The sequence below is a fragment of the Amblyomma maculatum genome, chromosome 9 (assembly GCF_055883805.1).
Source record: "Amblyomma maculatum isolate TAMU_Amacu chromosome 9, ASM5588380v1, whole genome shotgun sequence".
Lineage (NCBI taxonomy): Eukaryota > Metazoa > Arthropoda > Arachnida > Ixodida > Ixodidae > Amblyomma > Amblyomma maculatum.
Genome location: NC_139352.1, coordinates 111,812,053 through 111,884,141, shown reverse-complemented (window position 1 = coordinate 111,884,141; position 72,089 = coordinate 111,812,053). Strand labels below are relative to the sequence as shown.

At 49.8% G+C, this 72,089-nt stretch overlaps 2 non-coding genes and 3 pseudogenes across 2 annotated transcripts; all 5 read left to right on the top strand.

The window, feature by feature from the left end:
- The first annotated feature begins 3,996 nt into the window (after positions 1-3,996).
- On the top strand, positions 3,997-7,778 carry LOC146180162 (uncharacterized; annotated as a pseudogene).
- A 7,063-nt stretch (positions 7,779-14,841) lies between these two features.
- On the top strand, positions 14,842-14,914 carry TRNAP-CGG (transfer RNA proline (anticodon CGG)). Its single transcript has one exon. It is a non-coding gene; the product is annotated as a tRNA-Pro (tRNA).
- Positions 14,915-28,649: 13,735 nt separating this feature from the next.
- Positions 28,650-32,432, top strand: LOC146180160 (uncharacterized; annotated as a pseudogene).
- A 7,105-nt stretch (positions 32,433-39,537) lies between these two features.
- TRNAP-CGG (transfer RNA proline (anticodon CGG)) lies at positions 39,538-39,610 on the top strand. The gene has a single exon. It is a non-coding gene; the product is annotated as a tRNA-Pro (tRNA).
- A 13,737-nt stretch (positions 39,611-53,347) lies between these two features.
- Positions 53,348-57,131, top strand: LOC146180158 (uncharacterized; annotated as a pseudogene).
- The last annotated feature ends 14,958 nt before the right edge of the window (positions 57,132-72,089 follow it).

Here is a 72,089-nt window from a genome sequence, read left to right as displayed (position 1 = left end):
CTCCAGGGAGAACGGTAAGTGGGTCTAACGCGAGAGTGTTGGAGGTAAAATTTGATCCCCTTGCTGCCTTGTGTCCTGCCTCTCACTAGAGCTACGTTCCGGTCGCCGTTTACCAACAACTACCATCGTCATGTCAACCGAGAGTAGTTCCCACCCGCCCGGACCCTCTATCTCGGCTACACCGCCGCCTCCGATGGTGACCACACGACAACGCGACGCGCCGCTGTTCGCTGGTCGTCGCGACGAAGACGTCGATGACTGGCTCGGCACTTATGAACGCTGCAGTGCCTACAACCTGTGGAATGATGCTTTAAAATTCAGGAACTTTTCTTTTTTCATTATTGAGGTCGCCAGGAATTGGTTTAACAACTGCGAGCCCCACACCACAAATTGGCCCTTCTCCATGCAGCAGTTACGACAGTACTTCGCCGACCAGGCTGTTCGGATGGAGATAGCAAGAACAAGCTCGCTTCCCGCCTTCAAGGTCCATATGAGTCCTATGCGTAATACATATAGGCTTTGCTTGCAATCTGCCGGCTTATCAGTCCCACCATGCCGGAATCTGAATGTGTACACCATGTCTTGAAAGGAATCAATTGTATAGATTATAACACCCTAGTTGCCCAGAATCTATCAAGTGTTGATTCCATTATTACGACCTGCCTACGCCTCGACCAGTTAGGTCCTCTCAATTGCAGCCCGGCTTCGCTACTGCCCCGAGCTCTACTGATTTCGATCTACAAGACTTGATTCGAACGATAATCCGCAAGGAGCTCCAAACCCTCAGCCCTTTGTGCCGGCACGGGTGCGATTATTCTTCTCCTCCTTCTAAAAACGCCCGCCTCCGCCAGATCGTTAAAGATCACGATCATTAAAGGCCACTATCATCCACCCTGTCACACCTGATCCTCCTGCACCTCGCCCAGCGCCGACTCACGCTCACGTCGCCGCATCCCCTCCTCGTTTTGTGCCCTCACCCCAAGCACCGCCCTAAAACAAAATCAACGCCATGACCACGGCTCAACCTACGTCACCTTTTACACACCTTGGCGCCCCTCTCGCCCAGTGTGCTATTATTTTGGAATTCGAGGACATATATCCCGCTTTTGTCTCCGACGCATTCAGAACGAGCGACGTGGTTACGACGCCTTCGAAAGTGACATACCTGCGTATTATCAGCGACGAACAATTCCCAGCCAACCTCGTCAATTCTCTTCACCGCCAGTATCCTCGTCTGGGGCTCACGTATCCAGACGCCGGTCCCCTTCCTTATACCGCCGCTGAGTTTCTCCACTTCGACCAGTAACAACTTTCGCTCTCCGTCATTCGAAAAAATAAGCGATGCAGTTTCCAGAGGTGAAACTGTACTTTGCGAACTTACAAAAAGTCCTCCTCATCACTCGTATAATATGATTTCCGTTATAGCTGAAGAATTACCGGTTGAAGCTTTGATTGACACAGGGGCTTTACTTTCTGTTATTCACGCTGATTTGTGCCACCGTTTGCGCAAAGTAACGAAACCATATCATGAACCTGAGCTTCGTGGAGCAAGTGGCGTTCCTCTGAACCCTTCAGCAAATTGTACAGTTCCAGTAGTTATAAACAGCGTCCGCCACCACGTGCAGTTTGCTGCACGTGCTTTCAGCGTGTGCGCATTTGATGATTTTTGGATGGAATTTTTTGTCAACAGCTTCAGTGTTAATTTATTGTGGCGACCGTGTCATCCATATGACAGACAGTGATTTTTCATCTGGCATTTCTGAACGACATCATTCCCTCACTGCTGCCGCTGTTAATGTATTGCCTCCAAAGTACGAAACACTTCTTACCGTTGCTTAGTTTGTGGACCCCGCTGTTTCCCGAACGAATTCCACCCAGAAACCCGAGCGTTCGCAGCAAGCCGTATTGTCGATGCCGCTGCCTCGAGGCGACGACGTGGCGTTAGAAGCCGGTATTTGTGGTTGCAGCGAAAACACTATTCTTCATGGCTGCGTTCCCCAACAGCGCACCCATAACGCCATCCGAGATGGGTATACAAAGGCTGGGACGATTGTGCCGTCGCGGCGGAAGCGGTAGAGCACATCCCCCCTCCCTTCGACTTGGACCTATGAAACTCGGATACTTGCCTGAGCTGCGATTGCCTCCCTGTGTGAAATGCTTGAGGCAAATGACGGGTGCGCGTGTGTTCGTGTGAGAACAACAAATTCTAAAGAAGAGTCCCCAGAAACGGGCTTGGACCTATCCGCCTCTTCGACTGTTCGCAGCGTCAACGCAGAAGAGAGAGCTCCGCTGATAGGTGAAAAGCGCGTGATCTGAAGGACTGAACTCTATATAAGAGCGCCCGACCCCATTGCTCTTCTTTTTTCCCTTTTTGGTCTCTGTCGTTGCCATGTGACGTCTACTTCTATGCTACTGTTTGTGTTAATAATGAGAATACAGTTCTCCTAATATTCTCTATTCCTGAGCCCATGTCTCTTCTTCGCTACTGCGGGTCAGTCCCCCAGAGGACCCGAGCCATAGCCAATACAGGACCCTGGACACGCATCAGCTAGTTGGCAGCAGCTAGGTTGGACTGGACGACGTCGTGCTGCTTCTGCGGGTGAGCGTTTGGTTTCCGCTAAGGATTCGCCAGGCTTCAGATTTTGAGTGAATAATCTTGAACCTCTGGCAATTGAGCGTTTGTTAGTTGAGACAGTATCCAACGACTTCACTTGAGAGCAGAACCAAAACAGAAAAGACACAAAAATGGACCTAATGAATTTGTCGAGGGCAAACTTGCTATTGTTGTGCGACGAGCTGGGACTATAAGGGAGAGCAAAAAGTGAAAATAAACATGTCTAGGAACAGCTAAACACGTAGAGAATAATGACCAGCTCGTAGATGCTTGGAAAACCGTTCAGGAATCAAAGGAGAAAGCTGAAGAGAGCCGAAATGGCGTAAGGAGGAAGCTGAACGAGAGCAGAAACGGCTTAAGGGGGAAGCCGAACGAGAGTCGGAAAAAGAAGAGAAACGTGAAAATGGGAATCTGAGAAACAGGAAAGAGAGCTACAGTGTTTGCAGCTTGAAAAAGAAAGAGAGGAAGCCGCTAAAGCGAGAGCGGGGACTCCTGAAAGAGCAAGCGATGGAGAATCGTATCGCATGGACAAATATATGCAACTATTTAAAATTGAACGGGACATAGGATTGTTCCTGGGAAATTTTGAGAGAGCCTGTGAACATGAGAACTTTGCCATGATACATGGCCACAACGGCTTTTGACCGTCTTTCCCTGTGAAGTAGCGGAAGTTATCGCAAGGCTTAATGCAAATGATGCCGCCGATTACAATATAATCAAAGCCAGCCTTCTGAAAAGATACAGGCTTTCTGCGGAAGCCTTCCGCCAGCGGTTAGAAACATTATTAAGAGCGAGTGCGAGGGCTATCCGTAGTTCGCGTATGCCCTTAAGGCCAACCTGCTCGAGTGGCTTAGGGGACCGCAGGCTTATGAAAGCAGAGACAAAATCTTTGAATGCATTTGCCTTGAACAATTTTACCGAAGCATCCCCCATGCAGTGAAACTGTGGGTTCAAAACAGGAAAAATGTCTACACAGTTGAAAGAGCCGCCGAACTCGCGGAAGAGTACGCGACGCGAAAAACTCTGAGTAACGAGGGTGTAGTGTCACCAGTGACAAGCGCGGTGCGAGGCCTGTTACTTAGCCGAAGGGTTTCGCAGGTAAAAAGTTCGGAGCTGGGCAAGGCATCCAGAAAAGCGCGAAGAGCAGTCGAAGAGAGAGGGCGTTGATAAAGCCGCAAAAAGACAGTTTGAGGCTAGCAAACCACTTCGCTGCTATAACTGCAATGGCGTCGGGCAATTTGCGGTTAAATTTACGAAGCCGCGAGTGGTGTTCTCATGCGTCGATGATAATGACCAGAACCTAGAACTCCTTCGACCGTATTTGCACCAACTGCAGGAAAAATGGGAAACCCTGCAGCGTGCTTCGGGATAGCGCTGCGACGATGGATGTTGTTCACCCATGATATGCCACAGCAGAAGAATTCAATGGTGAAGTGGCCTGGAACAAACAGGCAGTGGGCGAACACAGCGTCTGCCTACCAATAGCTAGAGTCAGGATTTGCGGGCCATTTGGGGAGCTCATAACTGAGGCCGCTGTTTCAAATGCTCTCCCACTTCAAATACCCTTAGCTTTTCTCGAATTGATCCGATCTATTGCTGCGTTCGAGAGGTCAGAAACTCGGAAGCGGATTAGTACAGGCTCTGACAAGGTCCAAAACCCGCTTACTCGTCCCTCAGCTGAGCCAGATCCCCGAACGGGAGAAAGCGAGAGAGGAACAAGCTGAACCAATACAAGAAACAAGCACTGAGAAAGAAGAAATAACGGGATTTCAGAGTCGGATCAACACACGTACGGAGACTGCGATCACACCAATATCAGATGAGGAAGAAAGCGCTGAGGGATTGCTAATATCCCCGGTTGCACAAAACTTTGACCGTCTGTTGCAAGTCAATAGAGAGACTCTAATAACGGAGCAAACGCAGGACCCTACCTTAGCAAAGTTACACGTCACAGCCAAAGAGGGCATTGCTAGACGCATTGTAACCTTGCATGAGAAAGGAGAATTATTGTACCGATACAACCTGGACAAAAAGGGCAAAACACTTGATCAGTTGGTAGTACCTGAAAAGTACAGGCTGACCTTCTGAGTTTGTGTCATGGGAACGGCTGGTCAGTGCATCTATGCTTTAACAAGACGAAGGAGACGCTGTTAATGGAGTGCTATTGGCCAGGATGTTTCAAAGACGTAGAATGTTATGTGAAATCGTGGGATGTGTGCCAGCGAGTGGGCAAGCCCGGAGAGACTTGGAAGGCACCTTTGAAAATCATGCCTTTGGTCTCTGAGCCTTTCCGCCGACTTGTAATAGATGCTGTGCTTCGTTTGCCCAAGACGAAGTCAGGCTACAGGTATCTCCTTACTATGCTATGCCCAGCCACGATATTTCCCGAGGCCGTTCCCTTGAAAGAATTGAGCTCTTCCGAAATAGTTTATGCTCTGTTGTCAGTGTTTGCGCGGACAGGGTTTCAGGCGGAAATCCAAGCGGATCAGGGCACGCACTTCACTAGCAACTTAACGACCACGTTTTTAGAGAGATGCGGAGTGAAGCTGATACACAGCTCCGTGTATCATCCTCAGTCAAACAGCGTGGAAAAATGACAATTTGTGCTTAAGCGAGTGTTGCGCGCTTTTCGCTATGCGCACAAAGAAGATTGGGAGCACTGTCTGCCTGCCACACTGTTCGCTTTACGAACAGTCCCCCACGAAGCTACCGGGTTCACTCCTGCAGAACTCGTGTACGGAAGAACGCTCCGCTCCCCCTTTGAATTCTGAGAGAAATGCGGGAGGGCACAGGCGAGAGCCAGACAGTCGTAGAGTACGCGCTTAAACTGCTGGGCAGCCTAAATGAGAACTAATGAGAATATGAAAGCTGCCCAAGAAGCTGCCAAAGTGTATTACGACAAAGGTGCCCACGGCCGACAGTTCAAAACGAGTGATCTCGTCATGATCATCAGACCATCGCAGAAAACTAAGCTCGATGTCCACTGGGACGGTCCAGTCGAAGTTGTACACAAAATATCAGAAACGAATTACGCTCTGAAGGTTCCAGGCAGTGGAAAAGAGGTGAGGACATATCATCGTAACCTGATGAAGCCGTACGTTGAACGAAGCGGAATAGTTCCCTTAACGCTGAATGAACCTGAGGAGCCAGCATGCGAAGTTCCCGATTGGGAGGGAAATCCTGAGGACCATAGCAGCATGGACCAAATCATGGCCCTCTCGGTAAACACTCAGCTCCATAGTACCTGTCAGGTAGAGAATCTAAAGCAGTTGCTGAGCGAATTTGGTGACCTGTTTAGCAGCCGCTCAGAGAATACGCATCTCTTGACACATGACATTGAGCTCACGTCAAAAGAACCAATTTTGATCAAAGCCCTACAGGGTCTCACCACGACAGAAAGAAATACTGGAGACCGAGATTCAGCTTATGCTAGCATTGGGGGTTATCGAGCAAGCGGAAGGTGACTACACATCAGCTCTCATTCTAGTGGAAGCATCGGGAAAGAATTCTCGACCATGTGTCGATTACCGGAAATTGAATGTTATCACTAAGGATCAGCTCTACCCAATACCAAACAATGAAGACAGGGTTGAGAGGGTGAGCAATTTGAGGTACATTTCCACGCTTGATCTCGGGTGGGGATATTGGCAAGTTCCCCTCTCAGAACCCGAAAGCAGGTATGCCGCTTTCATCTCCCCAGTAAGCACATTTCGCCCACTCGTGCTTAGCTCCGGCCTTGAAAATGCACAATTCAGTTTTTCTAAACTCATGGACATCGTCCTGAAGGACATGCAGGGCTTCGACCTCCCTTAATTAGATGGTTTGCAATTTTTTTTCATACCTGGGAAGAGCATCTAGAGCATCTGAGAAGCGTGTTTTCACGGTTGCGTGATGCCGGGTTAACAATGAAAGCGGAAAAGCGCCGGGTTGGCTGTGCCCATGCGACCTACTTGGGCCAAATTGTAGGCCAGGGAACACGGCGTCCGTCAGAGTTAAAGATAACCCCGATTGTGGAATTTCCACAACCACGACCCAAAACGGACATTCGATCCTTTCTGGGAATAGTCGGGTATCGCCAGCGGTACATCCCGAACTACTCCCAACTGGCTAGTCTGTTAACCGATGCCCTGCGGAAACGAGCCCCCAATAACGTTCTTTGGGATGAAGCGAAAAAAATTCCTTCAAGAGCCTGAAAAAAGTGCTAGCGTCGCGACCCGTGCTTAGGGCGCCGGATTATACAAAGGAGTTTGCAGTTCAACGCGACGCCAGCGATAGATGAATGGGTGTTGTTTTAAGCCAGGTCGACGACGACCATGAAGAACATCCGATTCTGTATTCCTGCCGCAAATTAACCCGCAAAGAAGAAAACTACAGCGCATCGGAAAAGGAATGTGCATGCTTGGTATGGGTGGCACAGAAGCTCGCGTGCTACCTGTATGGGGCAAAGATTGTTTTTGAAACTGACCACTGCCCTCTGACATGGCTGCGACACATGTAAACCAGAAATGATCGTTTGCTCAGGTGGAGCCTCGCACTCCAGAAGTGCAATTTTTTAGTACGGTACAAAAAGGGAAAAGTGCACGCGAATGCCGATGGTTTGAGCCGGCTGTCATGAGGAGATAGTTATCTACGATCACCTCCTGTTTTGACTGTTTGTTTCGGACCGGTCCATGTATCGCAACTTCAGCGGGACCATGTATTCGTGTTTTGGTATCACCATATTCATGCAACAATAAATTACTTTCTTGTGTCAAGTGTTTCTTTTTTTTTTGAAAAGAAAGCCTGGTGGGCCGTGCGCGAAATCTGGACGCTTGCACGTGGAGCAGTGCGTTGTTGCACGGAATGTCCAATCTGTGCTTTCCATTGTTTGTGTTTTGTGGTTAAGTTTTTGCCCTGAGTTAACAGCCAGGGGTTCTACCCGAGCCCGGGCCCCACGGTGGAGGTCTCTCCGTCTCTTCCGGCCTGGCCGCGGAGAGCTGTTGAGTTTGTCGACCCCGCAGTTTGCCGGACGAATTCACCTGGCGACCCGAGCGTTCGCTCCAAGCCGTACCGTCTATGCCTCGAGGCGACGACGTGGTGCCAGCAGCCGGTATTCGTGGCTGCAGCGAAAACACCATTCTTCATGGCTGCGTTCTCCAACAGCGCATCCACAACGCCATCCTAGACGGGCATACAGAGGCTGGGACAATTGCGTCAACGCAGCGGAAGCGGTAGTGTACATTCCCCCGCCCTTCGACTTGGACCTACGAACCTCGGATATATGCCTGAGCTGCGATTGCCTCCCTGTGTGAAATGCTTGAGGCATATTACGGCTGCGCGTGTGTTCGTATGAGAACAACACATTCTAAACAGCCCCCAGCAACGGGCTCTTCCCGCCTCTTCGACTGTTCACAGCGCCAACGCAGAAGAGAGAGCTCCGGTCATTGCTGGAAAAGGGCATGATCTCTAGGACTGAAGTGCCCGACCCCATTGTTCTTCTTTCCCCTTTGTGGTCTCTGTCGTTGCCATGTGACGTATACTTCTATGCTACTCTTTGTGTTAATAAAGGTAATACAGTTCTGTTAACATTCTCTGTTCCTGAGCCCATGTCTCTTCTTCGCTACTGCGGGTCAGACCCCCAGAGGACCCGAGCCACAGCCAATACATTATCCTCGACAAACAACACCGTTGTTTCTGAACACATAACTGACGGGGATGTACTCATCGCACCATCTCATCATGATCGTGCACGTGGAATCGCCTTCCCATTAAGTGTTGTACGATTCAACAGCAGCACAGCGATAGTAGCTGCCACGAACACTTTCCGTCAATCCCTCGTGCTGACTAAAGGAACTTCCCTGCAGTGCATACTGGATGCTCGCCCTGTGTCTATGATGGTGCTCTCTGCCCCGCTACCTCAGCAAGGTGACTCAATGCAAGTCTCTATTTCTATGCTGTCGAAGACAATCAATCCCAACATCATGCCAAGAATTGCTGCAATTGCTTCAAGCCCACCAAGCCACTTCCCCACCGCTGGGACAGAATAGTGTTGCACATCACCGCGTCCTCACTGAAGGTAACTCAATTGTTCGCCGATGATCTTGTCGGGTTCTCTCTCGGAAAGAAAAGATCGTAGAATATGTAAATGACATTCTCCGTAGCAATATTATTCGTCCATCAACAAGTGGGATGTCGATTGGCTCCAGGGATCCAGCAGGCACAACCGAGGGGTTCTTCCATCACTGACATCTATCTCAAGAAGCCACGTAACGAAGAACAGAGCGGTAGAGCCCTGCAAAAAAATCCTCTGCGGACGCTGCCATACGTACGAGATACACGAGGGTGGCCCGCAGTCGGCACGTCGTGCAGCTGCTGAAGAACGTTGGCACGCAGGTGTTCGGGGACTGCGAGAAGAAGCTCAGCGCCATCTCGTCGCATATTCCGTCGATATAAGGTGCCGTTGGGGAGCATAAACAAACCAAGGGGAGCGTCAGGGCGATCAATGCTGAGGCGGTTGATAATGCCGCAAAGCTTGGGATCTAAGCGCTGCTCATGACGAATCTTTGAAAGTTCAGCGATGGACAACACACAGGGTGCCTTCTTCACAATCGCTTTCAAACGGCATATCTACCAGGTTGCGGGACAGGTAATCGGCATCAGTATGTAGCCGGCCGAACCTGTGAACGACAGAAAAAGTGTATTTCTGAAGACGTAGCGCCCAACGCCCGAGACGACCAGTAGGGACCTTCATCAAAGAAAGTCAAAATACGACTTCGGGATGGGTAATGACAGAGAAACGGCGGCCAAAAAAAAAATGAGGGCGAAAGTTAGTAATGGCTCACAGGAGGGCTAAACAGTCACGTTCTGTGATGGAATAATTCCGCTGAGCCACGGAAAGGAGGCGACTGGCATAAGCAATGACGCGAGTACGGCCCGTCTGCTTTTGGGCGAGAATGGCACCAATACCGTGACCGCTGGCGTCGGTGCGTACCTCCTTTGGGGCTGTGGTGTTCCAGTGTGCAAGGACGGGCGGGTTGGTGAGGGCTGCGATCAGCGCAGAAAAGGGTTGAGATTGCTCTGGCCCCAGCACAATGGAACGTCGTTCTCCGAAGGTTGGGGACAAACCGCCGAAAATACCAGTAAAGGCCAAGAAAACTACGGACGTCATTGGTACAGAGGGGTGTAGGAAATGCATTTACAACACGAATTTTGTCGGGGTCGGGTTGGACGCCGCGGGCATCGACCAACAATCCGAGTACCTTGAGTTCACAGCGGCCCATGCTACATTTCTTTGAATTCAGCTCTAGGCCAACTCTTCGGAAGACTCCGAGAATGGCATCAAGCCGGTGAAGACGGCTCTCGAAGGTCGAAGAAACGACGATGACGTCATCGAGATAAGGCAAGTGCATCTTCCATTCGAAACCTTGTAAAAGGAATTCCACCATACTCTCAAATTTTGCAGGCGCATTACACTGGCCAAAAGGCATTACCTTGAATCGGTAGAGGCCATCGAGAGTGACGAAGCCGGTCTTCTCTCGGTCCCGTTCATCACTGCGATATGCCAATAGCCAGAAGGAAGACCACACAGAACCTCCAGGTATTGGCCTTCTTTTTAGCAAGCACGACGGGTGACGCCCAGGGGCTACTCGAAGGCTCTACAATGTATCTTGCCAACATCCTGTCAACTTCATCTTGTAATCCGCGATATTCGGAAATGACGACTCGGTAAGGTAATGTTTTTTGTCAATTGGTCTGGCGTCTCCGGTATTGATGCGGTAACTAATGGCATTTGACCTAAAAGGTGGTCACCAAAATCAAATATATCCCTGTACAAAGTCAGAAGGCTCGTAAGTGTTTAACACAATCATAATGCAAGACAGGAGCAACCATTGCTGATATGAGCGGCTCAAGATGTGGGGACGGTGCAGGTCATGATGGTACCTCAGCATTGGGGTAAGAGAAAAGAGCAGACAAAATTGATTCAGACATTGGTGTCAATTCGGCGAAAGAAATTGCCCTCAGAACCTACCTGCACAAAAAAACTGATGTTCAAGATTAGAATATAAGTATGGTTGTTCGCTAAGAGCACAATATTGTAAAGTATAGCAATTCTACGCTGCAGAATGACGTCGGTTCAGGGGCAAACAACGCATTCGCCATCAGGAACGGAGGTAAAAGGTGACATGAGCACTTCCAATGTTGCTTCTGGAGGTAGGCGAGTAATTGGAGTGAAGCGGAGACGGAGCTTTGAAGTCAGAGGAGCTTGTTCGTCAGGAAAGTGCGGCAGGTCTAGATGAAGTAGTCCAGAAGAACAGTATATGAGAGCTGAGTGCTGCGTTAAAATGTCTAGGCGTAACACAATATCTTTAGGGCAACTTGTGAGGACTGGAAGTAACCCAGGGATATGGTGGTCGGCAGTGATAATGATCGCAATACACAAAACAATCATTGTAGCTGTGGTGCCATCAGCAACACGAATGATGGATGAGGTAGCTGGTGTGAGAACTTCCTTAAGGCATTGACAGAGCGTGACAGAAATGTGGGCGCTGGTGTCAATAACGGAAGGAACTGGGACTCCGTCAACAAGTATATGAATGGGATTACGTCAGGCTGCGCCGGTCAGTATCGAGTTTTCAGTCCAGGTCGATAAAGCAGCGTCAGTCCCGGATGCTGCATTTCGCTAGTTTCCTGAGTAGATGCCGGTGTATGATGGGGAGGAGGTGCGACGAGGTACCGGTGAACGGGAGCGACGAGGCCGTGGATAAAGATATCGGTTTGAGCGACGTTACCGTGATAGGGCTTCGTTGCGAGGTTCATCTGGTTGATGAGGGAAGTGTCCAGGCCCATCATATGCGGGGAGGAGCTCTTCACAATGGCAGGGAAGAGTCGAGATCTATAGTAGCACCTACGGTGAGTGTTGTAATAGGAACGAGGGGTGAAAAAGGTACGAATGCGGCAATAACGCAAAGTGTGGCCAGCTCGACAGCAAATAAAACAAATTGGCCTGTCGTCTGAGCTGCGCCCCTCTGCAGGATTGCGACTAAGATAATGATGTAGGGTGACTTGGCTAGCAGTTGCAGCATCACTTACAGGAACAGGAGGTGACGGTGACGAGGGCGTCTAGGGGGTGGAAAAGAGGCTAACGTTTGCAAAGTTCCTGTCGGACAACAGCTTGTATCATGGCGATGGTGTCGGGCAGTGAGATGAGAGTGGTGCATGAGCTAAGGCCTCGAGTTCTCACCTGAAAATCCGAGTCATGGACGTGGATTGAGAAGGGTGTTGCAGAAGGGCCAGATCATCGCAGGATGATGTAGCCGCCATGTACAAAGGTGCTCAAAGCAATGTACCAGACATCGTTGCTCAGCCTGCTCGAATTTGTGGCAGACTTGAAGCACCAAGTCGACGGCAGAACAATTGATGCAGACGAGGATGTTGAAAGCATCATCCTCGATACCTTTGTGGCTATGATCTATATTTTCACTTTCCGTCAGGGAGCTGTTAACCTTGCAACACAACGCGAGCACGTCTAGAACGTAGTCAAGGTAGGACTCTGTGGCGTATCGGGCGTGATGCAAAAGTTCTCTCTTTACTGCTAGACCCCGGCCAGTGGGCTTCCCGAACAAGTCTTGAAGCTGGTGCTGGCAGATTTCCTAGATCACCAGCTCTTCTGATCCTAGATCACCAGCTCATGTGGGAGTCGGCATGGTGGCCGCGTCCCAGTGGTTGTTCATGCTGTAGCGCTCGTACTCATCCAGCCAATCGTCAACATCCGGCTTGTCTTCGGCATTAAATATGGGAAGTTGAGGGATTTTCGGCAGGATGAGTGATTGAACCAATGCTGCTGCGGTGGTAGTGGCTGCTTCGGGTCATGGTGGCCGTTGTTGACGTGATCCCAGAAAGGTGGCGGCCACTGCACAAATCCAGCTTTTGGCTGCTTAAATGGACTTATCCTTGCCCACGGCGACTTATTGTCACCTCCGCCAAGATGATACGTGGCAAGGTTAGTCCAAGAAGCACAACAGCCGAAGACACAGCAGACAGATATACAGCAGCGCCACCCTTCTCTTAGCACCAACTGTTGCTGTCACTTCTGCCTCCGTTGGTGATCGTCGTCTTCTACCTTCTGCGATGGCATATATGTAACGATATAGCAACATCGTATGCGTAAACTAGCTTTCTACATCACAGCTTCCTGTAATTTGAAGCCATTAAAACTGCTACTTTTCTTATGTCCATGCAAAAACTGACACTGTAAGTACAAAATTGATATAGCAAATAATAAATAAAACTATGCAAAGCGCATCAGGTCTATTCCAGTTATCTTTTCTAAATCATTAGATGATCTCTCACATTTTCTTTGCTGGCGGTTCGTCTAGTCGCGTATGAGGCATTCATACAAACAAAAACATGCTTATGCATCAAGTATTTTGAAACCCCATCAATATTACTTTTACGTATGTCAGAGGCCATTCAAAATCGAGCTGGTCTCGTACTGGTTATAACATCAAATTGTGATTCTCTAGTTAGTGGTACTAATATCAATTACGTTCGTTTAACTTCCCTGGCATTCTGTGGTAAGAGAGCAAGACTCTGTCTATTTCACAAACTTTATTTAATTTTGCCCAACTGCGTGATAGCCCAATTTTGCCATCTTATGATTATCTTGATTAGGTACCGAAGCGTTCAGCGTGTTCACGGTTCAATTAACGCGTTCAATTTCTCGTTTCTGCCAACTGCGAAAGAGCAGTGGCATGCCCTTCATAAATGTTGTGAATGAAGCCTATTCTTTATTATTGTTACGGACGAGCAAGAAAGCAGAAGCGAGCAGTGGCGCTTGCGCTAGGCCCGCTAACATATTAAAAGCGTCATCTCATGGATCTTTAGCATCGTTTCACTGTCCTCTATCTCCTGTTTTCGTCGGCTTGCCGCTTGGTAACATTTGGTGGAGGTGCTGGATGCTTCATCATCACCCCTTCATCATGGTGCGGAGCTTCGGTGCCCTGCGACTTCTTGCGCCGTCGGCTGAAGGTTACGAGGCATCGCATGGCTGTTCCCCAGCCTGCTGCACACAGCAAGACTTTTGCCGTTTTTCCGCCCCTTCCCCCCTCCTCGACCACAAGAAACGACGAAGGAGAGGCTTGCCAGAGAGGCCACACATGACCACAAGACACAAGAAGAGACCCGAACGACCATATGTGACCCCACTGAACAGATGTGCTGACCAAAGCCCCACGACAGAAGACACCGCTACACATAAAGACATCCTCCCCTTCCTGTGCCATGCGGTGCTTGCCTTGGCCTCCGCCATCTAGTCGTGGCGACGTGTGGACCGAGAGTGACCTGGGCCAAGGTTCATAGGGAATCATCGTGCCGGCAAGCCATTATATTCTTCCTTCTTCCTCTTCTCCTTCAAGCATCCAGACACGCCCATAATCATGCCATGAAATCATCAACATCAGTGAATTTCATCGTCCACCATCGGGACGATCGCTCGGTGGCCCCGGTTCATGTTATCGACGAGCAAGGAACAAGTGGGAAATAGCGCGGGCATGAGCAGGCGCGCTAGGCCCGCTGACATATTATAAAAACGACATCTCACGGTGGTCGCCCTCGCTCTTGATCACGTTCTACGTGACGCTGGCGGTAACACAGGACGTTCCACGTCCGCCGCTAAGGTTGAGGGTGGCGCTGGTGAACACTCTCAAGGTTAGTATACAGACAACATTAATACCCGAGAAAGTAGCAGGGGGGACAGCGGCCGATGTAGCTCAGTTGGAAGAGCACCGGACGCGATATTCGGAGGTCGTGGGTTCGGTCCCCACCATCGGCACGTAGTTTTTTCTTCTACTTTGTGTTTCATTATCTTTCCCCTAAGCAGATTACATTACTCATCCCTGCCATTCTGCAAGTAAAATAAAAAAGACAAAACATATCCCAAATGCTTTCCTTGGCCTCGCCGACTGTTGGCTTCTTTCCTTCATGTATTATAACGAGCACCCTCATTTCCCCTTCATTTATCTGCTTGTAGCTTACGGGGATCTCGGTTGTGGCAGTCGTGAAGCCATAGGTAGCGTAAGAGGGTTCTAGCACAGCTTTCACCCTCGCTCTTGATCACGTTCTACGAGACGCTGGCGGTAACACAGGTCGTTCCACGTCCGCCGCTATGGTTGAGGGTGGCGCTGGTGAACACTCTCAAGGTTAGTGTACAGACAACATTAATACCCGAGCAAGTAGCAGGGGGGAGAGCGGCCGATGTAGCTCAGTTGGAAGAGCACCGGACGCGGTATTCGGAGGTCGTGGGTTCGGTCCCCACCATCGGCACGTTGTTTTTTCTTCTACTTTGTGTTTAATTATCTTTCCCCTAAGCAGATTACATTACTCATTTCTGCGATTCTGCAAGTAAAATAAAAAAAGACATAAAACATATCCCCAATGCTTCCCTTGGCCTCGCCGACTGTTGGCTTCTTTCCTTCATGTATTATAACGAGCACCCTCATTTCGCCTTTATTTACCTGCTTGTAGCTTACGGGGGTCTCGGTTGTGGCAGTCTTGAAGCCATAGGTAGCGTAAGAGGGTTCTAGCACAGCTTTCGCCCTCGCTCTTGATCACGTTCTACGTGACGCTGGCGGTAACACAGGACGTTCCACGTCCGCCGCTATGGTTGAGGGTGGCGCTGGTGAACACTCTCAAGGTTAGTATACAGACAACATTAATACGCGAGAAAGTAGCAGGGGGGACAGCGGCCGATGTAGCTCAGTTGGAAGAGCACCGGACGCGATATTCGGAGGTCGTGGGTTCGGTCCCCACCATCGGCACGTTGTTTTTTTCTTCTACTTTGTGTTTAATTATCTTTCCCCTAAGCAGATTACGTTACTCATTTCTGCGATTCTGCAAGTAAAATAAAAAAAGACATAAAACATATCCCCAATGCTTTCCTTGGCCTCGCCGACTGTTGGCTTCTTTCCTTCATATATATATATATATATATATATATATATATATATATATATATATATATATATATATATATATATAAATGTAAACTGCCTTCAGGAAAGCTACTCAGTCCTGTGTTGGTGCATGATGGCATTAGTTACCTGCGCGCCATAACACCCCAACGCAGCATAAAATAGGTAGCAATAAAAAAATCATCCAGCAATAACGTGATTCGCTGGATTCCAATGATGCAAAGCCAGTGGATAAGCGTGGGTGAGCTGTGATGGGTGCGAATGAGCCTTGCCGTATAGCATTGTTAAAAGGCAGTGAGTATGCTTGTTTGCAGGTATTGGGTAGCCAAAGAGCGTGGCTTAATGGCAGTTGTATAAAAGCCTATGGGTAGCTTGGGTGGAAGACATTAGGTAGCCGTTGACTGAGGCTGTATGCCAATAAATAAGGTAGTATGAAATTGTGGGCATTTTTGGAAATCCAGTCAAGTATATTGGCTCAAACCTTATATCTTCTAGCGCCTCATTGAAACGCCATTACTGGCTGCATTACTGGGCTGGTGTTTCCTAGTATTGGGCTGATGGCTGCCCATTCACGGCGTGCTACTTGTGAGGTCGCTTCAGCAAAGCCTTAGATGATTTCGGTCTTTGAGGATCTCACACTAAATTCTATGGTTGACCGCGGCGGCAAGGTAAATTATCCATTAAATGATTTAAACCAATGTGATGCACCAAAGTCGATATATCACTTGAAATCCTACATATGAGAGATGAATTAAAACATGAAGGCGTCACATTTTGTTAGCGTTTCGAAGAAATACATTAGGTTGCCGGTTTCAATAGACAAAACTATCTGAAATAAAATGAGTCTCGTCATGGTGGTGCAGTGTATAGGGCGCTAGACCCCTGTGGCCATGGATGCTTGATTGAGTCCCGACCACGGCGATAGTTTCTTTATGGAGGTCTAAAGGTAGGCATTATGTTGAAGTATGTCGATTAACTTTAAAGAACCGACGAGATCGAAAACTCCGGAGCCCTCATCTATAACAGCTATTTATCTGAGTCGACTGGGGAGTTTGAACTGTATTCAAAACTTTCTAATTAATGAAAAGGTAAGTCTGTAAGTTTTACCTCCACGAGAGGAGTGTGAACATTACAATCGCCACATACTAACAAAGCTCTGTTTATTTGGCTAAAGCTGTTTAATATGTTGCACAGAGTTGTTTGGTTCTATGCAAACGGTACAGAGCGCGATTGTTATGAATGTAAGTGGAGCGCAAGCTACTTATTCCAAATTTTTGTGTCAGAATGTGTTCAATAATAGCGGTACCTTGTGACGCGAAGCCATTCCTGCGTGCCCTACGTCACCCTGGTATATTTTGTATTTTGTTTAGAAATATTCATGTTAGACCTAAGTTTTGTTTCTTTAAAAATAAACGCTCTAATGAGCACGTAGCTGAATGGTTCAATTCCGGTTTATTGAAAGTCTTTCTAGTTTTTGTGAGGAGAGTGAAAGACTAGCATGTTTTTGGCATGATGACTCGGCGTTAATCTCTTTAGGCTACTCTATGAAATCCCGAAACCTCTTAGTCTTCGATACGACCAAACTATATTTGACGATTGTGTCCATCAGATGCGGGGATGTTCTGGACATCTGCGCTTGCCTTAAGTACATATTGGAGATCGGCTTCCCAGCATAACAGGAGGCCGTCCTGAGGGCTTGCCCAAATGTCTTGGCATATGGTGGTGTACAGGTAAATTTTTCCTCCTGGCGCGCATACCACTACATCTGTATTATTGCCTGGGACATGGGCAGGCGTCCATATCATCAGGTGCCGCGTCCTGTTAGGCCGTAGTGGCTTCCGGGAGACTCTTAATAAAATCTGCTTTTGTGCTTCTTGAAATGTTATATTCATATTGTGAGGCAGAAGGACGCATCAGCCAATTTACTGTTCTCTTTCAGATACGCAGAAGCAGCAGCTATCGACTAGTCAAAGCTCATCAACACTTCGTATTTGCACGACACGATGACCGATGATGATTACGCTGAGATGAAGATGAAGTACACTCACATTGTATACAATACCCCCCTCCAGAACGAAAGCGACCATCCTGGTCGCTAACTAAATCTTAAGGTCGGCGGTTAAAGTGATTAAACGCGAGACGTGCACAATTTCAGTGCCGCGGAACCGACGATCGCGAACAGCGATGCAGTTGTGATGAGATAGTTTACAGGAGACGTTTGTTCTAGAACCGTTTACGGGCCAATAAAACGGCTGCAGTGACTTCAGCATATGTCGGAACGTAGGGAGGGGCTGGAGGTTCCGTAGCCATGGGACGAGTGAATGAAGCAAACTCCTCCTTGATATTGCCACGCAAATTAGGAGATTGAACAGGTAGGCGCGAGAAAGCAGGCCCCGACGAAATATTATTGTAGAGTTCTTTCCGTTTAATAGAGCGGATCATAGCGCGCAGATCACATTCGGGAATTTGGCTCGGATCCCAGGTGATGTTGAGGCGGCGCGACTGTAGATAGTCCAGTCGCTGGCAAGTGGTACGAATGTGTGCCACCGTGACGGGAGTTTGAGCAGCTAGAGCTGCGTAGGCAAAATAGCCAATTCCTTTTAAAATATGTCAGACACGTTCAGCTTCGACCATGGCATTGTTGACTCGCCGGAAAAGGGCGAGTACGCCCTCAATGTAGGATGTGTATGTCTCTCCTGGAAGCTGCACACGGGTCTCTAGCTTCTTTGGAAAGAGGCCGGACCAGCACCAAGTTCCAAAGATCCGGCGGATCTATGTCGTGAACTGAAGCCAGTCAGGATTGGCGTGCTTATGATTGAGAAACGACGTCTTAGCCGCGTCACTAAGGTAAAACGGCACGTGCAGCAGCTACATAGAAGCGTCCCAGCCGTTAAAAGCGCTGACCCGACCGTACTGCTGTAGCCAGTCTTCGATGTCATCGCAGAGACTGGCGGAAACAGGAGGTCCGCATTGACGTGAAGTAACCATGTTAGATGGGTCAAATGGTGAGGAGGAAGTGCACCATGGGAAGGCAGCTGTGCAGAAGAGGAATGGGCAGCCGTCGGATGCACGTCCGTAGCGACAGGTGCCGGAATGGTAGTCAGAGCAGGTGGATGTTACTGCGCCATGGCGGTTGGTGTGCTGCGAAGAACACGACCGGAACGGAGCTACAGGGGGTGTCGCGTTGAGGACGCTGGGATCAGGACTCATCTCCACCACTTGTGAGGCAGCAGGACGCAGCAGCAAATTCACAGTTCTAGTTAATATCCTCAGAAGCAGCAGCTACCGACTAGCCACAGCTCATCAACACTTCGTCTTCTTTGCACGACAAGATGACCGATGATGATTACGCTCAGATGTAGATGAAGTTCACTCACAGTGTACAATATTAATTTTTATGGTTGCAATTTGATTTTTATTTTTTCCTTTAGCAGGTGTTTAGCGAGCCAAATGGTTTCACCCAAATTACGCAAACGTTTTTCTGGGATTCACACTTGTCAGGCACATGATCACGTAAATCATTTTAGGCGCAGGTGAGTTGGCCCCTATAGTTCTGTGCGCTATGGCCCTATTTGCGACCCTCATGGCAGCGACTTCCCAAGTGGCACAGATTGGGCCGTAACGTGGTGTCCAGTGCTTGGCACCCACTTCCCAGCTCATGCGGGCCTCATGTGGGCAGACTGCAGGTCCCGAACGGCCCCCAAACAGTTTGGTAAGGTCTACGGGGTTTAACGTCCCAAATCGACTCAGGTTATGACAGATGCAGCAGTAGAGGGATCCTGGAATTTCAAACACTTGGGGTTTTTAACTTCACTGACATCGCACAGCACACGGGCATTTGCTTTGCTCCTTCACTGAAATACAGCCTCATGCGGGATTGGCAGCTTGTGCTCAGAGGGCCCCCCTGGCTTCACTACGCGGTGTTTTTATTGCCTCGCTTTGCCAAATTCACAAACAAATCCTAATCACAACATGAAGAGGTCATGCAGAGGCTGGAGAAAGGCAGAGGTCCTACCGAAACGTCGACTCGACAGAAAATTTGAGACAGTATGAAGCTTTTTTTCCCTTGTAAATATATATATATATATATATATATATATATATATATATATATATATATTGTGAGACAGCACTTGCACAAACGTCTGTTCTTTTTCAGAACCAGCTGGCACACAGCGCGCGACGCTCCGAGGAGCAGTCAGCGATGATGATGATGAATCTATACAGATGAAAGAGGTGAAAGTTCACGCGCTGCGCTCACACAAATCCCCCCGACAAGAGAGCGGCCACTCTGGTCGCTGATTACAGGGATGAGGGACGACGGGCATAAGGCTTCATGCGCGAGACGTGGACGATCTCTTCGGAGCGACGACGTGGATCTGCGACGGTGTGCGAGGGAGTAACGCGGTAGTTCACCGGAGACGTTTGTTGGAGTACTGTATTAGGGCCAATGTAACGATGGAGGAACTTCTCACACAGGCCAGGAATGCGGATTGGTGTCCACAGGAAAACTTCATCACCGGGGTAAAAGGAGGGAGTTCGATGGCGTTGATCATACAGGGCTTTGCGTTCTTGTTGAGCATTTTCAGTGTTCAAACGGGAAAGTTGGCGACACTGGGTAATACGAGTGGCAAATTCTTCGCCCAGAGATTCAGACGTAGAGGCAGCAGAGAAGAAAGTAGTGTCGAATACTGTCGATGGTTGACGGCCATAAACTAAAAAGAAAGGGCTATAACCAGTAGTGCGCTGAACAACGGAATTGTAGGCGTAGGTGACGAAAGGTAAAACATTGTCCCAGTTCCGGTGATCAGGAGCAATATACATAGATATCATGTCGGACAAAGTGCGATGAAACCGCTCGATGAGTCCGTTGATCTGAGGGTGGCAGCTAGAGGAAGTCTTATGGACGGTGTTGGCTGCGCGCAGTACTTCCTCGAGGATTTGAGAAAGAGATGTCTTTGCACGGTCGCTAATGAAAATACGAGGAGCCCCATGACGCAAAACTATCGCACGCAGGAAAAAATCGGTGACTTCAGAGGCGGCACCGCAGCGAAGAGATGCGGTTTCAGCGTACCGCGCTAGATGGTTGATGGCAATGACAACAAAACGGTTGCCGTCTGACGTCAAAGGGAGAGGACCAAACAAGTCAATGGCGACCGTGTCAGAAGGCACAGATGGGCAAGGTAGAGGTTGCAGTAGGCCAGCAGGAGGGGATGTTGAACGCTTGCGATGCTGGCAAGACGGACATGATGAAATATATTTAGCGACGCTGGCAGAAAGCCCAGGCCAGAAGTAGCGGCTCTTGATACGGTCGTAAGTTCTAAAGTGGCCTAAATGTCCAGCAGTGGGGTCGTAGTGGTAAGCCTCCATAACTTTAAAACGAAGGGAGCGAGGGGCCACGGGTACCCAGCGTTGATCCGTAGGGTGATAAACGTCGCGGTAAAGTGTTCCATGGTGAAATCGGAACCGACGAAGCTGACGGCGCAAGCGACTGTTTGGGACAACTGATTCTCCACGGAGGCGAGCGATGATTGTGCGGCAGTAAGGGTCAGTCAGCTGCAGGGACGAGAAATCACCATTGTTCTCGAGTGGAGCTGTAGCGATGGGTGCAACATTCAGGTGGCCCGCAGAAGGCTGACTCGGATGGCAGGAGGGAGAGGAGACCGTATATGGGGCCGAGTCAGTAGGATTCAATGGGCAGCGAGAGAGAGCGTCAGCGTCGAGGTGTTTTCGCCCAGATTTATAAGTGATGGTGAAGGTGTATTCTTGAAGACGTAGTACCAGCGACCCAGTCGACCGATAAGTTCTTCAGCGATGACAGCCAACAAAGTGCGTGATGGTCTGTGACAATGCTGAAGTGGCGGCCATACAAATAAGGTCGAAATTTTTGACCCGACCAAACAACGGCGAGGCACTCTTGCTCGGTAATAGTATAGTTACGCTCAGCTGCAGTAAGCGTACGACTGGCGTATGCGACAACTTGCTCTTCAGACACTGCGTTGCGTTGCAAGAGAACCGCGGCAATACCGTGGCCACTGGCGTCTGTGTGAAGTATGGTGGGCGCGTCAGCATCAAAATGGCGAAGCACAGGAGTGGAAGTGAGTGCCTGCTTGAGAGCTTTGAAACCGTCTTCACATTCACTGGACCAGGTGTAAAACACTTGGGAAGACACGAGCTTGCGTAACGGGGCCGCAATTGTTGCAAAGTTCGGAATAAAACGGCGGAAGTAGGAGGCTAAACCAAGGAAGCTGCGAAGATCTTTCTGACGTTGGGGCCGAGGAAAATTAACGACAGCCGCAATTTTTTCGGGATCAGGCTAGATTCCTGCCTTACTGACGACATGGCCGAGTACTTTGGTGGTCTTACTGGCAAAGTGGCATTTCTTGGTATTCAGCTGAAGCCCCGCCCGGGCAAGGGCCGTGAGGACTTCAGTGAGACGCTGTAAGTGCTGGGCGAAGTTTGACGAGAAGACAATGATGTCGTCGAGATAACATACGCATGTTTTCCATTTCATGCCGGGAAGCACGGTATCAATCATGCGCTCAAAGGTGGCCGGCGCATTGCAGAGTCCGAAAGGCATCACGTTAAATTCGTGGAGACCGTCGGGGGTAGAAAAGGCAGTCTTGTCCTTGTCTGCATCGTGCGTAGGAATTTGCCAATATCCCGAGGGGAGGTCGAGACTGGAGAAATACTCAGCGCCTTGGAGACAGTCTAATGCGTCATCAATACGAGGCAAAGGGTAAACATCCTTGCGCGTGATCTTGTTAAGTGCCCGGTAATCCACGCAGAAGCGGACTGAGCCATCTTTTTTTCGAACGAGAACCACAGGTGAGGACCAAGAGCTCGTGGATGGCCGGATTACATTTCGAGCAAGCATGTCAGCAACTTGCTCCTCAATTACTTTGCGTTCTGCTGCTGAAACGCGATACGGCCGTCGTTGAACAATAGCAGAGCCCTCCGTCTCTATGCGATGAGAGGCGACGGAGGTCTTCCCTAACGCTGAGGCGCACACATCAAAAGACTCTCGGTGCCGCAAGAGGACGTTTAGCAGAGCTGTGGACTGCTCGGATGTAAGGTCAGGGCTGATGGCGGCTGCGAGCGCAGAGGATGTCGGAAATGGAGGCTTGGCAGCAGGCGGTGGTGCGCTGGAAAGTGTGTCGAGGGGAACAGGATCGCAGTCAAAAATAAACCCAACTGTGGCTCTTCTGGGCGGTAAGAATGGCTGGAGAGTTGTATTGAGGGCCGCTACCACTGCGCAACCACGGGTGCAGGAGGTGAGGCACGAGGCAAGAGCTAGGCCGTCGGAGGTCCACCGAGGAGCGGGCATAACGAAGGCCTCGCCATCGAGAGGGTAGTCCAATGCCACGATGATCAGCTGCTCGCGTCCTGGGGGCAAAACGAAGTCACTGCTGCGAACACGTCTGGTGGTGAACAATCAGATGTCGGTAATATATTGGGGCCCGCAAGATGAATAAGGCACTCACGGCAAGAGATGAGGGCGGACGCCGACGATAAGAAATCCCACCCCAAGATCATAAGATGAACGCACGTGGGGAGCACAATAAATTCAATATGATGCCGCTGGTTATCGATGAGGACACGTGCTGTGCATTGGCCGGTGGGCTTCATAAGAGTTCCATTAGCTCCACGAAGTGGCGGACCGATGTATGGCGTTAGAACTTTGCGCAGATGAGAACACAGAGAGAAATGCATGACGGAATAAGCGGCGCCGGTGTCGATGAGGGCCTCAACGGTCGCCCAGGAGGAATTGTAGATTTCGAACTCGGAGCAGCTTTCCCTCCAAAAACTGTTTCGGTTAGTTTTCCTTTATAGGTTGGAAGGGTTGCGAGGCAGAACGAAGCGGTGACGTGCGGCGAAAAGGCGAAGGCGATCGGCGTCGGGAAGAACGCGAGGGCCGTGAAACATTGGTGGAATTCGGAGGAGAGGAAGAACGCGGGCAGTGTAGAATCATCAGACTGGCGCACGCGGGGACGTTCAAAGGGAGCATAACCCCGTTGCTCGTCTTGCTGGCGGCGGCGACAGACACGGGCAATGTGGCCACGATCCCAAAATAGTAGCACACAGGGCGGGAGGGGCGCCAGGCTGTAACAGGATGGTGCACTGGAGGATATGGTGCCATAGCAGCGACGTGACCGCACACGGGTGCCGAACAAGTCGGGGAAGGCGGGATGGGTTGACGGGAAGTAATCTCGGCATAGGTTAGCAAGGGATGTTGGGAGGCGATGGGAGGCGGCGAGGAAGTTTGGGAGGCAATGGGAGGTGCGGCAGGTGCCACAGTGCAGTTGAAATTCGTCAATTCATCCTTGATGATGCTACGCAAATTCACCGTTGCTGGCGGAAGAGTTGGAGAAACAGCAGAGGGGTTGGTCAGGCCGTAGAGCTCCTCTCGGATGATTGTGCGTATAAGGGGCCGCAAATTTCCATCTATGAGGGAGCCGCCATCACTGGGGTCTTGTATGAGGCGGCACGACTGTAGCTGGTCCAGACGCTGACCTGTGGATGTGATGTAAGACACGGACGACGGATTTTTAACCACGAATGCATTAAAAGCAGCAGTGTTGATGCCCTTAATTAAGTGGCGAACACGCTCAGATTCAGGCATAGCAGCGTCGACACGTCGGCAAAGGGCCAGAACGTCTTCGATATACGACGTATAGGACTCGCCGGGCTGCTGGAGACGAGCTTCAAGTTTTTTCTTTGCCTGCTCTGAGCGAGCAGCCGGAGTGCCGAAAATTTTCTTTAGCTGATCCGTGAATGTAGGCCAGTCAGCGATGTCATCCTCATGATTGAGGAACCAGGTTTTGGCGATGTCAGCCAAGTAGAAGACGACGATGAGAAGTTTATGAGCGTCATCCCAGCGGGTAAATTTTACTGACCTTGTTGTAGTTGTCGAGCCAGTCTTCGACATCTTCACCGCGAAGGCCAGCAAAGATTTGGGGATCGCGCTGGCGGCTGGTGACTGTCCAGGCAGGGGCAGCCGCAGTAGAAGCAGGAGGCGCCGGGGGTGAGCGAGCACCGTTGCCCTCATCCATAGCACAGGACCGCGGACACAAGCGAAGGCCTGAACGGAGCTCCAGGGAGAACGGTAAGTGGGTCTAAAGCGAGAGTGTTGGAGGTAAAATTTGATCCCCTTGCTGCCTTGTGTCCTGCCTCTCACTAGAGCTACGTTCCGGTCGCCGTTTACCAACAACTACCATCGTCATGTCAACCGAGAGTAGTCCCCACCCGCCCGGACCCTCTATCTCGGCTACACCGCCGCCTCCGATGGTGACCACACGACAACGCGACGCGCCGCTGTTCGCTGGTCGTCGCGACGAAGACGTCGATGACTGGGTCGGCACTTATGAACGCTGCAGTGCCTACAACCTGTGGAATGATGCTTTAAAATTCATGAACTTTTCTTTTTTCATTATTGAGGTCACCAGGAATTGGTTTAACAACTGCGAGCCCCACACCACAAATTGGCCCTTCTCCATGCAGCAGTTACGAAAGTACTTCGCCGACCAGGCTGTTCGGATGGAGATACCAAGAACAAGCTCGCTTCCCGCCTTCAAGGTCCATATGAGTCCTATGCGTAATACATAGAGGCCTTGCTTGCAATCTGCCCGCTTATCAGTCCCACCATGCCGGAATCTGAATGTGTACACCATGTCTTGAAAGGAATCAATTGTATAGATTATAACACCCTAGTTGCCCAGAATCTATCAAGTGTTGATTCCATTATTACGACCTGCCTACGCCTCGACCAGTTAAGTCCTCTCAATTGCAGCCCGGCTTCGCTACTGCCCCGAGCTCTACTGATTTCGATCTACAAGACTTGATAAGAACGATAATCCGCAAGGAGCTCCAAACCCTCCGCCCTTTGTGCCGGCACGGGTGCGATTATTCTTCTCCTCCTTCTAAAAACGCCTGCCTCCGCCAGATCGTTAAAGATCACGATCATTAAAGGCCACTATCATCCACCCTGTCACACCTGATCCTCCTGCACCTCGCCCAGCGCCGACTCACGCTCACGTCGCCGCATACCCTCCTCGTTTTGTGCCCTCACCCCAAGCACCGCCCTAAAACAAAATCAACGCCATGACCACGGCTCAACCTACGTCACCTTTTACACACCTTGGCGCCCCTCTCGCCCAGTGTGCTATTATTTTGGAATTCGAGGACATATATCCCGCTTTTGTCTCCGACGCATTCAGAACGAGCGACGTGGTTACGACGCCTTCGAAAGTGACATACCTGCGTATTATCAGCGACGAACGATTCCCAGCCAACATCGTCAATTCTCTTCACCGCCAGTATCCTCGTCTGGGGCTCACGTATCCAGACGCCGGTCCCCTTCCTTATACCGCCGCTGAGTTTCTCCACTTCGACCAGTAACAACTTTCGCTCTCCGTCATTCGAAAAAATAAGCGATGCAGTTTCCAGAGGTGAAACTGTACTTTGCGAACTTACAAAAAGTCCTCCTCATCGCTCGTATAATATGATTTCCGTTATAGCTGAAGAATTACCGGTTGAAGCTTTGATTGACACAGGGGCTGTACTTTCTGTTATTCACGCTGATTTGTGCCACCGTTTGCGCAAAGTAACGAAACCATATCATGAACCTGAGCTTCGTGGAGCAAGTGGCGTTCCTCTGAACCCTTCAGCAAATTGTACAGTTCCAGTAGTTATAAACAGCGTCCGCCACCACGTGCAGTTTGCTGCACGTGCTTTCAGCGTGTGCGCATTTGATGATTTTTGGATGGAATTTTTTGTCAACAGCTTCAGTGTTAATTTATTGTGGCGACCGTGTCATCCATATGACAGACAGTGATTTTTCATCTGGCATTTCTGAACGACATCATTCCCTCACTGCTGCCGCTGTTAATGTATTGCCTCCAAAGTACGAAACACTTCTTACCGTTGCTTAGTTTGTGGACCCCGCTGTTTCCCGAACGAATTCCACCCAGAAACCCGAGCGTTCGCAGCAAGCCGTATTGTCGATGCCGCTGCCTCGAGGCGACGACGTGGCGTTAGAAGCCGGTATTTGTGGTTGCAGCGAAAACACTATTCTTCATGGCTGCGTTCTCCAACAGCGCACCCATAACGCCATCCGAGATGGGTATACAAAGGCTGGGACGATTGTGCCGTCGCGGCGGAAGCGGTAGAGCACATCCCCCCTCCCTTCGACTTGGACCTATGAAACTCGGATACTTGCCTGAGCTGCGATTGCCTCCCTGTGTGAAATGCTTGAGGCAAATGACGGGTGCGCGTGTGTTCGTGTGAGAACAACAAATTCTAAAGAAGAGTCCCCAGAAACGGGCTTGGACCTATCCGCCTCTTCGACTGTTCGCAGCGTCAACGCAGAAGAGAGAGCTCCGCTGATAGGTGAAAAGCGCGTGATCTGAAGGACTGAACTCTATATAAGAGCGCCCGACCCCATTGCTCTTCTCTTTTCCCTTTTTGGTCTCTGTCGTTGCCATGTGACGTCTACTTCTATGCTACTGTTTGTGTTAATAATGAGAATACAGTTCTCCTAATATTCTCTATTCCTGAGCCCATGTCTCTTCTTCGCTACTGCGGGTCAGTCCCCCAGAGGACCCGAGCCATAGCCAATACAGGACCCTGGACACGCATCAGCTAGTTGGCAGCAGCTAGGTTGGACTGGACGACGTCGTGCTGTTTCTGCGGGTGAGCGTTTGGTTTTCGCTAAGGATTCGCCAGGCTTCAGATTTTGAGTGAATAATCTTGAACCTCTGGCAATTGAGCGTTTGTTAGTTGAGACAGTATCCAACGACTTCACTTGAGAGCAGAACCAAAACAGAAAAGACACAAAAATGGACCTAATGAATTTGTCGAGGGCGAACTTGCTATTGTTGTGCGACGAGCTGGGACTATAAGGGAGAGCAAAAAGTGAAAATAAACATGTCTAGGAACAGCTAAACACGTAGAGAATAATGACCAGCTCGTAGATGCTTGGAAAACCGTTCAGGAATCAAAGGAGAAAGCTGAAGAGAGCAGAAATGGCGTAAGGAGGAAGCTGAACGAGAGCAGAAAGGGCTTAAGGGGGAAGCCGAACGAGAGTCGGAAAAAGAAGAGGAACGTGAAAATGGGAATCTGAGAAACAGGAAAGAGAGCTACAGTGTTTGCAGCTTGAAAAAGAAAGAGAGGAAGCCGCTAAAGCCAGAGCGGGGACTCCTGAAAGAGCAAGCGATGGAGAATCGTATCGCATGGACAAATATATGCAACTATTTAAAATTGAACGGGACATAGGATTGTTCCTGGGAAATTTTGAGAGAGCCTGTGAACATGAGAACTTTGCCATGATACATGGCCACAACGGCTTTTGACCGTCTTTCCCTGTGAAGTAGCGGAAGTTATCGCAAGGCTTAATGCAAATGATGCCGCCGATTACAATATAATCAAAGCCAGCCTTCTGAAAAGATACAGGCTTTCTGCGGAAGCCTTCCGCCAGCGGTCAGAAACATTATTAAGAGCGAGTGCGAGGGCTATCCGGAGTTCGCGTATGCCCTTAAGGCCAACCTGCTCGAGTGGCTTAGGGGACCGCAGGCTTATGAAAGCAGAGACAAAATCTTTGAATGCATTTGCCTTGAACAATTTTACCGAAGCATCCCCCATGCAGTGAAACTGTGGGTTCAAAACAGGAAAAATGTCTACACAGTTGAAAGAGCCGCCGAACTCGCGGAAGAGTACGCGACGCGAAAAACTCTGAGTAACGAGGGTGTAGTGTTACCAGTGACAAGCGCGGTGCGAGGCCTGTTACTTAGCCGAAGGGTTTCGCAGGTAAAAAGTTCGGAGCTGGGCAAGGCATCCAGAAAAGCGCGAAGAGCAGTCGAAGAGAGAGGGCGTTGATAAAGCCGCAAAAAGACAGTTTGAGGCTAGCAAACCACTTCGCTGCTATAACTGCAATGGCGTCGGGCAATTTGCGGTTAAATTTACGAAGCCGCGAGTGGTGTTCTCATGCGTCGATGATAATGACCAGAACCTAGAACTCCTTCGACCGTATTTGCACCAACTGCAGGAAAAATGGGAAACCCTGCAGCGTGCTTCGGGATAGCGCTGCGACGATGGATGTTGTTCACCCATGATATGCCACAGCAGAAGAATTCAATGGTGAAGTGGCCTGGAACAAACAGGCAGTGGGCGAACACAGCGTCTGCCTACCAATAGCTAGAGTCAGGATTTGCGGGCCATTTGGGGAGCTCATAACTGAGGCCGCTGTTTCAAATGCTCTCCCACTTCAAATACCCTTAGCTTTTCTCGAATTGATCCGATCTATTGCTGCGTTCGAGAGGTCAGAAACTCGGAAGCGGATTAGTACAGGCTCTGACAAGGTCCAAAACCCGCTTACTCGTCCCTCAGCTGAGCCAGATCCCCGAACGGGAGAAAGCGAGATAGGAACAAGCTGAACCAATACAAGAAACAAGCACTGAGAAAGAAGAAATAACGGGATTTCAGAGTCGGATCAACGCACGTACGGAGACTGCGATCACACCGATATCAGATGAGGAAGAAAGCGCTGAGGGATTGCTAATATCCCCGGTTGCACAAAACTTTGACCGTCTGTTGCAAGTCAATAGAGAGACTCTAATAACGGAGCAAACGCAGGACCCTACCTTAGCAAAGTTACACGTCACAGCCAAAGAGGGCATTGCTAGACGCATTGTAACCTTGCATGAGAAAGGAGAATTATTGTACCGATACAACCTGGACAAAAAGGGCAAAACACTTGATCAGTTGGTAGTACCTGAAAAGTACAGGCTGACCTTCTGAGTTTGTGTCATGGGAACGGCTGGTCAGTGCATCTATGCTTTAACAAGACGAAGGAGACGCTGTTAATGGAGTGCTATTGGCCAGGATGTTTCAAAGACGTAGAATGTTATGTGAAATCGTGGGATGTGTGCCAGCGAGTGGGCAAGCCCGGAGAGACTTGGAAGGCACCTTTGAAAATCATGCCTTTGGTCTCTGAGCCTTTCCGCCGACTTGTAATAGATGCTGTGCTTCGTTTGCCCAAGACGAAGTCAGGCTACAGGTATCTCCTTACTATGCTATGCCCAGCCACGATATTTCCCGAGGCCGTTCCCTTGAAAGAATTGAGCTCTTCCGAAATAGTTTATGCTCTGTTGTCAGTGTTTGCGCGGACAGGGTTTCAGGCGGAAATCCAAGCGGATCAGGGCACGCACTTCACTAGCAACTTAACGACCACGTTTTTAGAGAGATGCGGAGTGAAGCTGATACACAGCTCCGTGTATCATCCTCAGTCAAACAGCGTGGAAAAATGACAATTTGTGCTTAAGCGAGTGTTGCGCGCTTTTCGCTATGCGCACAAAGAAGATTGGGAGCACTGTCTGCCTGCCACACTGTTCGCTTTACGAACAGTCCCCCACGAAGCTACCGAGTTCACTCCTGCAGAACTCGTGTACGGAAGAACGCTCCGCTCCCCCTTTGAATTCTGAGAGAAATGCGGGAGGGCACAGGCGAGAGCCAGACAGTCGTAGAGTACGCGCTTAAACTGCTGGGCAGCCTAAATGAGAACTAATGAGAATATGAAAGCTGCCCAAGAAGCTGCCAAAGTGTATTACGACAAAGGCGCCCACGGCCGACAGTTCAAAACGAGTGATCTCGTCATGATCATCAGACCATCGCAGAAAACTAAGCTCGATGTCCACTGGGACGGTCCAGTCGAAGTTGTACACAAAATATCAGAAACGAATTACGCTCTGAAGGTTCCAGGCAGTGGAAAAGAGGTGAGGACATATCATCGTAACCTGATGAAGCCGTACGTTGAACGAAGCGGAATAGTTCCCTTAACGCTGAATGAACCTGAGGAGCCAGCATGCGAAGTTCCCGATTGGGAGGGAAATCCTGAGGACCATAGCAGCATGGACCAAATCATGGCCCTCTCGGTAAACACTCAGCTCCTTAGTACCTGCCAGGTAGAGACTCTAAAGCAGTTGCTGAGCGAATTTGGTGACCTGTTTAGCAGCCGCTCAGGGAATACGCATCTCTTGACACATGACATTGAGCTCACGTCAAAAGAACCAATTTTGATCAAAGCCCTACAGGGTCTCACCACGACAGAAAGAAATACTGGAGACCGAGATTCAGCTTATGCTAGCATTGGGGGTTATCGAGCAAGCGGAAGGTGACTACACATCAGCTCTCATTCTAGTGGAAGCACCGGGAAAGAATTCTCGACCATGTGTCGATTACCGGAAATTGAATGTTATCACTAAGGATCAGCTCTACCCAATACCAAACAATGAAGACAGGGTTGAGAGGGTGAGCAATTTGAGGTACATTTCCACGCTTGATCTCGGGTGGGGATATTGGCAAGTTCCCCTCTCAGAACCCGAAAGCAGGTATGCCGCTTTCATCTCCCCAGTAAGCACATTTCGCCCACTCGTGCTTAGCTCCGGCCTTGAAAATGCACAATTCAGTTTTTCTAAACTCATGGACATCGTCCTGAAGGACATGCAGGGCTTCGACCTCCCTTAATTAGACGGCGTTGCAATTTTTTTTCATACCTGGGAAGAGCATCTAGAGCATCTGAGAAGCGTGTTTTCACGGTTGCGTGATGCCGGGTTAACAATGAAAGCGGAAAAGCGCCGGGTTGGCTGTGCCCATGCGACCTACTTGGGCCAAATTGTAGGCCAGGGAACACGGCGTCCGTCAGAGTTAAAGATAACCCCGATTGTGGAATTTCCACAACCACGACCCAAAACGGACATTCGATCCTTTCTGGGAATAGTCGGGTATCGCCAGCGGTACATCCCGAACTACTCCCAACTGGCTAGTCTGTTAACCGATGCCCTGCGGAAACGAGCCCCCAATAACGTTCTTTGGGATGAAGCGAAAAAAATTCCTTCAAGAGCCTGAAAAAAGTGCTAGCGTCGCGACCCGTGCTTAGGGCGCCGGATTATACAAAGGAGTTTGCAGTTCAACGCGACGCCAGCGATAGATGAATGGGTGTTGTTTTAAGCCAGGTCGACGACGACCATGAAGAACATCCGATTCTGTATGCCAGCCGCAAATTAACCCGCAAAGAAGAAAACTACAGCGCATCGGAAAAGGAATGTGCATGCTTGGTATGGGTGGCACAGAAGCTCGCGTGCTACCTGTATGGGGCAAAGATTGTTTTTGAAACTGACCACTGCCCTCTGACATGGCTGCGACACATGTAAACCAGAAATGATCGTTTGCTCAGGTGGAGCCTCGCACTCCAGAAGTGCAATTTTTTAGTACGGTACAAAAAGGGAAAAGTGCACGCGAATGCCGATGGTTTGAGCCGGCTGTCATGAGGAGATAGTTATCTACGATCACCTCCTGTTTTGACTGTTTGTTTCGGACCGGTCCGTGTATCGCAACTTCAGCGTGACCATGTATTCGTGTTTTGGTATCACCATATTCATGCAACAATAAATTACTTTCTTGTGGCAAGTGTTTCTTTTTTTTTTGAAAAGAAAGCCTGGTGGGCCGTGCGCGAAATCTGGACGCTTGCACGTGGAGCAGTGCGTTGTTGCACGGAATGTCCAATCTGTGCTTTCCATTGTTTGTGTTTTGTGGTTAAGTTTTTGCCCTGAGTTAACAGCCAGGGGTTCTACCCGAGCCCGGGCCCCACGGTGGAGGTCTCTCCGTCTCTTCCGGCCTGGCCGCGGAGAGCTGTTGAGTTTGTCGACCCCGCAGTTTGCCGGACGAATTCACCCGGAGACCCGAGCGTTCGCTCCAAGCCGTACCGTCTATGCCTCGAGGCGACGACGTGGTGCCAGCAGCCGGTATTCGTGGCTGCAGCGAAAACACCATTCTTCATGGCTGCGTTCTCCAACAGCGCATCCACAACGCCATCCTAGACGGGTATACAGAGGCTGGGACGATTGCGTCAACGCAGCGGAAGCGGTAGTGTACATTCCCCCGCCCTTCGACTTGGACCTACGAACCTCGGATATATGCCTGAGCTGCGATTGCCTCCCTGTGTGAAATGCTTGAGGCATATTACGGCTGCGCGTGTGTTCGTATGAGAACAACACATTCTAAACAGCCCCCAGCAACGGGCTCTTCCCGCCTCTTCGACTGTTCACAGCGTCAACGCAGAAGAGAGAGCTCCGGTCATTGCTGGAAAAGGGCATGATCTCTAGGACTGAAGTGCCCGACCCCATTTTTCTTCTTTCCCTTTGTGGTCTCTGTCGTTGCCATGTGACGTATACTTCTATGCTACTCTTTGTGTTAATAAAGATAATACAGTTCTGGTAACATTCTCTGTTCCTGAGGCCATGTCTCTTCTTCGCTACTGCGGGTCAGACCCCCAGAGGACCAGAGCCACAGCCAATACATTATCCTCGACAAACAACACCGTTGTTTCTGAACACATAACTGACGGGGATGTACTCATCGCACCATCTCATCATGATCGTGCACGTGGAATCGCCTTCCCATTAAGCCTTGTACGATTCAACAGCAGCACAGCGATAGTAGCTGCCACGAACACTTTCCGTCAATCCCTCGTGCTGACTAAAGGAACTTCCCTGCAGTGCATACTGGATGCTCCCCCTGTGTCTATGATGGTGCTCTCTGCCCCGCTACCTCAGCAAGGCGACTCAATGCAAGTCTCTATTTCTATGCTGTCGAAGACAATCAATCCCAACATCATGCCAAGAATTGCTGCAATTGCTTCAAGCCCACCAAGCCACTTCCCCACCGCTGGGACAGACTAGTGTTGCACATCACCGCGTCCTCACTGAAGGTAACTCAATTGTACGCCGATGATCTTGTCGGGTTCTCTCTCGGAAAAAAAAGATCGGAGAATATGTATATGACATTCTCCGTAGCAATATTATTCGTCCTTCAACAAGTGGGATGTCGATTGGCTCCAGGGATCCAGCAGGCACAACCGAGGGGTTCTTCCATCACTGACATCTATCTCAAGAAGCCACGTAACGAAGAACAGAGCGGTAGAGCCCTGCAAAAAAATCCTCTGCGGACGCTGCCATACGTACGAGATACACGAGGGTGGCCCGCAATCGGCACGTCGTGCAGCTGCTGAAGAACGTTGGCACGCAGGTGTTCGGGGACTGCGAGAAGAAGCTCAGCGCCATCTCGTCGCATATTCCGTCGATATAAGGTGCCGTTGGGGAGCATAAACAAACCAAGGGGAGCGTCAGGGCGATCAATGCTGAGGCGGTTGATAATGCCGCAAAGCTTGGGATCTAAGCGCTGCTCATGACGAATCTTTGAAAGTTCAGCGATGGACAACACACAGGGTGCCTTCTTCACAATCGCTTTCAAACGGCATATCTACCAGGTTGCGGGACAGGTAATCGGCATCAGTATGTAGCCGGCCGAACCTGTGAACGACAGAAAAAGTGTATTTCTGAAGACGTAGCGCCCAACGCCCGAGACGACCAGTAGGGACCTTCATCAAAGAAAGTCAAAATACGACTTCGGGATGGGTAATGACAGAGAAACGGCGGCCAAAAAAAAATGAGGGCGAAAGTTAGTAATGGCTCACAGGAGGGCTAAACAGTCACGTTCTGTGATGGAATAATTCCGCTGAGCCACGGAAAGGAGGCGACTGGCATAAGCAATGACGCGAGTACGGCCCGTCTGCTTTTGGGCGAGAATGGCACCAATACCGTGACCGCTGGCGTCGGTGCGTACCTCCTTTTGGGCTGTGGTGTTCCAGTGTGCAAGGACGGGCGGGTTGGTGAGGGCTGCGATCAGCGCAGAAAAGGGTTGAGATTGCTCTGGCCCCAGCACAATGGAACGTCGTTCTCCGAAGGTTGGGGACAAACCGCCGAAAATACCAGTAAAGGCCAAGAAAACTACGGACGTCATTGGTACAGAGGGGTGTAGGAAATGCATTTACAACACGAATTTTGTCGGGGTCGGGTTGGACGCCGCGGGCATCGACCTACAATCCGAGTACCTTGAGTTCACAACGGCCCATGCTACATTTCTTTGAATTCAGCTGTAGGCCAACTCTTCGGAAGACTCCGAGAATGGCATCAAGCCGGTGAAGACGGCTCTCGAAGGTCGAAGAAACGACGATGACGTCATCGAGATAAGGCAAGTGCATCTTCCATTCGAAACCTTGTAAAAGGGATTCCACCATACTCTCAAATTTTGCAGGCGCATTACACTGGCCAAAAGGCATTACCTTGAATCGGTAGAGGCCATCGAGAGTGACGAAGCCGGTCTTCTCTCGGTCCCGTTCATCACTGCGATATGCCAATAGCCAGAAGGAAGACCACACAGAACCTCCAGGTATTGGCCTTCTTTTTAGCAAGCACGACGGGTGACGCCCAGGGGCTACTCGAAGGCTCTACAATGTATCTTGCCAACATCCTGTCAACTTCATCTTGTAATCCGCGATATTCGGAAATGACGACTCGGTAATGTTTTTTGTCAATTGGTCTGGCGTCTCCGGTATTGATGCGGTAACTAATGGCGTTTGACCTAAAAGGTGGTCACCAAATTCAAATATATCCCTGTACAAAGTCAGAAGGCTCGTAAGTGTTTAACACAATCATGATGCAAGACAGGAGCAACCATTGCTGATATGAGCGGCTCAAGATGTGGGGACGGTGCAGGTCATGATGGTACCTCAGCATTGGGGTAAGAGAAAAGAGCAGACGAAATTGATTCAGACAATGGTGTCAATTCGGCGAAAGAAATTGCCCTCAGAACCTACCTGCACAAAAAAACTGAAGTTCAAGATTAGAATATAAGTATGGTTGTTCGCTAAGAGCACAATATTGTAAAGTATAGCAATTCTACGCTGCAGAATGACGTCGGTTCAGGGGCAAACAACGCATTCGCCATCAGGAACGGAGGTAAAAGGTGACATGAGCACTTCCAATGTTGCTTCTGGAGGTAGGCGAGTAATTGGAGTGAAGCGGAGACGGAGCTTTGAAGTCAGAGGAGCTTGTTCGTCAGGAAAGTGCGGCAGGTCTAGATGAAGTAGTCCAGAAGAACAGTATATGAGAGCTGAGTGCTGGGTTAAAATGTCTAGGCGTAACACAATATCTTTAGGGCAACTTGTGAGGACTGGAAGTAACCCAGGGATATGGTGGTCGGCAGTGATAATGATCGCAATACACAAAACAATCATTGTAGCTGTGGTGCCATCAGCAACACGAATGATGGATGAGGTAGCTGGTGTGAGAACTTCCTTAAGGCATTGACAGAGCGTGACAGAAATGTGGGCGCTGGTGTCAATAAGGGAAGGAACTGGGACTCCGTCAACAAGTATATGAAGGGGATTACGTCAGGCTGCGCCGGTCAGTATCGAGTTTTCAGTCCAGGTCGATAAAGCAGCGTCAGTCGCGGATGCTGCATTTCGCTAGTTTCCTGAGTAGATGCCGGTGTATGATGGGGAGGAGGTGCGACGAGGTACCGGTGAACGGGAGCGACGAGGCCGTGGATAAAGATATCGGTTTGAGCGACGTTACAGTGATAGGGCTTCGTTGCGAGGTTCATCTGGTTGATGAGGGAAGTGTCCAGGCCCATCATATGCGGGGAGGAGCTCTTCACAATGGCAGGGAAGAGTCGAGATCTATAGTAGCACCTACGGTGAGTGTTGTAATAGGAACGAGGGGTGAAAAAGGTACGAATGCGGCAATAACGCAAAGTGTGGCCAGCTCGACAGCAAATAAAACAAATTGGCCTGTCGTCTGAGCTGCGCCCCTCTGCAGGATTGCGACTAAGATAATGATGTAGGGTGACTTGGCTAGCAGTTGCAGCATCACTTACAGGAACAGGAGGTGACGGTGACGAGGGCGTCTAGGGGGTGGAAAAGAGGCTAACGTTTGCAAAGTTCCTGTCGGACAACAGCTTGTATCATGGCGATGGTGTCGGGCAGTGAGATGAGAGTGGTGCATGAGCTAAGGCCTCGAGTTCTCACCTGAAAATCCGAGTCATGGACGTGGATTGAGAAGGGTGTTGCAGAAGGGCCAGATCATCGCAGGATGATGTAGCCGCCATGTACAAAGGTGCTCAAAGCAATGTACCAGACATCGTTGCTCAGCCTGCTCGAATTTGTGGCAGACTTGAAGCACCAAGTCGACGGCAGAACAATTGATGCAGACGAGGATGTTGAAAGCATCATCCTCGATACCTTTGTGGCTATGATCTATATTTTCACTTTCCGTCAGGGAGCTGTTAACCTTGCAACACAACGCGAGCACGTCTAGAACGTAGTCAAGGTAGGACTCTGTGGCGTATCGGGCGTGATGCAAAAGTTCTCTCTTTACTGCTAGACCCCGGCCAGTGGGCTTCCCGAACAAGTCTTGAAGCTGGTGCTGGCAGATTTCCTAGATCACCAGCTCTTGTGATCCTAGATCACTAGCTCATGTGGGAGTCGGCATGGTGGCCGCGTCCCAGTGGTTGTTCATGCTGTAGCGCTCGTACTCATCCAGCCAATCGTCAACATCCGGCTTGTCTTCGGCATTAAATATGGGAAGTTGAGGGATTTTCGGCAGGATGAGTGATTGAACCAATGTTGCTGCGGTGGTAGTGGCTGCTTCGGGTCATGGTGGCCTTTGTTGACGTGATCCCAGAAAGGTGGCGGCCACTGCACAAATCCAGCTTTTGGCTCCTTAAATGGACTTATCCTTGCCCACGGCGACTTATTGTCACCTCCGCCAAGATGATACGTGGCAAGGTTAGTCCAAGAAGCACAACAGCCGAAGACACAGCAGACAGATATACAGCAGCGCCACCCTTCTCTTAGCACCAACTGTTGCTGTCACTTCTGCCTCCGTTGGTGATCGTCGTCTTCTACCTTCTGCGATGGCATATATGTAACGATATAGCAACATCGTATGCGTAAACTAGTTTTCTACATCACAGCTTCCTGTAATTTAAAGCCATTAAAACTGCTACTTTTCTTATGTCCATGCAAAAACTGACACTGTAAGTACAAAATTGATATAGCAAATAATAAATAAAACTATGCAAAGCGCATCAGGTCTATTCCAGTTATCTTTTCTAAATCATTAGATGATCTCTCACATTTTCTTTGCTGGCGGTTCGTCTAGTCGCGTATGAGGCATTCATACAAACAAAACATGCTTATGCATCAAGTATTTTGAAACCCCATCAATATTACTTTTACGTATGTCAGAGGCCATTCAAAATCGAGCTGGTCTCGTACTGGTTATAACATCAAATTGTGATTCTCTAGTTAGTGGTACTAATATCAATTACGTTCGTTTAACTTCCCTGGCATTCTGTGGTAAGAGAGCAAGACTCTGTCTCAAAATAACGGCTTGAGAGGCTAGTTGGTGCAATATGAAGACTCTGTCTATTTCACAAACTTTATTAAATTTTGCCCAACTGCGTGATAGCCCAATTTTGCCATCTTATGATTATCTTGATTAGGTACCGAAGCGTTCAGCGTGTTCACGGTTCAATTAACGCGTTCAGTTTCTCGTTTCTGCCAACTGCGAAAGAGCAGTGGCATGCCCTTCATAAATGTTGTGAATGAAGCCTATTCTTTATTATTGTTACGGACGAGCAAGAAAGCAGAAGCGAGCAGTGGCGCTTGCGCTAGGCCCGCTAACATATTAAAAGCGTCATCTCATGGATCTTTAGCATCGTTTCACTGTCCTCTATCTCCTGTTTTCGTCGGCTTGCCGCTTGGTAACATTTGGTGGAGGTGCTGGATGCTTCATCATCACCCCTTCATCATGGTGCGGAGCTTCGGTGCCCTGCGACTTCTTGCGCCGTCGGCTGAAGGTTACGAGGCATCGCATGGCTGTTCCCCAGCCTGCTGCACACAGCAAGACATTGCCGTTTTTCCGCCCCTTCCCCCCTCCTCGACCACAAGAAACGACGAAGGAGAGGCTTGCCCGAGAGGCCACACATGACCACAAGACACAAGAAGAGACCCGAACGACCATATGTGACCCCACTGAACAGATGTGCTGACCAAAGCCCCACGACAGAAGACACCGCTACACATAAAGACATCCTCCCCTTCCTGTGCCATGCGGTGCTTGCCTTGGCCTCCGCCATCTAGTCGTGGCGACGTGTGGACCGAGAGTGACCTGGGCCAAGGTTCATAGGGAATCATCGTGCCGACAAGCCATTATATTCTTCCTTCTTCCTCTTCTCCTTCAAGCATCCAGACACGCCCATAATCATGCCATGAAATCATCAACATCAGTGAATTTCATCGTCCACCATCGGGACGATCGCTCGGTGGCCCCGGTTCATGTTATCGACGAGCAAGGAACAAGTGGGAAATAGCGCGGGCTTGAGCAGGCGCGCTAGGCCCGCTGACATATTATAAAAACGACACCTCACGGTGGTCGCCCTCGCTCTTGATCACGTTCTACGTGACGCTGGCGGTAACACAGGACGTTCCACGTCCGCCGCTAAGGTTGAGGGTGGCGCTGGTGAACACTCTCAAGGTTAGTATACAGACAACATTAATACCCGAGAAAGTAGCAGGGGGGACAGCGGCCGATGTAGCTCAGTTGGAAGAGCACCGGACGCGATATTCGGAGGTCGTGGGTTCGGTCCCCACCATCGGCACGTTGTTTTTTCTTCTACTTTGTGTTTCATTATCTTTCCCCTAAGCAGATTACATTACTCATCCCTGCCATTCTGCAAGTAAAATAAAAAAGACATAAAACATATCCCAAATGCTTTCCTTGGCCTCGCCGACTGTTTTCTTCTTTCCTTCATGTATTATAACGAGCACCCTCATTTCCCCTTCATTTATCTGCTTGTAGCTTACGGGGGTCTCGGTTGTGGCAGTCGTGAAGCCATAGGTAGCGTAAGAGGGTTCTAGCACAGCTTTCACCCTCGCTCTTGATCACGTTCTACGAGACGCTGGCGGTAACACAGGTCGTTCAACGTCCGCCGCTATGGTTGAGGGTGGCGCTGGTGAACACTCTCAAGGTTAGTGTACAGACAACATTAATACCCGAGCAAGTAGCAGGGGGGAGAGCGGCCGATGTAGCTCAGTTGGAAGAGCACCGGACGCGGTATTCGGAGGTCGTGGGTTCGGTCCCCACCATCGGCACGTTGTTTTTTCTTCTACTTTGTGTTTAATTATCTTTCCCCTAAGCAGATTACATTACTCATTTCTGCGATTCTGCAAGTAAAATAAAAAAAGACATAAAACATATCCCCAATGCTTCCCTTGGCCTCGCCGACTGTTGGCTTCTTTCCTTCATGTATTATAAAGAGCACCCTCATTTCGCCTTCATTTATCTGCTTGTAGCTTACGGGGGTCTCGGTTGTGGCAGTCTTGAAGCCATAGGTAGCGTAAGAGGGTTCTAGCACAGCTTTCGCCCTCGCTCTTGATCACGTTCTACGTGACGCTGGCGGTAACACAGGACGTTCCACGTCCGCCGCTATGGTTGAGGGTGGCGCTGGTGAACACTCTCAAGGTTAGTATACAGACAACATTAATACCCGAGAAAGTAGCAGGGGGGACAGCGGCCGATGTAGCTCAGTTGGAAGAGCACCGGACGCGATATTCGGAGGTCGTGGGTTCGGTCCCCACCATCGGCACGTTGTTTTTTTTCTTCTACTTTGTGTTTAATTATCTTTCCCCTAAGCAGATTACGTTACTCATTTCTGCGATTCTGCAAGTAAAATAAAAAAAGACATAAAACATATCCCCAATGCTTTCCTTGGCCTCGCCGACTGTTGGCTTCTTTCCTTCATATATATATATATATATATATATATATATATATATATATATATATATATATATATATATATATATATATATATAAATGTAAACTGCCTTCAGGAAAGCTACTCAGTCCTGTGTTGGTGCATGATGGCATTAGTTACCTGCGCGCCATAACACCCCAACGCAGCATAAAATAGGTAGCAATAAAAAAATCATCCAGCAATAACGTGATTCGCTGGATTCCAATGATGCAAAGCCAGTGGATAAGCGTGGGTGAGCTGTGATGGGTGCGAATGAGCCTTGCCGTATAGCATTGTTAAAAGGCAGTGAGTATGCTTGTTTGCAGGTATTGGGTAGCCAAAGAGCGTGGCTTAATGGCAGTTGTATAAAAGCCTATGGGTAGCTTGGGTGGAAGACATTAGGTAGCCGTTGACTGAGGCTGTATGCCAATAAATAAGGTAGTATGAAATTGTGGGCATTTTTGGAAATCCAGTCAAGTATATTGGCTCAAACCTTATATCTTCTAGCGCCTCATTGAAACGCCATTACTGGCTGCATTACTGGGCTGGTGTTTCCTAGTATTGGGCTGATGGCTGCCCATTCACGGCGTGCTACTTGTGAGGTCGCTTCAGCAAAGCCTTAGATGATTTCGGTCTTTGAGGATCTCACACTAAATTCTATGGTTGACCGCGGCGGCAAGGTAAATTATCCATTAAATGATTTAAACCAATGTGATGCACCAAAGTCGATATATCACTTGAAATCCTACATATGAGAGATGAATTAAAACATGAAGGCGTCACATTTTGTTAGCGTTTCGAAGAAATACATTAGGTTGCCGGTTTCAATAGACAAAACTGTCTGAAATAAAATGAGTCTCGTCATGGTGGTGCAGTGTATAGGGCGCTAGACCCCTGTGGCCATGGATGCTTGATTGAGTCCCGACCACGGCGATAGTTTCTTTATGGAGGTCTAAAGGTAGGCATTATGTTGAAGTATGTCGATTAACTTTAAAGAACCGACGAGATCGAAAACTCCGGAGCCCTCATCTATAACAGCTATTTATCTGAGTCGACTGGGGAGTTTGAACTGTATTCAAAACTTTCTAATTAATGAAAAGGTAAGTCTGTAAGTTTTACCTCCACGAGAGGAGTGTGAACATTACAATCGCCACATACTAACAAAGCTCTGTTAATTTGGCTAAAGCTGTTTAATATGTTGCACAGAGTTGTTTGGTTCTATGCAAACGGTACAGAGCGCGATTGTTATGAATGTAAGTGGAGCGCAAGCTACTTATTCCAAATTTTTGTGTCAGAATGTGTTCAATAATAGCGGTACCTTGTGACGCGAAGCCATTCCTGCGTGCCCTTCGTCACCCTGGTATATTTTGTATTTTGTTTAGAAATATTCATGTTAGACCTAAGTTTTGTTTCTTTAAAAATAAACGCTCTAATGAGCACGTAGCTGAATGGTTCAATTCCGGTTTATTGAAAGTCTTTCTAGTTTTTGTGAGGAGAGTGAAAGACTAGCATGTTTTTGGCATGATGACTCGGCGTTAATCTCTTTAGGCTACTCTATGAAATCCCGAAACCTCTTAGTCTTCGATACGACCAAACTATATTTGACGATTGTGTCCATCAGATGCGGGGATGTTCTGGACATCTGCGCTTGCCTTAAGTACATATTGGAGATCGGCTTCCCAGCATAACAGGAGGCCGTCCTGAGGGCTTGCCCAAATGTCTTGGCATATGGTGGTGTACAGGTAAATTTTTCCTCCTGGCGCGCATACCACTACATCTGTATTATTGCCTGGGACATGGGCAGGCGTCCATATCATCAGGTGCCGCGTCCTGTTAGGCCGTAGTGGCTTCCGGGAGACTCTTAATAAAATCTGCTTTTGTGCTTCTCTAAATGTTATATTCATATTGTGAGGCAGAAGGACGCATCAGCCAATTTACTGTTCTCTTTCAGATACGCAGAAGCAGCAGCTATCGACTAGTCAAAGCTCATCAACACTTCGTATTTGCACGACACGATGACCGATGATGAATACGCTGAGATGAAGATGAAGTACACTCACATTGTATACAATACCCCCCTCCAGAACGAAAGCGACCATCCTGGTCGCTAACTAAATCTTAAGGTCGGCGGTTAAAGTGTTTTAAACGCGAGACGTGCACAATTTCAGTGCCGCGGAACCGACGATCGCGAACAGCGATGCAGTTGTGATGAGATAGTTTACAGGAGACGTTTGTTCTAGAACCGTGTACGGGCCAATAAAACGGCTGCAGTGACTTCAGCATATGTCGGAACGTAGGGAGGGGCTGGAGGTTCCGTAGCCATGGGACGAGTGAATGAAGCAAACTCCTCCTTGATATTGCCACGCAAATTAGGAGATTGAACAGGTAGGCGTGAGAAAGCAGGCCCCGACGAAATATTATTGTAGAGTTCTTTCCGTTTAATAGAGCGGATCATAGCGCGCAGATCACTTTCGGGAATTTGGCTCGGATCCCAGATGATGTTGAGGCGGCGCGACTGTAGATAGTCCAGTCGCTGGCAAGTGGTACGAATGTGTGCCACCGTGACGGGAGTTTGAGCAGCTAGAGCTGCGTAGGCAAAATAGCCAATTCCTTTTAAAATATGTCAGACACGTTCAGCTTCGACCATGGCATTGTTGACTCGCCGGAAAAGGGCGAGTACGCCCTCAATGTAGGATGTGTATGTCTCTCCTGGAAGCTGCACACGGGTCTCTAGCTTCTTTGGAAAGAGGCCGGACCAGCACCAAGTTCCAAAGATCCGGCGGATCTATGTCGTGAACTGAAGCCAGTCAGGATTGGCGTGCTTATGATTGAGAAACGACGTCTTAGCCGCGTCACTAAGGTAAAACGGCACGTGCAGCAGCTACATAGAAGCGTCCCAGCCGTTAAAAGCGCTGACCCGACCGTACTGTTGTAGCCAGTCTTCGATGTCATCGCAGAGACTGGCGGAAACAGGAGGTCCGCATTGACGTGAAGTAACCATGTTAGATGGGTCAAATGGTGAGGAGGAAGTGCACCATGGGAAGGCAGCTGTGCAGAAGAGGAATGGGCAGCCGTCGGATGCACGTCCGTAGCGACAGGTGCCGGAATGGTAGTCAGAGCAGGTGGATGTTACTGCGCCATGGCGGTTGGTGTGCTGCGAAGAACACGACCGGAACGGAGCTCCAGGGGGTGTCGCGTTGAGGACGCTGGGATCAGGACTCATCTCCACCACTTGTGAGGCAGCAGGACGCACCAGCAAATTCACCGTTCTAGTTCATATCCGCAGAAGCAGAAGCTACCGACTAGCCACAGCTCATCAACACTTCGTCTTCTTTGCACGACACGATGACCGATGATGATTACGCTCAGATGTAGATGAAGTTCACTCAGTGTTTACAATATTAATTTTTATGGTTGCAATTTGATTTTTATTTTTTCATTTAGCAGGTGTTTAGCGAGCCAAATGGTTTCACCCAAATTACGCAAACGTTTTTCTGGGATTCACACTTGTCAGGCACATGATCACGTAAATCATTTTAGGCGCAGGTGAGTTGGCCCCTATAGTTCTGTGCGCTATGGCCCTATTTGCGACCCTCATGGCAGCGACTTCCCAAGTAGCACAGATTGGGCCGTAACGTGGTGTCCCGTGCTTGGAACCCACTTCCCAGCTCATGCGGGCCTCATGTGGGCAGACTGCAGGTCCCGAACGGCCCCCAAACAGTTTGGTAAGGTCTACGGGGTTTAACGTCCCAAATCGACTCAGGTTATGACAGATGCAGCAGTAGAGGGATCCTGGAATTTCAAACACTTGGGGTTTTTAACTTCACTGACATCGCACAGCACACGGGCATTTGCTTTGCTCCTTCACTGAAATACAGCCTCATGCGGGATTGGCAGCTTGTGCTCAGAGGGCCCCCCTGGCTTCACTACGCGGTGTTTTTATTGCCTCGCTTTGCCAAATTCACAAACAAATCCTAATCACAACATGAAGAGGTCATGCAGAGGCTTGAGAAAGGCAGAGGTCCTACCGAAACGTCGACTCGACAGAAAATTTGAGACAGTATGAAGCTTTTTTTTCCCTTGTAAATATATATATATATATATATATATATATATATATATATATTGTGAGACAGCACTTGCACAAACGTCTGTTCTTTTTCAGAACCAGCTGGCACACAGCGCGCGACGCTCCGAGCAGCAATCAGCTATGATGATGATGAATCTATACAGATGAAAGAGGTGAAAGTTCACGCGCTGCGCTCACACAAATCCCCCCGACAAGAGAGCGGCCACTCTGGTCGCTGATTACAGGGATGAGGGACGACGGGCATAAGGCTTCATGCGCGAGACGTGGACGATCTCTTCGGAGCGACGACGTGGATCTGCGACGGTGTGCGAGGGAGTAACGCGGTAGTTCACCGGAGACGTTTGTTGGAGTACTGTATTAGGGCCAATGTAACGATGGAGGAACTTCTCACACAGGCCAGGAATGCGGATTGGTGTCCACAGGAAAACTTCATCACCGGGGTAAAAGGAGGGAGTTCGATGGCGTTGATCATACAGGGCTTTGCGTTCTTGTTGAGCATTTTCAGTGTTCAAACGGGAAAGTTGGCGACACTGGGTAATACGAGTGGCAAATTCTTCGCCCAGAGATTCAGACGTAGAGGCAGCAGAGAAGAAAGTAGTGTCGAATACTGTCGATGGTTGACGGCCATAAACTAAAAAGAAAGGGCTATAACCAGTAGTGCGCTGAACAACGGAATTGTAGGCGTAGGTGACGAAAGGTAAAACATTGTCCCAGTTCCGGTGATCAGGAGCAATATACATAGATATCATGTCGGACAAAGTGCGATGAAACCGCTCGATGAGTCCGTTGATCTGAGGGTGGCAGCTAGAAGAAGTCTTATGGACGGTGTTGGCTGCGCGCAGTACTTCCTCGAGGATTTGAGAAAGAAATGTCTTTGCACGGTCGCTAATGAAAATACGAGGAGCCCCATGACGCAAAACTATCGCACGCAGGAAAAAATCGGTGACTTCAGAGGCGGTACCGCAGCGAAGAGGTGCGGTTTCAGCGTACCGCGTTAGATGGTTGATGGCAATGACAACAAAACGGTTGCCGTCTGACGTCAAAGGGAGAGGACCAAACAAGTCAATGGCGACCGTGTCAGAAGGCACAAATGGGCAAGGTAGAGGTTGCAGTAGGCCAGCAGGAGGGGATGTTGAACGCTTGCGATGCTGGCAAGACGGACATGATGAAATATATTTAGCGACGCTGGCAGAAAGCCCAGGCCAGAAGTAGCGGCTCTTGATACGGTCGTAAGTTCTAAAGTGGCCTAAATGTCCAGCAGTGGGGTCGTAGTGGTAAGCCTCCATAACTTTAAAACGAAGGGAGCGAGGGGCCACGGGTACCCAGCGTTGATCCGTAGGATGAAAACGTCGCGGTAAAGTGTTCCATGGTGAAATCGGAACCGACGAAGCTGACGGCGCAAGCGACTGTTTGGGACAACTGATTCTCCACGGAGGCGAGCGATGATTGTGCGGCAGTAAGGGTCAGTCAGCTGCAGGGACGAGAAATCACCATTGTTCTCGAGTGGAGCTGTAGCGATGGGTGCAACATTCAGGTGGCCCGCAGAAGGCTGACTCGGATGGCAGGAGGGACAGGAGACCGTATATGGGGCCGAGTCAGTAGGTATCAATGGGCAGCGAGAGAGAGCGTCAGCGTCGAGGTGTTTTCGCCCAGATTTATAAGTGATGGTGAAGGTGTATTCTTGAAGACGTAGTACCAGCGACCCAGTCGACCGATAAGTTCTTCAGCGATGACAGCCAACAAAGTGCGTGATGGTCTGTGACAATGCTGAAGTGGCGGCCATACAAATAAGGTCGAAATTTTTGACCCGACCAAACAACGGCGAGGCACTCTTGCTCGGTAATAGTATAGTTACGCTCAGCTGCAGTAAGCGTACGACTGGCGTATGCGACAACTTGCTCTTCAGACACTGCGTTGCGTTGCAAGAGAACCGCGGCAATACCGTGGCCACTGGCGTCTGTGTGAAGTATGGTGGGCGCGTCAGCATCAAAATGGCGAAGCACAGGAGTGGAAGTGAGTGCCTGCTTGAGAGCTTTGAAAGCGTCTTCACATTCACTGGACCAGGTGTAAAACACTTGGGAAGACACGAGCTTGTGTAACGGGGCCGCAATTGTTGCAAAGTTCGGAATAAAACGGCGGAAGTAGGAGGCTAAGCCAAGGAAGCTGCGAAGATCTTTCTGACGTTGGGGCCGAGGAAAATTAACGACAGCCGCAATTTTTTCGGGATCAGGCTAGATTCCTGCCTTACTGACGACATGGCCGAGTACTTTGGTGGTCTTACTGGCAAAGTGGCATTTCTTGGTATTCAGCTGAAGCCCCGCCCGGGCAAGGGCCGTGAGGACTTCAGTGAGACGCTGTAAGTGCTGAGCGAAGTTTGACGAGAAGACAGTGATGTCGTCGAGATAACATAGGCATGTTTTCCATTTCATGCCGGGAAGCACGGTATCAATCATGCGCTCAAAGGTGACCGGCGCATTGCAGAGTCCGAAAGGCATCACGTTAAATTCGTAGAGACCGTCGGGGGTAGAAAAGGCAGTCTTGTTCTTGTCTGCATCGTGCATAGGAATTTGCCAATATCCCGAGCGGAGGTCGAGACTGGAGAAATACTCAGCGCCTTGGAGACAGTCTAATGCGTCATCAATACGAGGCAAAGGGTAAACATCCTTGCGCGTGATCTTGTTAAGTGCCCGGTAATCCACGCAGAAGCGGACTGAGCCATCTTTTTTTCGAACGAGAACCACAGGTGAGGACCAAGAGCTCGTGGATGGCCGGATTACATTTCGAGCAAGCATGTCAGCAACTTGCTCCTCAATTACTTTGCGTTCTGCTGCTGAAACGCGATACGGCCGTCGTTGAACAATAGCAGAGCCCTCCGTCTCTATGCGATGAGAGGCGACGGAGGTCTTCCCTAACGCTGAGGCGCACACATCAAAAGACTCTCGGTGCCGCAAGAGGACGTTTAGCAGAGCTGTGGACTGCTCGGATGTAAGGTCAGGGCTGATGGCGGCTGCGAGCGCAGAGGATGTCGGAAATGGAGGCTTGGCAGCAGGCGGTGGTGCGCTGGAAAGTGTGTCGAGGGGAACAGGATCGCAGTCAAAAATAAACCCAACTGTGGCTCTTCTGGGCAGTAAGAATGGCTGGAGAGTTGTATTGAGGGCCGCTACCACTGCGCAACCACGGGTGCAGGAGGTGAGGCACGAGGCAAGAGCTTGGCCGTCGGAGGTCCACCGAGGAGCGGGCATAACGAAGGCGTCGCCATCGAGAGGGTAGTCCAATGCCACGATGATCAGCTGCTCGCGTCCTGGGGGCAAAACGAAGTCACTGCTGCGAACACGTCTGGTGGTGAACAATCAGAAGTCGGTAATATATTGGGGCCCGCAAGATGAATAAGGCACTCACGGCAAGAGATGAGGGCGGACGCCGACGATAAGAAATCCCACCCCAAGATCATAAGATGAACGCACGTGGGGAGCACAATAAATTCAATATGATGCCGCTGGTTATCGATGAGGACACGTGCTGTGCATTGGCCGGTGGGCTTCATAAGAGTTCCATTAGCTCCACGAAGTGGCGGACCGATGTATGGCGTTAGAACTTTGCGCAGATGAGAACACAGAGAGAAATGCATGACGGAATAAGCGGCGCCGGTGTCGATGAGGGCCTCAACGGTCGCCCAGGAGGAATTGTAGATTTCGAACTCGGAGCAGCTTTCCCTCCAAAAACTGTTTCGGTTAGTTTTCCTTTATAGGTTGGAAGGGTTGCGAGGCAGAACGAAGCGGTGACGTGCGGCGAAAAGGCGAAGGCGATCGGCGTCGGGAAGAATGCGAGGGCCGTGAAACATTGGTGGAATTCGGAGGAGAGGAAGAACGCGGGCAGTGTAGAATCATCAGACTGGCGCACGCGGGGACGTTCAAAGGGAGCATAACCCCGTTGCTCGTCTTGCTGGCGGCGGCGACAGACACGGGCAATGTGGCCACGATCCCAAAATAGTAGCACACAGGGCGGGAGGGGCGCCAGGCTGTAACAGGATGGTGCACTGGAGGATATGGTGCCATCGCAGCGACGTGACCGCACACGGGTGCCGAACAAGTCGGGGAAGGCGGGATGGGTTGACGGGAAGTAATCTCGGCATAGGTTAGCAAGGGATGTTGGGAGGCGATGGGAGGCGGCGAGGAAGTTTGGGAGGCAATGGGAGGTGCGGCAGGTGCCACAGTGCAGTTGAAATTCGTCAATTCATCCTTGATGATGCTACGCAAATTCACCGTTGCTGGCGGAAGAGTTGGAGAAACAGCAGAGGGGTTGGTCAGGCCGTAGAGCTCCTCTCGGATGATTGTGCGTATAAGGGGCCGCAAATTTCCATCTATGAGGGAGCCGCCATCACTGGGGTCTTGTATGAGGCGGCACGACTGTAGCTGGTCCAGACGCTGACCTGTGGATGTGATGTAAGACACGGACGACGGATTTTTAACCACGAATGCATTAAAAGCAGCAGTGTTGATGCCCTTAATTAAGTGGCGAACACGCTCAGATTCAGGCATAGCAGCGTCGACACGTCGGCAAAGGGCCAGAACGTCTTCGATATACGACGTATAGGACTCGCCGGGCTGCTGGAGACGAGCTTCAAGTTTTTTCTTTGCCTGCTCTGAGCGAGCAGCCGGAGTGCCGAAAATTTTCTTTAGCTGATCCGTGAATGTAGGCCAGTCAGCGATGTCATCCTCATGATTGAGGAACCAGGTTTTGGCGATGTCAGCCAAGTAGAAGACGACGATGAGAAGTTTATGAGCGTCATCCCAGCGGGTAAATTTTACTGACCTTGTTGTAGTTGTCGAGCCAGTCTTCGACATCTTCACCGCGAAGGCCAGCAAAGATTTGGGGATCGCGCTGGCGGCTGGTGACTGTCCAGGCAGGGGCAGCCGCAGTAGAAGCAGGAGACGCCGGGGGTGAGCGAGCACCGTTGCCCTCATCCATAGCACAGGACCGCGGACACAAGCGAAGGCCTGAACGGAGCTCCAGGGAGAACGGTAAGTGGGTCTAAAGCGAGAGTGTTGGAGGTAAAATTTGATCCCCTTGCTGCCTTGTGTCCTGCCTCTCACTAGAGCTACGTTCCGGTCGCCGTTTACCAACAACTACCATCGTCATGTCAACCGAGAGTAGTCCCCACCCGCCCGGACCCTCTATCTCGGCTACACCGCCGCCTCCGATGGTGACCACACGACAACGCGACGCGCCGCTGTTCGCTGGTCGTCGCGACGAAGACGACGATGACTGGCTCGGCACTTATGAACGCTGCAGTGCCTACAACCTGTGGAATGATGCTTTAAAATTCATGAACTTTTCTTTTTTCATTATTGAGGTCACCAGGAATTGGTTTAACAACTGCGAGCCCCACACCACAAATTGGCCCTTCTCCATGCAGCAGTTACGACAGTACTTCGCCGACCAGGCTGTTCGGATGGAGATAGCAAGAACAAGCTCGCTTCCCGCCTTCAAGGTCCATATGAGTCCTATGCGTAATACATAGAGGCCTTGCTTGCAATCTGCCCGCTTATCAGTCCCACCATGCCGGAATCTGAATGTGTACACCATGTCTTGAAAGGAATCAATTGTATAGATTATAACACCCTAGTTGCCCAGAATCTATCAAGTGTTGATTCCATTATTACGACCTGCCTACGCCTCGACCAGTTAAGTCCTCTCAATTGCAGCCCGGCTTCGCTACTGCCCCGAGCTCTACTGATTTCGATCTACAAGACTTGATTCGAACGATAATCCGCAAGGAGCTCCAAACCCTCAGCCCTTTGTGCCGGCACGGGTGCGATTATTCTTCTCCTCCTTCTAAAAACGCCGGCCTCCGCCAGATCGTTAAAGATCACGATCATTAAAGGCCACTATCATCCACCCTGTCACACCTGATCCTCCTGCACCTCGCCCAGCGCCGACTCACGCTCACGTCGCCGCATCCCCTCCTCGTTTTGTGCCCTCACCCCAAGCACCGCCCTAAAACAAAATCAACGCCATGACCACGGCTCAACCTACGTCAACTTTTACACACCTTGGCGCCCCTCTCGCCCAGTGTGCTATTATTTTGGAATTCGAGGACATATATCCCGCTTTTGTCTCTGACGCATTCAGAACGAGCGACGTGGTTACGACGCCTTCGAAAGTGACATACCTGCGTATTATCAGCGACGAACAATTCCCAGCCAACCTCGTCAATTCTCTTCACCGCCAGTATCCTCGTCTGGGGCTCACGTATCCAGACGCCGGTCCCCTTCCTTATACCGCCGCTGAGTTTCTCCACTTCGACCAGTAACAACTTTCGCTCTCCGTCATTCGAAAAAATAAGCGATGCAGTTTCCAGAGGTGAAACTGTACTTTGCGAACTTACAAAAAGTCCTCCTCATCGCTCGTATAATATGATTTCCGTTATAGCTGAAGAATTACCGGTTGAAGCTTTGATTGACACAGGGGCTTTACTTTCTGTTATTCACGCTGATTTGTGCCACCGTTTGCGCAAAGTAACGAAACCATATCATGAACCTGAGCTTCGTGGAGCAAGTGGCGTTCCTCTGAACCCTTCAGCAAATTGTACAGTTCCAGTAGTTATAAACAGCGTCCGCCACCACGTGCAGTTTGCTGCACGTGCTTTCAGCGTGTGCGCATTTGATGATTTTTGGATGGAATTTTTTGTCAACAGCTTCAGTGTTAATTTATTGTGGCGACCGTGTCATCCATATGACAGACAGTGATTTTTCATCTGGCATTTCTGAACGACATCATTCCCTCACTGCTGCCGCTGTTAATGTATTGCCTCCAAAGTACGAAACACTTCTTACCGTTGCTTAGTTTGTGGACCCCGCTGTTTCCCGAACGAATTCCACCCAGAAACCCGAGCGTTCGCAGCAAGCCGTATTGTCGATGCCGCTGCCTCGAGGCGACGACGTGGCGTTAGAAGCCGGTATTTGTGGTTGCAGCGAAAACACTATTCTTCATGGCTGCGTTCTCCAACAGCGCACCCATAACGCCATCCGAGATGGGTATACAAAGGCTGGGACGATTGTGCCGTCGCGGCGGAAGCGGTAGAGCACATCCCCCCTCCCTTCGACTTGGACCTATAAAACTCGGATACTTGCCTGAGCTGCGATTGCCTCCCTGTGTGAAATGCTTGAGGCAAATGACGGGTGCGCGTGTGTTCGTGTGAGAACAACAAATTCTAAAGAAGAGTCCCCAGAAACGGGCTTGGACCTATCCGCCTCTTCGACTGTTCGCAGCGTCAACGCAGAAGAGAGAGCTCCGCTGATAGGTGAAAAGCGCGTGATCTGAAGGACTGAACTCTATATAAGAGCGCCCGACCCCATTGCTCTTCTCTTTTCCCTTTTTGGTCTTTGTCGTTGCCATGTGACGTCTACTTCTATGCTACTGTTTGTGTTAATAATGAGAATACAGTTCTCCTAATATTCTCTATTCCTGAGCCCATGTCTCTTCTTCGCTACTGCGGGCCAGTCCCCCAGAGGACCCGAGCCATAGCCAATACAGGACCCTGGACACGCATCAGCTAGTTGGCAGCAGCTAGGTTTGACTGGACGACGTCGTGCTGCTTCTGCGGGTGAGCGTTTGGTTTTCGCTAAGGATTCGCCAGGCTTCAGATTTTGAGTGAATAATCTTGAACCTCTGGCAATTGAGCGTTTGTTAGTTGAGACAGTATCCAACGACTTCACTTGAGAGCAGAACCAAAACAGAAAAGACACAAAAATGGACCTAATGAATTTGTCGAGGGCGAACTTGCTATTGTTGTGCGACGAGCTGGGACTATAAGGGAGAGCAAAAAGTGAAAATAAACATGTCTAGGAACAGCTAAACACGTAGAGAATAATGACCAGCTCGTAGATGCTTGGAAAACCGTTCAGGAATCAAAGGAGAAAGCTGAAGAGAGCAGAAATGGCGTAAGGAGGAAGCTGAACGAGAGCAGAAACGGCTTAAGGGGGAAGCCGAACGAGAGTCGGAAAAAGAAGAGGAACGTGAAAATGGGAATCTGAGAAACAGGAAAGAGAGCTACAGTGTTTGCAGCTTGAAAAAGAAAGAGAGGAAGCCGCTAAAGCGAGAGCGGGGACTCCTGAAAGAGCAAGCGATGGAGAATCGTATCGCATGGACAAATATATGCAACTATTTAAAATTGAACGGGACATAGGATTGTTCCTGGGAAATTTTGAGAGAGCCTGTGAACATGAGAACTTTGCCATGATACATGGCCACAACGGCTTTTGACCGTCTTTCCCTGTGAAGTAGCGGAAGTTATCGCAAGGCTTAATGCAAATGATGCCGCCGATTACAATATAATCAAAGCCAGCCTTCTGAAAAGATACAGGCTTTCTGCGGAAGCCTTCCGCCAGCGGTTAGAAACATTATTAAGAGCGAATGCGAGGGCTATCCGGAGTTCGCGTATGCCCTTAAGGTCAACCTGCTCGAGTGGCTTAGGGGACCGCAGGCTTATGAAAGCAGAGACAAAATCTTTGAATGCATTTGCCTTGAACAATTTTACCGAAGCATCCCCCATGCAGTGAAACTGTGGGTTCAAAACAGGAAAAATGTCTACACAGTTGAAAGAGCCGCCGAACTCGCGGAAGAGTACGCGACGCGAAAAACTCTGCGTAACGAGGGTGTAGTGTCACCAGTGACAAGCGCGGTGCGAGGCCTGTTACTTGGCCGAAGGGTTTCGCAGGTAAAAAGTTCGGAGTTGGGCAAGGCATCCAGAAAAGCGCGAAGAGCAGTCGAAGAGAGAGGGCGTTGATAAAGCCGCAAAAAGACAGTTTGAGGCTAGCAAACCACTTCGCTGCTATAACTGCAATGGCGTCGGGCAATTTGCGGTTAAATTTACGAAGCCGCGAGTGGTGTTCTCATGCGTCGATGATAATGACCAGAACCTAGAACTCCTTCGACCGTATTTGCACCAACTGCAGGAAAAATGGGAAACCCTGCAGCGTGCTTCGGGATAGCGCTGCGACGATGGATGTTGTTCACCCATGATATGCCACAGCAGAAGAATTCAATGGTGAAGTGGCCTGGAACAAACAGGCAGTGGGCGAACACAGCGTCTGCCTACCAATAGCTAGAGTCAGGATTTGCGGGCCATTTGGGGAGCTCATAACTGAGGCCGCTGTTTCAAATGCTCTCCCACTTCAAATACCCTTAGCTTTTCTCGAATTGATCCGATCTATTGCTGCGTTCGAGAGGTCAGAAACTCGGAAGCGGATTAGTACAGGCTCTGACAAGGTCCAAAACCCGCTTACTCGTCCCTCAGCTGAGCCAGATCCCCGAACGGGAGAAAGCGAGAGAGGAACAAGCTGAACCAATACAAGAAACAAGCACTGAGAAAGAAGAAATAACGGGATTTCAGAGTCGGATCAACACACGTACGGAGACTGCGATCACACCGATATCAGATGAGGAAGAAAGCGCTGAGGGATTGCTAATATCCCCGGTTGCACAAAACTTTGACCGTCTGTTGCAAGTCAATAGAGAGACTCTAATAACGGAGCAAACGCAGGACCCTACCTTAGCAAAGTTACACGTCACAGCCAAAGAGGGCATTGCTAGACGCATTGTAACCTTGCATGAGAAAGGAGAATTATTGTACCGATACAACCTGGACAAAAAGGGCAAAACACTTGATCAGTTGGTAGTACCTGAAAAGTACAGGCTGACCTTCTGAGTTTGTGTCATGGGAACGGCTGGTCAGTGCATCTATGCTTTAACAAGACGAAGGCGACGCTGTTAATGGAGTGCTATTGGCCAGGATGTTTCAAAGACGTAGAATGTTATGTGAAATCGTGGGATGTGTGCCAGCGAGTGGGCAAGCCCGGAGAGACTTGGAAGGCACCTTTGAAAATCATGCCTTTGGTCTCTGAGCCTTTCCGCCGACTTGTAATAGATGCTGTGCTTCGTTTGCCCAAGACGAAGTCAGGCTACAGGTATCTCCTTACTATGCTATGCCCAGCCACGATATTTCCCGAGGCCGTTCCCTTGAAAGAATTGAGCTCTTCCGAAATAGTTTATGCTCTGTTGTCAGTGTTTGCGCGGACAGGGTTTCAGGCGGAAATCCAAGCGGATCAGGGCACGCACTTCACTAGCAACTTAACGACCACGTTTTTAGAGAGATGCGGAGTGAAGCTGATACACAGCTCCGTGTATCATCCTCAGTCAAACAGCGTGGAAAAATGACAATTTGTGCTTAAGCGAGTGTTGCGCGCTTTTCGCTATGCGCACAAAGAAGATTGGGAGCACTGTCTGCCTGCCACACTGTTCGCTTTACGAACAGTCCCCCACGAAGCTACCGGGTTCACTCCTGCAGAACTCGTGTACGGAAGAACGCTCCGCTCCCCCTTTGAATTCTGAGAGAAATGCGGGAGGGCACAGGCGAGAGCCAGACAGTCGTAGAGTACGCGCTTAAACTGCTGGGCAGCCTAAATGAGAACTAATGAGAATATGAAAGCTGCCCAAGAAGCTGCCAAAGTGTATTACGACAAAGGTGCCCACGGCCGACAGTTCAAAACGAGTGATCTCGTCATGATCATCAGACCATCGCAGAAAACTAAGCTCGATGTCCACTGGGACGGTCCAGTCGAAGTTGTACACAAAATATCAGAAACGAATTACGCTCTGAAGGTTCCAGGCAGTGGAAAAGAGGTGAGGACATATCATCGTAACCTGATGAAGCCGTACGTTGAACGAAGCGGAATAGTTCCCTTAACGCTGAATGAACCTGAGGAGCCAGCATGCGAAGTTCCCGATTGGGAGGGAAATCCTGAGGACCATAGCAGCATGGACCAAATCATGGCCCTCTCGGTAAACAGTCAGCTCCTTAGTACCTGTCAGGTAGAGAATCTAAAGCAGTTGCTGAGCGAATTTGGTGACCTGTTTAGCAGCCGCTCAGGGAATACGCATCTCTTGACACATGACATTGAGCTCACGTCAAAAGAACCAATTTTGATCAAAGGCCTACAGGGTCTCACCACGACAGAAAGAAATACTGGAGACCGAGATTCAGGTTATGCTAGCATTGGGAGTTATCGAGCAAGCGGAAGGTGACTACACATCAGCTCTCATTCTAGTGGAAGCACCGGAAAAGAATTCTCGACCATGTGTCGATTACCGGAAATTGAATGTTATCACTAAGGATCAGCTCTACCCAATACCAAACAATGAAGACAGGGTTGAGAGGGTGAGCAATTTGAGGTACATTTCCACGCTTGATCTCGGGTGGGGATATTGGCAAGTTCCCCTCTCAGAACCCGAAAGCAGGTATGCCGCTTTCATCTCCCCAGTAGGCACATTTCGCCCACTCGTGCTTAGCTCCGGCCTTGAAAATGCACAATTCATTTTTCTAAACTCATGGACATCGTCCTGAAGGACATGCAGGGCTTCGACCTCCCTTAATTAGATGGTTTGCAATTTTTTTTCATACCTGGGAAGAGCATCTAGAGCATCTGAGAAGCGTGTTTTCACGGTTGCGTGATGCCGGGTTAACAATGAAAGCGGAAAAGCGCCGGGTTGGCTGTGCCCATGCGACCTACTTGGGCCAAATTGTAGGCCAGGGAACACGGCGTCCGTCAGAGTTAAAGATAACCCCGATTGTGGAATTTCCACAACCACGACCCAAAACGGACATTCGATCCTTTCTGGGAATAGTCGGGTATCGCCAGCGGTACATCCCGAACTACTCCCAACTGGCTAGTCTGTTAACCGATGCCCTGCGGAAACGAGCCCCCAATAACGTTCTTTGGGATGAAAGCGAAAAAAATTCCTTCAAGAGCCTGAAAAAAGTTCCAGCGTCGCGACCCGTGCTTAGGACGCCAGATTATACAAAAGAGTTTGCAGTTCAACGCGACGCCAGCGATAGATGAATGGGTGTTGTCTTAAGCCAGGTCGACGACGACCATGAAGAACATCCGATTCTGTATGCCAGCCGCAAATTAACCCGCAAAGAAGAAAACTACAGCGCATCGGAAAAGGAATGTGCATGCTTGGTATGGGTGGCACAGAAGCTCGCGTGCTACCTGCATGGGGCAAAGATTGTTTTTGAAACTGACCACTGCCCTCTGACATGGCTGCGACACATGTAAACCAGAAATGATCGTTTGCTCAGGTGGAGCCTCGCACTCCAGAAGTGCAATTTTTTAGTACGGTACAAAAAGGGAAAAGTGCACGCGAATGCCGATGGTTTGAGCCGGCTGTCATGAGGAGATAGTTATCTACGATCGCCTCCTGTTTTGACTGTTTGTTTCGGACCGGTCCATGTATCGCAACTTCAGCGGGACCATGTATTCGTGTTTTGGTATCACCATATTCATGCAACAATAAATTACTTTCTTGTGTCAAGTGTTTCTTTTTTTTTTTTGAAAAGAAAGCCTGGTGGGCCGTGCGCGAAATCTGGACGCTTGCACGTGGAGCAGTGCGTTGTTGCACGGAATGTCCAATCTGTGCTTTCCATTGTTTGTGTTTTGTGGTTAAGTTTTTGCCCTGAGTTAACAGCCAGGGGTTCTACCCGAGCCCGGGCCCCACGGTGGAGGTCTCTCCGTCTCTTCCGGCCTGGCCGCGGAGAGCTGTTGAGTTTGTCGACCCCGCAGTTTGCCGGACGAATTCACCCGGAGACCCGAGCGTTCGCTCCAAGCCGTACCGTCTATGCCTCGAGGCGACGACGTGGTGCCAGCAGCCGGTATTCGTGGCTGCAGCGAAAACACCATTCTTCATGGCTGCGTTCTCCAACAGCGCATCCACAACGCCATCCTAGACGGGTATACAGAGGCTGGGACGATTGCGTCAACGCAGCGGAAGCGGTAGTGTACATTCCCCCGCCCTTCGACTTGGACCTACGAACCTCGGATATATGCCTGAGCTGCGATTGCCTCCCTGTGTGAAATGCTTGAGGCATATTACGGCTGCGCGTGTGTTCGTATGAGAACAACACATTCTAAACAGCCCCCAGCAACGGGCTCTTCCCGCCTCTTCGACTGTTCACAGCGCCAACGCAGAAGAGAGAGCTCCGGTCATTGCTGGAAAAGGGCATGATCTCTAGGACTGAAGTGCCCGACCCCATTGTTCTTCTTTCCCCTTTGTGGTCTCTGTCGTTGCCATGTGACGTATACTTCTATGCTACTCTTTGTGTTAATAAAGATAATACAGTTCTGTTAACATTCTCTGTTCCTCAGCCCATGTCTCTTCTTCGCTACTGCGGGTCAGACCCCCAGAGGACCCGAGCCACAGCCAATACATTATCCTCGACAAACAACACCATTGTTTCTGAACACATAACTGACGGGGATGTACTCATCGCACCATCTCATCATGATCGTGCACGTGGAATCGCCTTCCCATTAAGTCTTGTACGATTCAACAGCAGCACAGCGATAGTAGCTGCCACGAACACTTTCCGTCAATCCCTCCTGCTGACTAAAGGAACTTCCCTGCAGTGCATACTGGATGCTCGCCCTGTGTCTATGATGGTGCTCTCTGCCCCGCTACCTCAGCAAGGTGACTCAATGCAAGTCTCTATTTCTATGCTGTCGAAGACAATTAATCCCAACATCATGCCAAGAATTGCTGCAATTGCTTCAAGCCCACCAAGCCACTTCCCCACCGCTGGGACAGACTAGTGTTGCACATCACCGCGTCCTCACTGAAGGTAACTCAATTGTACGCCGATGATCTTGTCGGGTTCTCTCTCGGAAAGAAAAGATCGTAGAATATGTAAATGACATTCTCCGTAGCAATATTATTCGTCCCTCAACAAGTGGGATGTCGATTGGCTCCAGGGATCCAGCAGGCACAACCGAGGGGTTCTTCCATCACTGACATCTATCTCAAGAAGCCACGTAACGAAGAACAGAGCGGTAGAGCCCTGCAAAAAAATCCTCTGCGGACGCTGCCATACGTACGAGATACACGAGGGTGGCCCGCAGTCGGCACGTCGTGCAGCTGCTGAAGAACGTTGGCACGCAGGTGTTCGGGGACTGCGAGAAGAAGCTCAGCGCCATCTCGTCGCATATTCCGTCGATATAAGGTGCCGTTGGGGAGCATAAACAAACCAAGGGGAGCGTCAGGGCGATCAATGCTGAGGCGGTTGATAATGCCGCAAAGCTTGGGATCTAAGCGCTGCTCATGACGAATCTTTGAAAGTTCAGCGATGGACAACACACAGGGTGCCTTCTTCACAATCGCTTTCAAACAGCATATCTACCAGGACAGGTAATCGGCATCAGTATGTAGCCGGCCGAACCTGTGAACTACAGAAAAAGTGTATTTCTGAAGACGTAGCGCCCAACGCCCGAGACGACCAGTAGGGACCTTCATCAAAGAGAGTCAAAATACGACTTCGGGATGGGTAATGACAGAGAAACGGCGGCCAAAAAAAATGAGGGCGAAAGTTAGTAATGGCTCACAGGAGGGCTAAACAGTCACGTTCTGTGATGGAATAATTCCGCTGAGCCACGGAAAGGAGGCGACTGGCATAAGCAATGACGCGAGTACGGCCCGTCTGCTTTTGGGCGAGAATGGCACCAATACCGTGACCGCTGGCGTCGGTGCGTTCCTCCTTTGGGGCTGTGGTGTTCCAGTGTGCAAGGACGGGCGGGTTGGTGAGGGCTGTGATCAGCGCAGAAAAGGGTTGAGATTGCTCTGGCCCCAGCACAATGGAACGTCGTTCTCCGAAGGTTGGGGACAAACCGCCGAAAATACCAGTAAAGGCCAAGAAAACTACGGACGTCATTGGTACAGAGGGGTGTAGGAAATGCATTTACAACACGAATTTTGTCGGGGTCGGGTTGGACGCCGCGGGCATCGACCAACAATCCGAGTACCTTGAGTTCATAACGGCCCATGCTACATTTCTTTGAATTCAGCTGTAGGCCAACTCTTCGGAAGACTCCGAGAATGGCATCAAGCCGGTGAAGACGGCTCTCGAAGGTCGAAGAAACGACGATGACGTCATCGAGATAAGGCAAGTGCATCTTCCATTCGAAACCTTGTAAAAGGAATTCCACCATACTCTCAAATTTTGCAGGCGCATTACACTGGCCAAAAGGCATTACCTTGAATCGGTAGAGGCCATCGAGAGTGACGAAGCCGGTCTTCTCTCGGTCCCGTTCATCACTGCGATATGCCAATAGCCAGAAGGAAGACCACACAGAACCTCCAGGTATTGGCCTTCTTTTTAGCAAGCACGACGGGTGACGCCCAGGGGCTACTCGAAGGCTCTACAATGTATCTTGCCAACATCCTGTCAACTTCATCTTGTAATCCGCGATATTCGGAAATGACGACTCGGTAATGTTTTTTGTCAATTGGTCTGGCGTCTCCGGTATTGATGCGGTAACTAATGGCGTTTGACCTAAAAGGTGGTCACCAAAATCAAATATATCCCTGTACAAAGTCAGAAGGCTCGTAAGTGTTTAACACAATCATGATGCAAGACAGGAGCAACCATTGCTGATATGAGCGGCTCAAGATGTGGGGACGGTGCAGGTCATGATGGTACCTCAGCATTGGGGTAAGAGAAAAGAGCAGACAAAATTGATTCAGACAATGGTGTCAACTCGGCGAAAGAAATTGCCCTCAGAACCTACCTGCACAAAAAAACTGAAGTTCAAGATTAGAATATAAGTATGGTTGTTCGCTAAGAGCACAATATTGTAAAGTATAGCAATTCTACGCTGCAGAATGACGTCGGTTCAGGGGCAAACAACGCATTCGCCATCAGGAACGGAGGTAAAAGGTGACATGAGCACTTCCAATGTTGCTTCTGGAGGTAGGCGAGTAATTGGAGTGAAGCGGAGACGGAGCTTTGAAGTCAGAGGAGCTTGTTCGTCAGGAAAGTGCGGCAGGTCTAGATGAAGTAGTCCAGAAGAACAGTATATGAGAGCTGAGTGCTGGGTTAAAATGTCTAGGCGTAACACAATATCTTTAGGGCAACTTGTGAGGACTGGAAGTAACCCAGGGATATGGTGGTCGGCAGTGATAATGATCGCAATACACAAAACAATCATTGTAGCTGTGGTGCCATCAGCAACACGAATGATGGATGAGGTAGCTGGTGTGAGAACTTCCTTAAGGCATTGACAGAGCGTGACAGAAATGTGGGCGCTGGTGTCAATAAGGGAAGGAACTGGGACTCCGTCAACAAGCATATGAATGGGATTACGTCAGGCTGCGCCGGTCAGTATCGAGTTTTCAGTCCAGGTCGATAAAGCAGCGTCACTCCCGGATGCTGCATTTCGCTAGTTTCCTGAGTAGATGCCGGTGTATGATGGGGAGGAGGTGCGACGAGGTACCGGTGAACGGGAGCGACGAGGCCGTGGATAAAGATATCGGTTTGAGCGACGTTACCGTGATAGGGCTTCGTTGCGAGGTTCATCTGGTTGATGAGGGAAGTGTCCAGGCCCATCATATGCGGGGAGGAGCTATTCACAATGGCAGGGAAGAGTCGAGATCTATAGTAGCACCTACGGTGAGTGTTGTAATAGGAACGAGGGGTGAAAAAGGTACGAATGCGGCAATAACGCAAAGTGTGGCCAGCTCGACAGCAAATAAAACAAATTGGCCTGTCGTCTGAGCTGCGCCCCTCTGCAGGATTGCGACTAAGATAATGACGTAGGGTGACTTGGCTAGCAGTTGCAGCATCACTTACAGGAACAGGAGGTGGCGGTGACGAGGGCGTCTAGGGGGTGGAAAAGAGGCTAACGTTTGCAAAGTTCCTGTCAGACAACAGCTTGTATCATGGCGATGGTGTCGGGCAGTGAGATGAGAGTGGTGCATGAGCTAAGGCCTCGAGTTCTCACCTGAAAATCCGAGTCATGGACGTGGATTGAGAAGGGTGTTGCAGAAGGGCCAGATCATCGCAGGATGATGTAGCCGCCATGTACAAAGGTGCTCAAAGCAATATACCAGACATCGTTGCTCAGCCTGCTCGAATTTGCGGCAGACTTGAAGCACCAAGTCGACGGCAGAACAATTGATGCAGACGAGGATGTTGAAAGCATCATCCTCGATACCTTTGTGGCTATGATCTATATTTTCACTTTCCGTCAGGGAGCTGTTAACCTTGCAACACAACGCGAGCACGTCTAGAACGTAGTCAAGGTAGGACTCTGTGGCGTATCGGGCGTGATGCAAAAGTTCTCTCTTTACTGCTAGACCCCGGCCAGTGGGCTTCCCGAACAAGTCTTGAAGCTGGTGCTGGCAGATTTCCTAGATCACCAGCTCTTGTGATCCTAGATCACCAGCTCATGTGGGAGTCGGCATGGTGGCCGCGTCCCAGTGGTTGTTCATGCTGTAGCGCTCGTACTCATCCAGCCAATCGTCAACATCTGGCTTGTCTTCGGCATTAAATATGGGAAGTTGAGGGATTTTCGGCAGGATGAGTGATTGAACCAATGTTGCTGCGGTGGTAGTGGCTGCTTCGGGTCATGGTGGCCGTTGTTGACGTGATCCCAGAAAGGTGGCGGCCACTGCACAAATCCAGCTTTTGGCTGCTTAAATGGACTTATCCTTGCCCACGGCGACTTATTGTCACCTCCGCCAAGATGATACGTGGCAAGGTTAGTCCAAGAAGCACAACAGCCGAAGACACAGCAGACAGATATACAGCAGCGCCACCCTTCTCTTAGCACCAACTGTTGCTGTCACTTCTGCCTCCGTTGGTGATCGTCGTCTCCTACCTTCTGCGATGGCATATATGTAACGATATAGCAACATCGTATGCGTAAACTAGTTTTCTACATCACAGCTTCCTGTAATTTGAAGCCATTAAAACTGCTACTTTTCTTATGTCCATGCAAAAACTGACACTGTAAGTACAAAATTGATATAGCAAATAATAAATAAAACTATGCAAAGCGCATCAGGTCTATTCCAGTTATCTTTTCTAAATCATTAGATGATCTCTCACATTTTCTTTGCTGGCGGTTCGTCTAGTCGCGTATGAGGCATTCATACAAACAAAACATGCTTATGCATCAAGTATTTTGAAACCCCATCAATATTACTTTTACGTATGTCAGAGGCCATTCAAAATCGAGCTGGTCTCGTACTGGTTATAACATCAAATTGTGATTCTCTAGTTGGTGGTACTAATATCAATTACGTTCGTTTAACTTCCCTGGCATTCTGTGGTAAGAGAGCAAGACTCTGTCTATTTCACAAACTTTATTAAATTTTGCCCAACTGCGTGATAGCCCAATTTTGCCATCTTATGATTATCTTGATTAGGTACCGAAGCGTTCAGCGTGTTCACGGTTCAATTAACGCGTTCAATTTCTCGTTTCTGCCAACTGCGAAAGAGCAGTGGCATGCCCTTCATAAATGTTGTGAATGAAGCCTATTCTTTATTATTGTTACGGACGAGCAAGAAAGCAGAAGCGAGCAGTGGCGCTTGCGCTAGGCCCGCTAACATATTAAAAGCGTCATCTCATGGATCTTTAGCATCGTTTCACTGTCCTCTATCTCCTGTTTTCGTCGGCTTGCCGCTTGGTAACATTTGGTGGAGGTGCTGGATGCTTCATCATCACCCCTTCATCATGGTGCGGAGCTTCGGTGCCCTGCGACTTCTTGCGCCGTCGGCTGAAGGTTACGAGGTATCGCATGGCTGTTCCCCAGCCTGCTGCACACAGCAAGACATTGCCGTTTTTCCGCCCCTTCCCCCCTCCTCGACCACAAGAAACGACGAAGGAGAGGCTTGCCCGAGAGGCCACACATGACCACAAGACACAAGAAGAGACCCGAACGACCATATGTGACCCCACTGAACAGATGTGCTGACCAAAGCCCCACGACAGAAGACACCGCTACACATAAAGACATCCTCCCCTTCCTGTGCCATGCGGTGCTTGCCTTGGCCTCCGCCATCTAGTCGTGGCGACGTGTGGACCGAGAGTGACCTGGGCCAAGGTTCATAGGGAATCATCGTGCCGGCAAGCCATTATATTCTTCCTTCTTCCTCTTCTCCTTCAAGCATCCAGACACGCCCATAATCATGCCATGAAATCATCAACATCAGTGAATTTCATCGTCCACCATCGGGACGATCGCTCGGTGGCCCCGGTTCATGTTATCGACGAGCAAGGAACAAGTGGGAAATAGCGCGGGCATGAGCAGGCGCGCTAGGCCCGCTGACATATTATAAAAACGACATCTCACGGTGATCGAACATCGTCTCTTCGTTCTCTGTTCTCCTGTCTTCGTCGGCTTGCTGCTTCGTAACAATATTCAAACAGCTGTTGATTGATTGATTTCCTTAAAATGTTTCTGAAAGCCTTTTTTCTTTTGTTTGCCTGATTACTCGCTTGATTATTTCTAATATGTCTTATGCTGACAGCTGTATTAAGACAGTCTATAATTTCTGCTCTAAATTTTATTTTTTGTGATTTGCGATTACTCTTTGTCCCCTTATGTAATGCCACCGGAGCTTTAAATATACATCAATTGCAATGGTCATGCTCATGAGCAGAAGAGAGTTGAGGAGGTGCAGTTGTTGCACTGATCGTTGCCAACCCTTAAGAAGGTTGGAAACAATCTACTTCCCTTTTATACCACATGACTTATGAGGGCAAACTATCACGCTCTGCAAACTACTGGCCAATATTGACACGCTGCATTCTTTATCTTCCGTCTGTGATGATCGCGAGCGTGTGCCTCCTCGAGGCAAAGAAACCGACGTTCGTCTCCTCGAAGCGAAGAAACTGAAGTTCTTCTGTCGAAGCGGGCCTGCTAGTTTCCTGCCGCACTGTGACTTCTGTTACTCCTGTGTCCCGCGGTGACTTCTGATCAGAGACATCACACCGTGACATCTGGTGGAGCTGCTGGGTAACACAACCCATGCTGCGAACACCTCCAACCAGCCGAGACTCCAGCCCTCAAGGATCTCCTACCATCGAGATTACCCCTACCCATCAGAGTAGCCGACGGCTTCGAGGGCTTGATCCCGAATTCGCGCCTCTATAATTTTCTCGTACTGCGAGGCCGCCACCATCTTCTCCAGCACCACCTTCGGAGACAACACAACCACCCGTAATGACGCAGGTAGACACCACTGCCCCCTCCTCCGTGTAGCAGCAGCCGCGGGAGATACCCATCTTCCAAGCCTTTCCCGGCGACGACCCGGAAGACTGGCTAGATAAATTTGAGCGAGTAGCCCAGTACAATCGCTGCGGCGACGACCAGAAACTGCAGCATGTATTTTTTTCGCTCGACGGTGCAGCTCGTACATTGTTTGAAAATTATGGGACTACTATCACAACGTGGAGTTCCTTCAAGGACCAGTTCCTGCAAGCTTTCACCACCGTTTTTCGGAAAGAACGCGCCGAGCTGCTCCTACAGACGAGAGTTCAGCTCCCTAACGAGAGCGTCCTCGTTTACTTCGAGGACATGACGAGGCTATTCCGTCGCGCTGATCCAAACATGTCCGAAGAAAAAAAAACTTCGCTATCTCATGATGGGAATTAAGGAACAGATCTTCGTTGGATTAGTGCGATGTCCCCCCAAGACCATCGGGGAATTTGTATCCGAGGCCACTACCATTGAGAGGGCTCTAGAGATGCGATCTAAGCACTACGAGCGGCCGCCCATCCCTATTGCTGCCGCCATCGCGGACACTGGTAGCACTGACGTGCTCCGTGAAACCATACGGGCCGTCGTACGCGAGGAGCTGCAAAAACTATTTTCGACGGCAGCACCCCCTCAAGTATCCAGCCTTTCTCAGATGGTTCGGGAAGAGGTCAACCAGGCACTCAATCTACCCGAGCCACTCCCGACAATGCCACCACAGCAGGCCATGACTTACGCCGCAGTCACTCGTCGTGCCTGTCCACCTCCCAGTCAGCACCAAGCAGCCCCTGCATACACTCGTCAAGCACCTCCCGCTCGAATTTCTCGGGTGCGTCCACGCAAAAGCGACGTCTGGCGCACTCGCGATAATCGCCCGCTGTGCTTCCACTGTGGCGAAGCTGGTCACCTGTTCCGCGATTGTTATTACCGACGAATGGGTCTGCCGGGATTTAGCGCAAACGCGCGAAAGCCGCAGCGTGGTAAACGACCCCCTGCCATTGACGCGTACTTGGCTGAATCATCCGGAACGCCCTATGACGACTCGCGGTCGCCTTCACCGCGCCAATACTCCTCGCAGACACATGGTAATGCAAGCCTGACGCGGGTCCGCTCCCCTAGCCCCCATCGGGAAAACTAGACGCTGCAACCTTTGGAGGGAAGGTTGCTCATCGACGAAATTCTCAAGCTCCTCCACCGCTGAAACCGGATGGCCACTCCGTTTCATGACGACACGACGCGCCCCACAATGATCCGCTGCCTCGGCGCTCCAGTTCTCCGACGACACGAAATCAGCTAGTACCACACCGCAGCCGTGACCGGACCCCGCGACGTTCCGGCAACACCACAGCCGTAACCGCCGACCTGAACATTTCAGTGGACGGACCCGACGTGACAGCGCTTGTGGATGCCGGCGCCGATTATTCTGTGATGAGTGGGCCATTCGTCGCCACTCTGAAAAACGTGACTACACCCTGGACAGGCCCACAAATTCGTACCGCCGGAGGCCACTTGATAACGCCGCCAGGTACCTGCACTTCTAGGGTAACTGTGCAAGAAGAAACGTACTTAGCAACCTTAGTCGTACTTGTCCAGTGTTCCCGCGACGTCATCCTTGGCATGGATTTCTTAGCAGAGAATGGAGCCGTTATCGACCTGCAGACTAAGTCAGTGACCTTATCGACTGAGAAAGCAATACACAGTGCTTCAGAGCGACCGACAGCACTGCACATCCTTGATGACCACGTCACTATTCCGCCCCGTTCCAGCGTGATGACGTCTGTGGCTGCGAATACACTGCGAAACTTTGAAGGTGTCGTGGAGAGCAAACAGATCTTACTTTTCGAACGCAGTCTTGCTGTAGCCAGAGGAGTCGTTCGCCTCGAAGACGGCAAAGCAGACGTCCTACTCACAAATTTTGGCGGTGAGCACCAGCATTTAAGCACTGGGACTGTAGTGGCCCATATTTGCGGTATCACGCATATTCGAAAAGCCTCTGGACTTGCGACGCTGTCATTGACCGAAATGGAGAGGCCTACCACCGATTTACACTTCGACATTAACCCTGCGCTTTCTCAACTGCAGCATCGCCAAGTGAACCAGCTCCTCCAGCGCTATCGGGCGACCTTCTCCAACTCTTCACGTGTTGGCAGAACCGATCTCGCCAAGCATCGCATTATTACGGATGATACCGTACCACCTCTCAGACAGTCACCTTACCGAGTGTCTCCGGCTGAACGCGCCGCTATCACCCGCCAAGTGAAAGAGATGCTTCGCGACGATGTCATCCAGCCCTCGCGGAGTCCATGGGCTGCACCTGTCGTTCTTGTGAAGAAAAAGGATGGTACACTGATGTTTTGTGTGGATTACCGCCGGCTAAACAAAGTTACAAAGAAAGACGTCTATCCCCTGCCACGCATAGACGATGCTCTGGGTCGTCTCTGCTCCACGAAATATTTCTCTTCAATGGACTTGAAATCCGGATACTGGCAAAGAGGCAGATGAGAAGGACCGCGAGAAAACGGCGTTTATTACTCCGGATGGGCTCTACGAGCTCAAGGCTATGCCCTTTGGTCTCTGCTCTGCCCCGGCTACTTTCCAACGGCTTATGGACACCGTTCTTGCAGATCTCAAGTGGCAGACATGTCTCGTTTACCTTGACGACGTTGTGGTCTTCGCTCCAACGTTCGAGGAGCACCTTCGGCGCCTTGAAACTGTTTTGCAAGCCATAACATCCTCTGGCCTTACGCTAAAGAACGAGATGTGTCATTTTGCTTATACGGAGCTCAAGTTCTTGGGGCACGTCGTAAGCCACGCTGGTGTCCTGCCGGATCCAGAGAAAACCACAGCTATTGCCAACTTCCCTCCGCCCCAAGACCAGAAAACTGTTCGACGATTTCTTGGCTTATGTGCCTACTACCGGCGCTACTTCAAAGATTTCGCTCGACTCGCTGAGCCCCTAACACGTCTGCAAAGACAGACACGCCTTTCACTTGGGATGCACCACAGAAACAAGCACTCAAAGAGCTTCAACGCCGCCTACAAACACCTCCCATATTGGCTCACTTCGACGAAAACGCCGACCAGAGCTTCACACCGATGCAAGCAACATAGGCCTGGGCGCCATTCTAGTTCAAATCCAGGGCGGCCAAGAACGTGTAATCGCTTACGCCAGTCGCTGTCTATCTAAAGCGGAATCGAACTATTCCGCAACAGAGAAAGAATGTCTAGCCATTGTGTGGGCGACGTCGAAATTCCGGCCATACCTTTACGGGAACCCATTCAAGTTAGTAACTGACCACCATGCCCTATGCTGGCTAACAACCCTAAAGGACCCTTCAACCCGTCTTGTAAGATGGAGTCTACGATTACAGGAATTCGACATAACTGTCACGTACAAATCTGGCCGTCAGCATTCGGACGCAGACTGCCTCTCACGGGCCCCTGTAGATCACCCCGCAGATGAAATTCCTGATGAGGCCATACTGCCTAATGCCGTCAGTACAGAGTGCGTCGCTGAAAGACAATCTCAGATCCCGAACTTCGTCACATCAAGGACTATCTAAACGGTGCATGTACAACCGCTCCGAGAGCTTTCAAGCGTACTCTGTCATCGTTATGTGTGCGCAATGGTGTCCTCATGAAGAAAACCTTTTCCGCCAGCCAAACGCCGTACCTGATTTTTGTACCTATGTGTCTACGTGATGAAATCTTACAAGCTTGCCACGATGAACCAACCTCTGGACATTTGGGAGTCACCCGCACGCTTGCAAGGCTCAAGGAAAAGTACTACTGGCCTCGACTTTACTTAGACGTTTCACACTATGTGAAAACGTGTCGAAACTGTCAGCGTCGTAAGGTGCCGCCGAATAAGCCCTCCGGACTCCTGAAGCCAATAGACCCACCATCGAGGCCTTTCCAGCAGATTGGCATGGACATGCTGGGACCATTTCCCCTTTCACACTCCTGTAACCGGTGGGTCATTATTGCTACGGATTACCTTACACGATACGCGGAAACCTCCGCTCTACCCAACGGTACTGCCTTAGAGGTTGCAAAGTTTTTCATCAATTGCGTTGTCCTGCGCCATGGCGCACCGGAGATTTTGATTACTGATAGAAGAGCCGCATTTACAGCCGAATTGCTTCAGCAGATTTTAATTCACAGTCATACTGAACACAGGAAGGCAATACCTTACCATCCTCAAACGAACGGCTTGACCGAACGCTTGAACAAAACACTCGCTGACATGCTCTCAATGTACGTCGACGTAGAGCACAAAACGTGGGATGAAGTGCTCCCGTACGTTACCTTTGCATACAATACAGCGGTCCAGGAAACAACGAACATGACACCTTTCCGTCTGGTCCATAGCCGTGAAGTGACCACAATGCTTGATGCCATGTTACCACATCTAGACGACGGCAACCAACAACCAGATGTTCAACCTTTCTGCACCTCGCCGAAGAGGCCCGTCAGCTGGCCAGGCTGCGAATTCAGAATCAGCAACGCCGCGAGGCCCAACAATACAACCTCCGACACCGTGATGCCTGGTACACAGCTGGAGACCGTGTCTGGGTTTGGTTTCCTGTAGGTCCACGAGGCCTCAGCGAGAAACTGCTGTGTCGTTACTTTGGCCCGTACAAAGTGGTAAGCCAAGTTGGGGATCTAAACTATGAGGTTGTTCCTGATGGATTTAAAAAGTTCCGACGCTCCACGCTCCCGGACGTAGTCCACGTGGTCCGCCTGAAACCGTATTACGACCGATAGTGTTGACTCTTTCTGTGCGTTGGCAACTGCCCTTCGTGCAATGGTCTTTTTTTTATCTCTACCCACACTCCCAGCATCGGGGCGATGCTTCTTGTACCCGGGGGGGGGCAATGACACGCTGCATTCTTTATCTTCCCTCTGTGCTGATCGCGAGCGTGTGCCTCCTCGAGGCGAAGAAACCGACGTTCGTCTCCTCGAAGCGAAGAAACTGAAGTTCTTCTGTCAAAGCGGGCCTGCTAGTTTCCTGCCGCACTGTGACTTCTGTTACTCCTGTGTCCTGCGGTGACTTCTGATCAGATACGTCACACCGTGACAATATCATGACGGCTGTATTTAATGTATCTAAGCGCCCGGTGTTTGTATGCTCTAACTAGTAGTAATTTGTCTATGGGACCGGTTGTAAGGTAAAAGCGTTTATAGGATCATAAGTGTCCGTCCTCGAGAGGTGTCGCACTTCGCAGATTCGGCTCAATGCCGCCAGATTGTAATGTCATCACCTGGTGGCATGATCGGCCACGACCAAACTTGTCGCTATGAATGGATACCGAATGCATTTAAACATATCCTGTCACATATAATACTGAAACTGACGTCATCATGGAAATACATTCGGTGATGTCACGTCCGGTCATGCCTGATGACATCATCACGCGATTCGCCCAATATGTAAAGCTGACCCAACCGAGCGTCTGATCCAGGCGTCCGTGCGGCGCCTTTCATTTGGCGCTTTCTCGATCGCCGCACCACACACCATACAGAAGCAGAGGGAATACAAGAAGTGGCGTTTAAACAAAGTGTTTTGCCTTATCGCACTCTAGTGATACAAGGTGCCCTCCAGAGTTTCTTTTAAGCATTTGTTAAGTACGCTCATTAAAGATCACGTTTTAAGATAGGGACAACTTCGTACTTTAGGTGTTTGTAATAACTAACCCTTAACTCAGACAAAGGTGATTTACGGGGGTTTGAACGGTCAAGGTGGTGTTAGGCAAGGAGACACAATCTCCCCAGTACTATTCACAGCTTGTTTAGAGGAAGTATTCAGAGACTTCGAATGGGAGCAGTTAGGGATAAGGCTAGATGGAGAATACCTCAGTAATCTGCGATTTGCTGATGACATTGCCTTGCTAAGCAACTCGGGAGATGAACTGCAAATAATGATTGATGACCTAGACAGGAAAAATAGAAAGGTAGGCTTGAAAATCAATATGCAGAAGACTAAGGTAATGTTCAACAGCCTCGGGAAGGAACAGGAGTTTACAATAGGTAGCGAAATACTGGAAGTAGTAGGCGAATATATCTACTTAGGACAGGTAGTAACCGCAGATCCGGACCATGAAAAGGAAATAACAAGAAGAATAAGATTGGGATGGAGCGCATTTGGCAAGCACTCGCAGATTATGACTAGCAGCTTACCGGTATCGCTCAAGAGGAAAGTATACAACAGTTGCATCTTGCCTGTACTCACATATGGGGCTGAAACGTGGAGGCTAACCAAGAGAGTTCTACTTAAGTTGAGGACAACACAGAGGGCTATGGAACGAAAAATGGTAGGGGTAACATTAAGAGATAGAAAGCGTGCAGAGTGGGTCAGAGAAATAACTCAAGTTAACGACATTCTAGTGGAAATTAAGAAGAAGAAATGGACATGGGCAGGACATGTAGTGCGAAGAGAGGATAACCGATGGTCGCTGAGGGTAACAAACTGGATTCCAAGGGAAGGAAAGCGTAGCAGGGGGCGGCAGAAAGTTAGGTGGGCAGATGAGATTAAGAAGTTCGCAGGGGTCAAGTGGATGCAGCTAGCACAGAACCGGGTTAAGTGGAGAGATATGGGAGAGGCCTTCGCCCTGCAGTGGGTATAATCAGGCTGATGATGATGATGATGATGATGATGATGATGAACGGTCAAGGCTTCCTCAACTTTTGTACCACTAATCTCGTGTTAAAATCGCTATTTTACTTCATAATCCATGCATGGTGCCAGCTCGAGTGTCTACTGTAGGCGATGCAAAATGCGTTTAATAGTGTTCTACCAATGTGGCGTTATTCTGGTAGATGTTTGCCGGCAAGACCCCGCCCCATTCTATTTCGTCTATATGGTTTCTTACAGCATTTGCTTCTTCCAACCATAGTGCCCTCTGGGTGGCCTCTACCCTTCTGCTCTGGCTGCTGTCCTTGCCTGCATTAACGCTCACCGATACACTTATCTTCTATCGACAATAAATCTTCTTTTGACTTTCAGGCGCTCGAGATTCCCATTGAATCAACTTAAGAAATACTTCCCTTTGGCACCGTCTGTTTTCTTCATGTTGTATACAGTACACCTTTTTATTGCTTTACTTTGTAGAGTTTCCTTACACAGCGCCCACTGCAGCCTTAGAAGTTACGTGTATGTTCTACAGTAAGTAGAACATTGTAAGCCCAAAAAGTTTCAAAATTGAAGCTTGAAGGAAACCTATGGCAACAGGTAACTGTATTACATCCCATGTAAAACGTGCACCGATTTGATTTTGTATTTGAGAAGATAAGTGCCAAAAAAATCAACCGCAAAGAGGGAGTTCCGATTAGGTGGGCAGATCGCCGAGAAAGAGGAAGAGGAAGTGATTTTGCGGACCAGCTGACTGCTAGCTAGGCCACCCCCGCTCCGGCCCTGCTCGCTACCAGTGCCCGCTACCAGTGCTTGGACCCCCGCTTAACACTTGGTGGAGGTCGCGTGATTTCTCTTCCATTTCTTCGCCCTGGAGCTCCGCAGCCACCGAATTCCTACCTCAATGACTGACTCCAGCACTAACACCACCGGCCCCGCTACCTCGGCCCCTTCTATTCTATGCTCCGGGGTGCTTCGCCAGTGGGACACGCCGGTCTTCAGCGGTACCGACGATCAGGACGT